At 39.0% G+C, this 71073-nt stretch overlaps 5 protein-coding genes across 6 annotated transcripts; 4 read left to right on the top strand and 1 right to left on the bottom strand.

Annotated features, from left to right (window-relative positions):
* Positions 1–16609: 16609 nt before the first annotated feature.
* LOC104220071 (SH2 domain-containing protein A-like) lies at positions 16610–26032 on the top strand. The gene is made up of 12 exons (XM_009770878.2): positions 16610–16907; positions 17580–17735; positions 18616–18822; positions 19093–19182; positions 20541–20618; positions 20710–20874; positions 21415–21777; positions 22612–22895; positions 23842–24004; positions 24599–24936; positions 25525–25602; positions 25691–26032. The coding sequence occupies exons 1-12, from the start codon at positions 16770–16772 to the stop codon at positions 25707–25709; spliced, it is 2079 nt and encodes a 692-aa protein (XP_009769180.1). The 5' UTR covers positions 16610–16769; the 3' UTR covers positions 25710–26032.
* Positions 26033–27756: 1724 nt separating this feature from the next.
* LOC104220073 (receptor-like serine/threonine-protein kinase At1g78530) lies at positions 27757–30682 on the top strand. Its single transcript, XM_009770881.2, has 8 exons — positions 27757–27880; positions 27985–28053; positions 28661–28708; positions 28795–28933; positions 29011–29349; positions 29445–29699; positions 29776–29909; positions 30366–30682. Exons 4-8 carry the CDS (start codon positions 28801–28803, stop codon positions 30555–30557), a joined length of 1053 nt encoding a protein of 350 aa, XP_009769183.1. The 5' UTR covers positions 27757–27880; positions 27985–28053; positions 28661–28708; positions 28795–28800; the 3' UTR covers positions 30558–30682.
* Positions 27943–33002, bottom strand: LOC104220072 (fatty-acid-binding protein 3, chloroplastic). Its single transcript, XM_009770879.2, has 6 exons — positions 32713–33002; positions 31628–31720; positions 31329–31484; positions 31033–31247; positions 30748–30918; positions 27943–28134 (listed from the first exon to the last, which is right to left on the bottom strand). The coding sequence occupies exons 1-5, from the start codon at positions 32936–32938 to the stop codon at positions 30760–30762; spliced, it is 849 nt and encodes a 282-aa protein (XP_009769181.1). The 5' UTR covers positions 32939–33002; the 3' UTR covers positions 27943–28134; positions 30748–30759.
* A 4149-nt stretch (positions 33003–37151) lies between these two features.
* On the top strand, positions 37152–38976 carry LOC104220074 (major pollen allergen Ole e 10-like). 2 transcript variants are annotated; one of them, XM_009770883.2, is made up of 4 exons: positions 37152–37386; positions 37523–37551; positions 37897–38131; positions 38759–38976. In XM_009770883.2, the coding sequence occupies exons 1-4, from the start codon at positions 37335–37337 to the stop codon at positions 38782–38784; spliced, it is 342 nt and encodes a 113-aa protein (XP_009769185.1). In that variant the 5' UTR covers positions 37152–37334; the 3' UTR covers positions 38785–38976. The 2 variants fall into 2 exon arrangements, with proteins under 2 accessions (XP_009769185.1, XP_009769184.1); XM_009770882.2 differs by having other exon boundaries at positions 37894–38131.
* Positions 38977–52997: 14021 nt separating this feature from the next.
* On the top strand, positions 52998–54964 carry LOC138873167 (uncharacterized). The gene is made up of 3 exons (XM_070151608.1): positions 52998–53182; positions 53269–54083; positions 54696–54964. Exons 1-3 carry the CDS (start codon positions 52998–53000, stop codon positions 54962–54964), a joined length of 1269 nt encoding a protein of 422 aa, XP_070007709.1.
* The last annotated feature ends 16109 nt before the right edge of the window (positions 54965–71073 follow it).

Raw genomic sequence — 71073 nt, 5'->3', positions numbered from 1 at the left:
ACAAAGCAACTATCCATGCCTTAAAGGAAAATCTGAGGAACCTCAATTTGGAGAAAGACTTACAAGCACAAGAAGCAGAAGGCGAGAAGAAGAGTCTGGCTTGTGAGAATAAAAATCTTCACGCTCAATTTCAAAAAATGAAGAAAGCTTTTGAAACACCAATGAGGAGTTGGAAGGATCAAAAAATCATCACCAATCTTTTGGAAAAAATGCAAGATTGTGATTCCATTTTGGCAAAACCCGAAAGGGCGTTGAGCAAAGCTAAAGAAAGAATCCAACAATTAAACGAAGAGGCCAGATCTAATAAGGAACGCCAAGTAAGGCAATCCGAAGAAGACAGGGCACAATTCAAGAAGGAGAAAGATCGTTGGATACATTCAGAAGCCCAACTTCATGCACAACTGGAAGAAGCGAGAAGATACAACAGAGAACATCAGCACGCAGACATTGATAGAGAAAGAGCACAGGCAAGACTCGATCAGGCCAGACTCCAAGCTCAATTAGAGTCAGCTTTAGATCGTGAAGACCGTATCAAAGATATATCCACCACTCGCCAACAACAACTGCAAAACCAAGACCAACGTCTCCAAGATTTCAGGGCACAAATCCATGATTTAGCGGTTTACACCTCTCAAAGTTATGTGAACTGCCAAGGGATGGATTATGAAAGGTTTATAGAGCATGCACCTATTTTTGCCCGTCATCTGGCAATGGAGTTAGAAATAATGTATCGTACGCTGGGAGGTCATCCAGGTCAAGCCCCACATTGAGCAGATGATCCAATGATTGGCGACAAAAGTGGGAAGAGGAACATGTTCAGAGATGTTAAGAGTTGTGTCTTTTATTTGATTTGGGTTTGTGTCGAGTTTTAAACCATTTTCTTATAATGTTTTCCAAGTGTAATGTCTGTTCCATCTTTGTATTATTTCAAGAATAAATAAAAGTGTTGACAATTGCCTTACGTCTGAACTACGCAAGGTCTGATTCATGCGGGGGCATGATACATAGGCAATCTCTATAAGATTCGACCACAATCATAAAAGAATAAAATAAGAGTAAGTAACAATAAAAAGGTCAAGAAAGCTGGGATGACACAAGCAACCGAGCAAATGCATAATAGAAAAGGGTTATTTGTCTAGGAGCATTGCATCTCAACGTGTAATTATATATGTGTTAAACTCTCAAAACTAACAAGTTTTCTCATTTTCAGAATTCAAGCAGTTAGTTTCTCTAAGAGTATACTGGCATATTATCATTATCACACCAGATCAAAAGGACCGATACCCGAAAGTATGTCTATCCCGGATGTCGACACAGGTATTGAGATGGAGGAAATGGACGTCGGTAAAATGAAAGAAGAGATGATTAAACTTAAGCAGCAAATGGCCAAGATGTATCGGGCCTGGTCTATAGGGCAATCACCCCCATCTTACCCAGCTAACCCTGCCTCCACCCTATCACTAGCCCAAACTCAGGATAGTCCTACCACTGAACTATCCCCGAGTTTCCCCATCTACCAGCACTACCGAGGCACCACCTCTCATACGCCGCAGTCTCCACCTCCTAAACCTGTTCCATACCCTCCTCCACCAGCAACTCCTGTCTTCGTGGCACCTCCCACAGCTATATTCCACAAATCTCTTAGTGAGCCTACATTCCAGGCCCAGGACAACCAATACTACCCCCCGGAGCCCACTTTCAAAGCCTCCGAAATCCATTCATTTACTCCCCGTATTGACCTCCCAACTGAAATTGACAAGCCAGTCAAAAATGCTGAACAAGAAGAGATGTTCAGGAAGGTCAAAAGCTTAGAACAATCGTTCCGAGACAGGCGAGAGTTGGGAGGACAGGTCAGTGTGGCTTACAAGGACTTATGCTTGTTCCCAAATGTGCAATTACCAATTGGTTTTAAGATGCCCAAATTTGACCTATACAACGGGCATGGCGATCCAGTAGCCTACTTAAGGGGTTTCTACAGCAAGATGCGAGGAGCTGGGGGAAAAGACGAATTACTAATGGCTTATTTCAGTCAAAGCTTGAGCGGATCAGCTCTAGAGTGGAATACTCGCCAGGACCATGGGAGATGGTACACCTGGGATGACCTGGCACAGGCATTTGCGTATCACTTCCAATACAATCTAGAAATTATCCCAGATCGACTATCCCTGACAAAATTTGAGAAAAAGCACAATGAGAGCTTTAGAGAGTATGGTTTCCAGTAGAGGGAACAGGCAGCAAGGGTGGATCCTCCTATGAAGGAGAGTGAAATGGTAGACTACTTCCTACAAGCCTTGGAACCAACTTACTATGCCCATTTGGTTTCGGCGATAGGAAAATCATTCAATGAAGTAGTGAAAATGGGAGGTATGGTGGAAGAAGGCCTCAAGACGAATAAAATCATGAGTTATTCGGCTATTAAGGAAACTACTCAAGCTATTCAAGGCGGAGTAGGAGGGATTGGAAAAAAGAAAAGAGAGGAAGCAGCGATGGTTGATTCAGGAACTTGGTCGGGCTCCAGAGGTTCACCTCCTTACTACAATCAACATCGACCCCAACAATCAACTTACCACCACAATTCACCCCAACACTACTATCACCCGTCAGAACCTCATTTTTCCATTAACCATGCACAAGCATACAATCAGCCACCTGCCCACGCCAATTGGCGTGCTCCTGTCATACCAAGTACCTACCCTTAACCACGAGCCTACTCCGGACCAGGTTTCAGGCCTAGTCAAGTATTCAGGGGTGAAAGGGGACAGAAAAGGAAAATCTTCACTCCATTGGGAGAGTCCTACACTAGTTTGTTCCACAGGTTGAGACAGCTAGATATGCTAAGGCCAATACAATCCAAGCTGCCCAATCCTCCTCCAAAGAATCTGGACTACACCATTAGCTGTGAGTATTGTTCTGGTACACCAGGCCATGATACAGAAAAATGCTGGCATTTAAAGAATGCAATACAAGAGCTGATTGATACTAATAAAATTGAAGTTCAAACCCCCGAAGCTCCCAACATCAACAGAAATCCAATGCCAGCTCATCAGGAGGCCAATATGATAGAAATAGTACAGGCTGATGGAGAAACAAAGAAGCCATCACAAACCATCATGATGATTCGGTCTCATGAAGCCAAGCCAGATGAACAGTTAAACGAGGAGAAGTCGGTACCTAAGCAGAACAAAAATGGTGATGAGCCATCAGTGGTAGTTGAGAAGGGATCTTCGAGCAAAATTGCTACCAAGCAGGAAAGATCAAAAGTGATTGTACCAGGGGTCGCCAGCAAACCCATCGTAGTCGTGGAAGGAGCCCATGTAGATCGGGTTATTATCAAGCCAGTAACTCAGTTACCAGTGAACAACAATAAGGCCATTCCATGGAACTATGAACGGGTGACGGTAATGTACAAAGGAAAAGAAGTCAAGGAAGAAGTCTGTGAGGTGCAAGGCTTGACTCGTTCGGGAAGATGTTTTACTCCCGAAGAATTAAGAAAAACTAAAAATAATCCAACACCAATGAAGAAAGCTGTGACGGAAGACGAAGCGGAAGAATTCTTGAGAAAGATGAAGCTCCACGACTATTCTATCGTGGAATAATTGAAAAAGACACCCGCTCAAATTTCATTATTGTCACTGCTGATCCATTCAGACGAGCACCGTCAAGCTTTAATGAAGATTTTGAATGAGGCACACGTTCCTGATAAAATCTCCGTGAATCACTTGGAGAAGATAGCCAACAAAATCTTTGAGGCAAACAAAATCACATTTTCTGATGACGAATTGCCTGTGGAAGGTACTGAGCACAACAGAGCTCTTTACCTCGCCTTAAAATGTGAAAACTCCGTAGTGACCCGGGTGTTGGTTGACAACGGGTCAAGCGCAAATATCTGCCCTCTCTCCACTCTTAGTAAATTGAAAATAAAAGAGGAGAGGATCCAGAAAAATAGTATTTGCGTACGGGGGTTTGACGGTGGAAGCAGAGATTCATTTGGCGACATAGTGCTGGAACTAACAATAGGGCCAGTTGAATTCACAATGGAGTTTCAGGTGTTGGATATAGTTGTTTCTTATAATTTACTGTTGGATCGACCATGGATACATGCGGCTAAAGCAGTCCCATCAACACTACACCAAATGGTCAAGTTTGAATGGGATAAGCAAGAAATAGTTGTGCATGGGGAAGACAGTTTAAATGCTCACAGCAGTGCCATTGTACCGGTCGAAGGAATAGAAAATGACCAAGGACCATGGGTTTACCAGGTTTCCGACACAATGTTGGTAGAGAAAATTCCAGAGGGGAAATACATTCCGAATCCAAAGATAACCTCTGCATCAGTCATGGTAGCCTATGAAATGTTAAAGAATGGTTTTGTACCTGGCAAAGGTTTGGGCTCGTCTTTACAAGGCATTATACAACCAGTATCTCTTCCTGAGAACTGGGGAACATTTGGGTTGGGATTCATACCCACTGTCTCAAACGCGAGAAAGGCCAGAAAGCCAAAACAGAAGGTATGGGTCCTTCCAAATCCAGTTCCACATCTATCAAAGTCTTTTGTCAAGACCGGTATCAGAAATCACCCGATAACAACAATTCCTAAATCCAGGATTAATCCTGAGGAGGAATTAATTGAAAGATTTGAAAAGTTGTTTGACGATGTGAACATGGTGGAAAGTGGTGAAGGTTCTAGCAACGCGAAAATTCAATTCGTTGGGCCAGAGACAAAGCTTAATAATTGGAAAGCCACTCCTCTCCCCATTCGAAAGGAGTCTGGGTAGTTTATTTTGATTTTCGTTCAGTTTGTTTGGGTTACTTCAGGGTTGTAATCCCAATGTTTATCTTACAGTTTGTTTGAAGTGTGCAAACCTTGTTGCCTTTTATCATCCAATGAAATACAGTTTCCTTTTCATTATCATTCCTAATAGTTTTTCTTTTCTTTTTCTTCTTTTTCTGTACAGTCCTTTTTATGCTGGCTCTAGTGATATTGCATGCATAAGGAATCCTCAACCCAGTCTTAAAAATCAATCTGGTTCCGAAATAATAATTCAAGAAGTATATTGTGATTATGAATCAGAATATGATGAGGATGAGTCTTTCGAAGAGATTAGTAAAGAGTTAATTCATTTTGAAGAAAAAACCAAACCTAATCTTAGTGATACCGAAGACATCAATATAGGGGACACGAATAATATCCGAGAAACTAAAATAAGTGTACACCTTGAACCAAAGATCCAAGAAGAGTTAATTAAAACGCTCATCGAATTCAAAGATGTTTTTGCATGGTCATATGACAACATGCCGGGCTTGAACACTGATTTAGTGGTTCACAAATTGCCCACTGATCCAATGCTGCCTCCTGTCAAGCAAAAGTTGAGAAAGTTCAAGCCTGATATGAGTGTGAGAATTAAAGAAGAAATCACCAAACAATTGGAGGCAAAGGTCATTCGAGTCACTCGATATCCTGTTTGGTTGGCTAATGTCGTTCCTGTGCCAAAGAAAGACGGCAAGATTAGAGTATGCGTCGATTACCGCAATCTCAACAAAGCAAGTCCGAAGGATAATTTCCCATTACCCAATATCCATATTTTGATCGATAATTGTGCTAAACATAAGATATGATCTTTTGTGGATTGTTATGCCGGGTATCATCAAATTCTAATGGAAGAAGAAGATGCGGAAAAGACGGCATTCATCACCCCATGGGGAACGTATTGCTACCGGGTAATGCCATTTGGTTTAAAGAATGCCGGGGCAACTTATATGAGAGCAATGACCACGGTGTTTCATGATATGATACATAAAGAGATTGAGGTATACGTGGACGATGTGATCATAAAATCAAAGCATCAGGCCGACCACGTTGGGGACTTGAGGAAATTCTTCTTAAGACTTCGCAGGTACAACCTCAAGCTTAACCCTGCCAAATGCGCATTTGGTGTTCCATCTGGAAAGTTGTTGGGATTCATAGTCAGTCGGCGAGGCATCGAGCTAGACCCATCAAAGATCAAAGCCATCCAAGAATTGCCACCTCCAAGGAACAAAACTGAAGTAATGAGTTTGTTGGGGAGGTTGAATTACATCAGCAGGTTTATTGCTCAGCTCACGACAACTTGTGAGCCTATTTTCAAATTGTTGAAAAAGGATGCTGCGGTCAAATGGACTGATGAGTGTCAAGAAGCATTTGATAAGATAAAAGGATATTTGTCAAACCCACCCGTGCTGGTCCCGCCAGAGCCAGGAAGACCTCTGATTCTTTACTTGACGGTCTTGGAAAATTCATTTGGTTGTGTATTGGGGCAACATGACCCCACCGGCAGAAAAGAACAGGACATCTACTACCGTAGCAAGAAATTCACAGCTTATGAGGTTAAGTATACTCATCTGGAAAAGACATGTTGCGCCCTAACTTGGGTAGCTTAGAAATTGAAACACTATTTGTCATCCTACACTACTTACCTCATTTCACGTCTGGATCCGTTGAAATATATTTTTCAAAAGCCTATGCCAACAAGGAGACTTGCAAAGTGACAGATATTGCTCACAGAATTTGACATCGTCTATGTGACTCGGACTGCGATGAAAGCCCAAGCATTGGCCGATCATTTGGCCGAAAACCCAGTCGACGAAGAGTACGAGCCCTTGAAGACTTATTTTCCAGATGAAGAAATAATGCATATCGATGAGATGGAGCAAATTGAGAAACCCGACTGGAAACTTTTCTTTGATGGGGCTTCTAACATGAAAGGAGTCGGGATAGGAGCTGTAATTATTTCTGAAACCGGACATCACTATCCTGTTACGGCTCAACTTCGATTTTATTGCACCAATAATGTGGCTGAGTATGAAGCTTGTATTTTGGGGTTAAGGCTAGCTGCAGACATGGGTATCCAGGAAATCTTGGTCTTGGGAGATTCGGATCTTCTGGTACATCAAATTCAAGGAGAATGGGAAACACGAGACCTGAAGCTCTTACCATACCGGCAATGTTTACATGATCTTTGTCAGCATTTTCGATCAGTGGAGTTCAAGCACGTTCCAAGGGTCCATAATGAGGTTGCCGATGCATTGGCTACCCTAGCATCAATGTTGCACCATCCGGACAAAGCTTATGTGGATCCACTGCATAATCAAGTCCACGATCAACACGCTTACTGCAACATGGTTGAGGAGGAATTTGATGGTGAACCATGGTTCCACGACATCACGGAGTATATTAGAATGAGGATATATCCAGTACAAGCCACAGGGGATCAAAAGAGAACCATTAGGCGATTGGCAAATGGATTCTTCTTAAGTGGAGGAATTTTGTATAAAAGATCACCAGATCTTGGATTATTAAGATGCATAGATGCTAAACAAGCCACGACTGTCATGTCTGAAGTACATTCGGGAGTTTGCGGACCCCACATGAGCGGATATGTGTTGGCAAAGAAAATTCTCCGAGCTGGTTACTATTGGCTTACCATGGAGCGAGATTGTATCAATTTTGTGCGCAAGTGTCATCAATGCCAGATACACGGGGATTTGATTCATTCTCCACCATCCGAGTTGTACACAATGTCGGCACCATGGCCCTTCGTCGCTTGGGGCATGGATATTATTGGACCAATTGAGCCGACAGCATCCAATGGGCACAGATTCATTCTGGTAGCCATTGATTATTTCACCAAATGGGTTGAGGCCAAAACATTCAAATCAGTGACCAAGAAAGTTGTGGTCGACTTTGTTCACTCAAATATCATATGTCGATTTGTAATCCCAAAGGTGATCATCACAGATAACGGTGCTAATCTTAATAGTAACTTAATGAGAGAAGTATGTCAACAGTTTAAGATTATACATCACAACTCCACCCCATATCGGCCCAAGGCGAATGGAGCAGTCGAGGCAGCAAACAAAAACATAAAGAAGATACTTCGGAAAATGGTAGAAGGTTCAAGACAATGGCATGAAAAATTACCATTTGCGTTGTTGGGATATCGCACTACTGTGCGCACCTCAGTAGGAGCAACTCCTTATTTGTTGGTATATGGCACTGAGGCGGTAATTCCTGCTGAAATTGAAATTCCCTCCCTTTGGATCATCGCCGAAGCTAAGATTGATGATGATGAATGGGTCAAACCCCGTTTGGAACAGTTAAACTTGATTGATGAAAAACGATTGGCAGCAGTATGTCATGGCCAATTGTACCAAAGAAGAATAGCAAGAGCATACAACAAAAAGGTGCGTCCCCGGAAGTTTGAAGTGGGTCAGCATGTGCTGAAACGTATTCTTCCACATCAGGTTGAAGCAAAGGGCAAATTTTCCCCAAATTGGCAAGGACCGTTCATTGTGACCAGAGTATTGTCCAATGATGCATTATGTTTAACAGATGTTGAAGGAAAATGCATAGACATGGCTATCAATTCTGATGCGGTAAAGAGATATTATGCATGATTTTTCTTTGGTATAATTATTGAATGTTTGTATTTGGCATTATTTCGAAGATTGGAATGACAAAGGCAATTTATTCTGCTATCCAAACACTGTATCCTTTGTTCCCCCTTTTGAGCCATATTTTGTTTCTTTCCTACCCTCTTTTGGAATCAATTAAAAAAATGTATTATTTTAGGAATGAACTACGTTTGACCTGATTCCTCAAAGAGGATACGTAGGCGCCTCACGGCTCGGTCATAGGGTGCATAATATGCATAATGTGCATAAAATGAAACATCAAGAGACCCCAATCAAGAAGCTGGGGCAGGAATTGTATTGGCAATAAGAAAATGATTCCAAAAGTTGTAATTTTAACCCATATCAAAATTATTTAACTTTTGATACCCTTTCATTCCAAACACATACCAAAAAACCTTTCGACCAATCTTAGAAAAATGTTGAGTCAAGCAAATGAAGATGGTTCGTAACACTCTGGTCCAAACAAGAAAAAGCGATGAAAATGAGAGAGTCTTATAGGTGAAAACCCGCACGGGCACCATGAGACGACGGAAGCTGAGAGAAAGTAAAAAGAGAGAGTCTTATTGGTGAAAACCTTCACAGGCACCATAAGGCGAAAAGGAATTAAGAAGTAAATAAATGAGGAAGGTTTGGCGGTGAAAACTCTTTAAGATACTGCAAGTCAAACAAGGTCTGTAAGTTGGCAAAAGTAAAATTGGGTTATGGGAATTTTAGAAAGATTGAAAAGGAGATTGGTTAAATAGACTGGGCTGATTAATCCAAAATGCATACCCTGATCATTGGTGCCAGTAACTCCAATCAGATAAGTTCCTTATTTCTTCTCCAACAGTCATCCAAATTTGAATTTTTCTTTTCATTCTTAATTGTCAAAATCGTCATGTTTCGTCACTAATAATCTTACTCTTCTAGAGCTTTTGAGGTAAGTTTTGTTCCAAACAAATAAAAAGGAATGTCAAGGTATACTACCAAGATTCAAGATTGCATAATGCAAAATACGGCCATGATAAGCAGGAAGTAATAGGATGAAAATAAGATATGGGTGTGAGAAAAGTTGAAACAGAAAAGTGGTTCAGTAATGTCAGGAGAGACATATGATTACAATTGAAAGGGTTTGAAGTGAAAACAACAGTTGGGGATCCTACGGTTAAGGATCAATTACAAGGACAAAACAGTCTTTTCAACCACTCCAAGGCAGTAAAACAGGACAAAGAGAAACCCCACCCTCAGCAAGAATGCCGCAACTAACCACAATGCCTTAAACTAATTTAAAACAGGGGCAAAAAAAATATTTGTTTCAGGAAGAGCAAAGGAAATAGCAATCAGGCGTCCACCTGGAGAACAAGGAAGAGCAAAAGAAGTATTAGCAATCAGGCGTCCACCTGGAGAACAAGGAAGAGCAAAGGAAATAGCAATCAGGCATCCACCTGGAGAACAAGGAAGAGCAAAAGAAGCATTAGCAATCAGGCGTCCACCTGGAGAACAAGGAAGAATAATGGAAGTATTAGCAATCAGGCGTCCACCTGGAGAACAAGGAAGAGCAAAGGAATTATCAGCAATCAGGCGTCCACCTGGAGAACAAGGAAGAGCAAAAGAAGTATTAGCAGTCAGGCGCCCACCTGGAGAATAAGGGAATACAATTGAGGTATCAGCAATCAGGAGCCCACCTGGAGAATAAGGGAATACAGTTGAGGTATCAGCAGTCAGGAGCCCACCTGGAGAATAAGGGAATACAATTGAAGTATCAGCAATCAGGAGCCCACCTGGAGAATAAGGGAATACAATTGAGGTATCAGCAGTCAGGAGCCCACCTGGAGAATAAGGGAAGACAATTGAAGTATCAGCAATCAGGAGCCCACCTGGAGAATAAGGGAATACAGTTGAAGTATCAGCCATCAGGAGCCCACCTGGAGAATAAGGGAATACAATTGAAGTATCAGCAATCAGGAGCCCACCTGGAGAATAAGGGAATACAATTAATGTGTCAGCAATCAGGAGTCCACCTGGAGAATAAGGGAATACAGTTGAAGTATCAGCAATCAGGAGCCCACCTGGAGAATAAGGGAATACAGTTGAAGTATCAGCAATCAGGAGCCCACCTGGAGAATGAGGGAATACAGATTTTAAGTGATCAGGAGCCCCTCTGAAAAAAACAGAATGGCAATTTGTTTTTGACATTGTTGGTTGAAGTCAAGAGCCCGCCCATATAATAGAGGAGTACACTTAGAGTCAATAAAGCAGAGGAATCCAACCAAATCCCCAGAGGGAAACAACAAGAGTCCCAAACAGAGGAAGGAAGTACAAGACACAATGAAAAACAAGGCGAAAAGAAATAAACAATTCGAGATCGGCGGTCAAAGGAGAATACAAGACAAATTGGAAGCAAAAAGATATCAAATGAGTCACCAAGACATCAAAGCAACAAGAAACACAAGGGCATGATCTAGATAAGATTTTGTAATTCATATACCATGGTCTAGTTTAGCTTTTCGTTTCCTTTAGGCAGGGTGTAATAAGGAGGTCAGCAGGTAGTAGCAACAACAAGCAACAGCAGTAACAGCAAAAAAGCAATCTCATGGTATTCCCAGATACCAAAACTTCCCGAACTACATTGACCTGATTCCTTTATAGCCAAGGATATGTAGGAAACCTTTGAAGCAAAGGTTCGGCCAAATCTTTCAAAAAATGCTTCCCACGGAGTATTCGAACAGGCAAAAATCGCTCGTATCCGCTCACTTTATCTTTGCACGAAAACTCTTCGAGTTTTCGCACAAAGAGGGGCAGCTGTGAACACGTGATTTTTGCCTCACGAAAACTACTCAAAAAAAAAAATCAAAAAAAAAAACAAAATTCTCTTAGTGTGCAATTTTTAGTATTTATGTGGCATTTATTGGATAATTATTTGTGTTTCGTCCGTAAATGTTTACTTTGTTATAGTTAAATGAAAAATAAAATAAAAATACATGTTGCATGCATATCTAGGATTTAATTACGCATTTAAGAATTAATTAAACTATTATTTAGCTCTAAAAGAAAAAGAAAATCACAAAAAATATGCATTTATCCTATTTTTGTCATTTTAATGTGTCATTGTGTGTTTAATGTTTTGTCTTGTGTGTTAATGGTTGTTAAAAGGTGATTAATATTTTGTAAGGTTAATTTTGATTTTTATAATTAGAATTAGGAATCTAATAATTAGGAATTAAAAGAAAAATAGGAAATAAGTCATAAATCAGACTTGGACCGAAATCCAGGCCCAAACCAAATTAACCCCCTCACAGCCCAATCCAAACAACCCTAGGTCCGGTCCGTCTCAAATATACCCCAAACGATGTCGTTTTGGGAAACTTTGATAAGGGCCGTTGATTTTGAATTGATCAACGGTCCAAAGGCATTACCTTTTACCCGACCCGTTCCCGTCAGAGACCGATCCGATCTTAAAGGAAATGATACGATGTCGTTTCACTTAAGTAAGCAATCCCAGTCGTAAATCTCATTTGATCTAACGGCCAAGATCCATTGATTACCCTAGTATATAAGCCAAAAGTTTCACCCCACACCCCAGGCAAGACCCCCCTCTCCTCTCTTCTTCCCTGAGTCTTCAAAGACCGGACCTCAAGCCACCGCCCTCACGGCGGCGAACGGTGGCCATACCTCTCCATTTTCACACCTTGAACTCACTTCAACTTCCCGATCCTAAATCCCTGAACCTTATCCTCCAAATATCAGCCAACGTCTTCGAATCTTCGATCGAAGATGCAGTCCGAAACCCTAGTTCATCTGACAACCACCAAACTCACACCTTTTAACCTATGGACCTCTCTCACCACTAGAGCCTCATGGGTTTCCTTCGAATCAGCCTGGAACCCCTCGAATATCGAATCAAAGCCAAGAACCCTAGCGCCGCCATGAGATTCCCTGGTGGCGGCGCCATTCCAATCAGTTCCAAACTAACACCATTTGACCACCCGAGCCATCCCATTCCCATTATCCTAACAGTTTGCCTCGAATCAGTACCAAAGGGGTTGGACTTTCGATCAAAAAAATCGACTAAGAAACCCTAATTCGGGGGGTTAAGGAAAAATTAGAAGAAATTAAGGTCGTAATCAACCTTAGTCGAAAGTTCTCAGCCGAGAACATTCGATTAAGGTTCATTTCGATCTTAAAAGCAAAAATGGGAGTTTGAATACAAGTTAAGGACACCAGGTTTTGAGTTTCCGTTCATCCGATGAGTTTTGTTTTAATATTTTTGTCTATTTAAGTTTACGTATTCAATGTTGTTTCGATTATTGCTTTCCTTTGTTATTGTCTTTTATTTGGTTCAAAATGATCATTTTTTTATATATCAAGGTTGCTCTACATTATGTGTTAGTTTTACATCTGCAAATTCAATGCCACACCTCTTTCATTTTGAATTTATTGAAGTTTAAGGCGTTCCCTGTGTAGTTGGCTTTTCATTTCAAGCTAGTTCCCTGTATACTATCTCACTGCAGCCATCTATCTTAGTTTCAATGACTGTTCGATTTGGTTTAGGATGTGAGTACACACTATCATTGAAGTTTGATGTGCAGTATTAATGTGATTGTTGGTTCAACTTTAGTTTCACTATTTTGTCAAGTTCTGTGTGGTGTTAATGTGATGTTTTGGTTTAAATTCAGTTTAGTTTCATTCAGTGTATTGAAATTGTTCCTTTATTCTTGCTTTAGTCAGTCTAATCCCTGAATCCTTCATCTAGATTGTAATGCTGTTTGATCCAATGTAAGGTCAGAATTATCTGATAGGATTAATGGTTTGAATCATAGTGTTTCTTGTTGAAAACTAGGGCCTGATGTGGATATGACATTGGATTAAATTCAGTTTTACAAGTGTTAATTGATATTATTGGATTAGAAGGTTGCATTTTAGTTAAAATTCAGTCCAGAACTTAAGAGAATTGGTTATAGCTGCAGTTTAAGGGTTTTTTCAGGGGCAATTTGGGAATGAAACAGTTGGGATAATACTTTAGTGTTAGTGCTTTGTTAAATAGGGTATTAATTAATGTAATAATGGGAAACCAAAGGAAGTGGAGGGGTTGAAATTAAGGGAAAATGCTGATTAACTAAGAAAAAGCAGTTTAGTGGCAGATTTTAAGAGAAAAATCTGCCTTAGATAATAAAGGGGGGTCCGGGCAGCATTAGAAGAGGAAAACTTGTATAAAGAGGGGGAGTTGGGACTGATTTGAGGGGACAGAACGAATCTGAAAAAAAAAGATAGATAGAACAAGAGGAAGAACTGGACAGAAAAAAAAAGTAGAAGAAAGAAAAGATGAATCAGAAAGAGAGAATATACATAGAAAAATCAGAACAAAAAATCTTAAAAGGAGGAAGAGAACAGAAAAAAAACAGAATAGAAAAAAAAAAGCGCACACACACACACACACAGAGAATCTGAAACAAATAGAGAAGAAAGAAAGAAAATCAGAAACATTGTTTCCTTGAGTCTGTTCGGGTTTGTTTGTTGATATTGTTTGTTTTAAATCTGAAATTTTCCTAAAATTCCTGCCACTGTGCGTCTGGGTCTCACAGGTCTTGCTGTTTGTTGCAAATATGTTGAAACATTGGTATATTCTGCTGTTTTGTTGCTGCTGCTACTGCTGAACTTTACCTCTTCTACCCTCATTTCCAGGTACATATCTGTAAACTCATGTCATGAAAAGCTTCAACATTGCAAGAAAAATGAAGTTCGGAATTACAATTATGTCTTCTACTCATTAAATTTATTAGTTTAAGTTTCAGTTTTGTTTTAGTTGGTTAATATAGTATTATACTTGATATGATAAACTATTAGCCAATTGACCTTGTGAAGTAGTAATTTCTACGATAATCTTATTTACTTTGAAGTTTAGTGATGACATTTATTGTTTGAATTATCGAGATAGGGAACATGGCAAAAAGTTGGCCATTAATTAAATCTTGTAATATTGTTAGCTAAGTATAGAATAGTATGGAAATATCAAGAAACTACATTACTAGCCTATTTTGTCAAATATCCGATTTTGTTTAAGGCTGAACGATGTTATTTGTACTTTGTTCGTATATGGCGTAATAACAGTTATGTGTATAACCATAGTGGAAAGGTGAATTGATATAATCCGTTACGTTTACTATGTTGGAATATTATGAATGGTTCAGATATACAACTACGTTACATGTAATGTCATCTTATTAAATCGATTTGTAGATTAGTTTTTTTTATAACAAATAGCCCAATTACTTTAAGAATGCGATCAATTCATTTCTTTAAAAATAGTATAAAAAATAATGTCAATAATTTTTACAAAGTGTAGAGTTAGTGTTTGCAAATAGTTCACATAGGCTGAGAATAAGAATCGGTTTGATTATATCTATCCCAAACTCAATCATCGTAAGCATAATTAACCAAATAATTATAACTTTGGACTAAAACAAGTAGGTGAGAAGGAGGGGGGTTTATAAATACGAATTGCCACATTTATGTCAAAGATATATAAAAATAGAGTTCGCTCAAAATATAACAATAAAAATTCTTCGAAAACCATTAGTTTGTTTATCAAATTAATTCTTTTCCTAGACTTGCATGCAATTCGTTTTTTTTTGGGTATACAAATATTGTATTCACGATGAAAATGGTAGTTTTAGTTACACGTTGTTTGTTTTTCATATCATTAATTCTTAAAAATTTGAATAGTTTTGAGGTATATAATTCATACGCATAAAATAAAACTTGCGGTCAACACATAATAAATTTTGAATTCTTTTCAAGAAATTTGAAGACGTCCAAATCAGCGATTTCCCACGACTTTCATATTTAAAAATAGATGGATGTAATAAACAATTTGTAGAGAATTTTATGTTACCATCAAGAAATATTCTGTGAAATTAGGGATACGTTCGCGTGGCCTAATTACATTTTTAAGGCAGTTCGGATTATGCGTTCGCGCAACTTTGAGCCAAAATTTTAATAAAAGGAGATTCGTCGGAGGATATTAAATTAATTTCGTATAACCCGAGATGTGCAGTTCACTATCCAATCATATAAGAGTGATGAATGTTCTTAATTTTATTTTAAGCACAATTTCGAACATCAAATTTTTTTTATAATAAAAATATAAAAATATTATCAATTTTTTTGTGTACACGTATGCGTGACACGATTCTCTACATTTATAAAAGGTATATAATACGAATATACGTACGCGTGATTCGTTTATATAATTATAAACCATCTAAACAAAAACGGTAATAAAATCGGGCAACAAGAAAAAAAATGTATTTAGTAAATCAAGATAATTAAGCCAAATATAAAAATGGTTAAGCGACCGTGCTAGAACCACGTAATTCGGGAATGCCTAACACCTTCTCCCGGATTAACAGAATTCCTTACTCGGATTTCTGGTTCGCAGAATGACAAACAGAGTCATGTTCTCCTCGATTCGGGATTAAAACCGGTGATTTGGGACGCCTTAAAATTCTCAGGTGGCGACTCTGAAATAAATAAACAAATCCCGTTTCGACTGTCCTTTAATTTGAGAAAACTCCTTCGCATCCTCGCGGGGGGCGGAAGAAGGAGGTGTGACAGCGCCGTGATCTTCACCCGATTGCGGATATTTCGATTTTCCGTTATTTGACTCGATAAACTTCCCTCAATCATTATCTTGTTCGATCTCGATTTTGATCGGTCTCAGGGCCACGAGCTCGGCAACCTAACTTTGCATTATGATTTGATATGACTCAAGGTTGAACCTTGATACATCATATTCTAATCTCGATTAGTCATACAAAGGGCAAACCCAATTATAACCGTACGTAGACTTTAAGCTCTAATTTCCTTATTAGGCAAAGGCCTACAACATTTCAAAATGTGAATAGTAGAATATTATAATTTCGTAAGCGAAAAAGCAAATTATAAATAGGCGGAAATCGTGCTGAAAAAAGGAAGACTTTCGCGTTGAAAGCGCCGATTTAAAAATGACAATTCTTACCGCACTTTTCCACTTAATACACCCATTAAATCCTACGTGTCGCTCGTCTATTTGTTTAACTGTTTAAATGTACCGCTAGTCCGCGATACATACGATTCTGCCCAAATACTTCTTTGGTTTGGGGGGAAGTGTGAAAGACTAGAACCTGAACTGCCGATTGACACTACCAACCGTTATTTAACAGCCGTCAAGAAAACACCATTGCCCCTAGAACTGCTTCAACAGAGAGTGACGAATACAACAACTGCTTCGTTGGGATTTTGGACTTGTTGGTATTCTTTTCATTATTTTTTGTTTTTTCAAGAAAGCTGAAAAGGGAATTATGGGTATTCAAGATTACGGCTTTTTGGAAGATCTTCAAGTGGAATTCAAAGATTATGATGCCACAAATGGGGTCTTTCTCTGCTTCTGGTTTTACTTGAATAAGGCATCAACTTTACCCTCCACAATTCTTCTGCAGGTAAAGCTCTTTTATAGCTATTCTTTTCATTTGTTTTTGGTTTATTTGCAGCTTTATTTTCTCTTGATTACCTCATTACTATTTGGGACGTATTCATTTGCCTTTTCCCCTTCTATTCAATTTGATCTGATGAAATCTTGATAATGTCATATAATTATTTGTAGAGGTTACTTTAAAGTTTCCGATTTAGGTTTCATTCTTGTTGGAAAGATTCTTACTTTATAGCTTGTACATGGTTTAGATAATTGCAAGTTGCAAACTTTGTCTTCTGGCTAATGTGAATTGTTCATATTTTCTGGTCATTTGCCTTTAGGATATGTTTGCCACCTTAGCAAAAGTCTCATTTATATCGTGTTCAGGATTACCCGAGTACTGTCTTTGTCTTTAAGTCATATAGTATTTCATCATTACTTCGTGTTGCCTATTAGCTTTTGATTTTTGGTAATTGAATTTGTGACCAAGTGTAGCTATCTGCAAATCATGCCTTCCTACTAACAGATAGAATTTTTTTCAGAGTTGCAAGTACTTTTCGACGAAGTCATAAACCTAGCCATGTCCCTCCATTTGTTTCCAGTAAAATTAAAGGAAGAGGCTTTCTATTGACTATGTTCTGCAAGATAACTTTTCCTTTGCACCATTTTTCCTTTCATATGGTTTTTGATGATTATGCAGAATCATTCAGATGTCACATCCCATGCTCCTTTCCTGTTACTTGATGAGAAGAAGAGACTTTTGCTTTATCCTTTACTAACTTCGTGGAGGGAAGATGTGTATGCAACTTCAGAAAGTGAATTTTCTACGAAGAAATGGGTTCATGTTGGATGTGAGGTAAATAACTTTTACTTTATTCTTAGCAGTTGATGCGATGTTTTCCCATTTATCTACTTTAACATGGTCGTGTTGCTAATTTCTTACTCCACAATGGGCATTGTTACCTTCTATAGTTAATTTTTTTTGTTGCACATTCTCACTATATTAGGCATATTGATATTGACAATAAGTTTGCTCTGGACAAGGGAGCTTTAACACAAAAAAGGGGCAGCTCGGTGCACAAAGCATTCCCGCATTAACACAGGGTCCGAGAAAGGGCCGCACCTCTAGGGGTGTGATGTAGACAACCTACCCTAATGCAAGCATTAGTGGCTACTTCCACGGCCCGAGCCTGTGACCGGTCAAATGGAGACAACTTTGCTGTTACTCTAAGGCTCCCCTTCAAGAGCTTTAGCACAAGAATAGGGAAATCAAAAAACTGGTTTAGGCCTAGTGGCTTTCCACTTCTTTATAACGAAATGAAAATAATTACAAATGAATGTTTTTCTGCCCCAAAATTTTGGCAAAGCTAGATTGATTACAGAACTCATTGTCCAATAGCTCTATGAGTCATCTGCTTCAACTGGTTTTGTTCCAACAAACTAAACTAGTGATATCAGCCATGTATGTTCTGACAGCACAAAGAAGAGTAGATTAGTAGGATTGTTGGTATGACATGATGTGTTACACAAATTGAATTTGTATGCACAAACGAGATCTTTGATAAAATGTGCCCTGAGATGGAACAAAGGTAATACACTAATGGGATCATCCTAAAGCTACCATCAGTCCAAGATCTCATCAGGTTGTCATCTGCTCTTCTCTGACTACCAGAATTTTGGTGACTTTGTCTTGTTTTATGGGTGTTTAAGCAACCCTTATCCTTGGAGCATTTCAGGTCACAGAAAATCTTTTGCGCCTCTACCTTGATGGGGAGATTGTAGGCGAGAAGTCTTTGACGTCCTCACTCAACAATGATTCAGTATCAGACAGTTCTGAAATATCGTTTCCTTGCATTAGTGGAAAGGGTTCTCAGCTGGATGGTTATGTGTACAGTGCAGAGCTCTTGCCAGTAGTATCATCTATCAAAAATCACTATGTTAAGGTAAACAACATTGTCATTAATTTTACGAAGATTGTGTCTACTCATGTGCCGAGGGTCTATCAAAAACAACCTCTCTACCTTCCCAAGGTAGGCGTGAGGTTTGTGTACACACTACCCTCCCCAGACCCCACTTGTGGGATTCCACTAGGTTTGTTGTTTTTGTTGTTGTTGTTGTTGTTGTTGTTGTTGTTATTGTTGTTGTTATTGTTGTTGTTGTTGTGTCTACTCATGTATTTACTAGTTTCTGCTACCGCTTTGTGCACCTATCAGGACCCTCCAGTACAACTATCTATCGATAGTTCAAGCGCGCATGAAATTGAAGAAGACACTGATGGTGTTTGGAGTATTGTTGGTGGAAAGGTAATAAAGATACACTACTTTGAAATTCTTTGGAAAAGATATCCTGGGGGAATGGAAATCTTGATAAAATTATTTGCATGCAAATCATTGAGGAACATTATAAAAAGTTGATCCCGCTTCCCATTTCAGACTTCTAGTTCTGTTTTGAATAGTCTTCCAGGATTGAGTATTGTAACTTTAGAGTGTCTCAAACATATGCCATAACTACACAACTTTGTCGTATATCTTCTATTTTAAGTTGATATTTAATATTGGAAACAAAGCTAGGTGGTGAAAGATTGCTATGTTACATGAAATCCACACTCCTCCAAGTCCTTCAGTGATGCCAGAATGTCATTGACAACCGTCAAAGATTTAAGATCAGAAACGGTTAACTTTGATATCTTTATCGATGATAAAGGCATACTGTAGACTTTTTTTGTAACGCTGGTTCTTCAAAAAAATTCTAAAGTATGCCTCTTTTGGTGATAAGATGTTGAATTTTACCATTGCTGATCTTAAATCTTCAACTGTTGTCAATTGACACTCTAACATCTCTCAAGGGCTTGAAGGAGTGTGGCTGCATTAACCATGCAATATGTTATATAACTTTGCATATATTGGAATATTGAGACCTACTTTTGTCATTCAAGAGCTGTTGCATAGTGACATGTTCAATTGTTGGTAAAGCTCATTATCTGATCATCCATCTCAAAATAGATAGGAATTAGGCGTATCTTCTTATTGGGGATAATAATGTGTAATTTATTAAAGTGAGACTACTTGCCTATTCGGCCAAGCTGCAAAAATCGGATTATTTTGAGAAGTGCTTTTCTCAAAAGTACTTTTGGCGAGAAACAGTTTGTGTTTGGCTAATTAATTTAAAAAGCACTTCTGAGCAACAATTAGTGTTTGACCAAGCTTTTAAAAACCGCTTCAAAGTGTATTTTTCTCAAAAGTGCTTTTGGAGAGAAGCTACTTTTTCTGCTTCTCCAAAACTGCTTCTGCTGCTCCTCAAAATCACTTTTTTCCTTCCAAAAGCTTGGCGAAACACTTCAACTATGAAAAATAGCACTTTTTTTTTTTTTTTTGAAAAAAAGTGCTTCTTGGATTGGAGAAGCTTGGCCAAACAGGCTATAATCCAGCACACTACTGTTTAAAGGTAATTAGTGTGCTGGTTGAGGTAGTGGTAAGAAAGCAACCGAGTTAGAGAGAGAGAGAGAACTACAGTATTCTGAGATGAACATGGTGAAAAGCTGTAGGTGATACATTTGGTGCTCTCATGAAATTAAATTAGCAAGAGGGAGTTTGCTCCTTTACGTAATTATGTTATTGGTTACAAGTTTCTTTTTACTCCTTTACCTGTATGTTTAATGCAGGCCTCCTGCCGGAGAAACTTTTCTTTAGATGTAACACTGATGGATAACTTTAGTCGCCCCATAACCGAAGAAGTGGAGGTTTGTTGTTTATTTGTCCATACAAAAAAGTTTAATGAAGTCCTTAAGTTAGCTGCAAGTGTTCTTATGGATATATGCTATGCTTTTAAAGGTTGTTGCTTCGCTTGTGTATGCCGATGACGAAGCACCAGTTGAGAAGCCAGTTGATGATGAGGCACCTCTTCTTACAAATTATGATGGAATTGAATATGCTTCTTCTGATAGACCAAGCAAAGTAATTAGTGGACGTGCTTCCTTTAAGCTCAAGATATCTCAGGTACCATACTGGATAGTTGTATTTCTTCTTTTAACACATGCAATACAAAGTGGCCAGAAGCTGTCTGTTGATTGCAATCTTGAATAAGAAAATACTTGCTTTGGAAGAAGGTTTATTAATTCAGGAAACAAATAATCTCCACTTGCAACGAAGATCTGTGATTAATGAGGCAAATATAATATTGGTTAGTAGGTGTTAGTGTTTGTTCCTCTTCCCGTTGAGTTATTTTAACGTGATCATAGCTGTTGCAGATTTAGGCACAGTTAAAATGATAATTATTCTATGGGATGAGCACATCAATGTGGATATACTTTGTCTCACAAAACTCTTCCTAGTTTATAATCTGTGAACTTGAGCACCCTTTTCTGTAGCTGCTCACGTGTAAGGTTTATTACAACATTATGTAGTGTATTGTTGTAGTTCACTTCTACATGGAAATTGATGACAGGTTATGCTTGGAGATGAATTAAAATACTAATGCTATGATCACTTCTTTCTATTAAAACCATTTAGAAAATTGACCTTTTGTCCCAATTGCAGCTTTCATCCAAGTGCGATAACAGGCTCTTCTGCATTAGGTTTGAGATTCCAAAAATGGGTAATTATCCTTTCCTTGAGGTATTCTCCAGACCAATCCGGTGTATTTCTCGGAATCGTAACACTAGGGCGGCCTCTCTAATGTTGAGGAAATCATCTTTGGGAATCCATTTACTAAATGGATCTCAATCTCCTATATTGGAGGATGGCTCTTCTGATCTGCCCTGTATTGTACGTGAAGCAAAACAAAGTCCTTCATCAAAGCGGGTCAAATTAGGACAAGAGAAACTATGTGCAAATTTTAAGGATGATTTTGTGCTGCAGCAAGCTAATGGTGAATCAAAATCTCATTCCTGGATCTCTGAGGTATTTTAAACATCTGCTTCATCCTATTATTTTTAGCATGTTCTGACACTATTTCTTGGATGACATAACTAATATATGCTTATGGATGCTGCTCCTTGTAAACTAGCTTACTTGCTTAAGTGGTGAATAAGGTTGAAAGTACAAACTATTGCTGGTTTTTGAAAATTAAGCTTCTTTTTGTCATCATGCTGTTAAAAACATCATTTGTCACTTAAAGCAGTGCAAAGTGAGGGTTTGTCGCTTCACGGGTGAAGTCATGCACTTTAGAGAAGTGTGCACTTAAAAGAATATCGCACAAGGTGATACAAATAGTAAGCGGTCATTTTTTTGAATCTTAATTTTAAGAAATTGGATTAACATTGGCATTATTGTTTACTGTATGTTGAACTTAGTTATTCTTATTGCTTTGGTAATTACAGTTTTATATTCATATATATGCACTTCTCTTCAAAGGAGTGTGTCCTTCAATATTCAATTTTCACTTCCTCATGTACCTTACTGCTTTTTTTACGCTTTTCACTTTTAAAAATGCTGGTCCTTCTATTTTTCCTTCAATGCCACTCCGTTTCCTCAGTAATGCCTTCTAAAACTTCTCATTTTGGCAACACGTGCTTCCTATTAGGGTCACCAATTGCACGGGACTGTGATCTAGAATAATTTTATTACTACCTGATTTTCTCATCAATATTTATTGCTGGTCCAATCATCATCATCATAATTATTCTCCTTGTCATTGCTTCCCTGTACCAATTTTTTCCTGTAATCTTGTCTTGTTTACAACTTCTTAATTATTGTCATTATTATGATCTCTCCCTAAACATGCATTGGAAATAGGATAACTATGCATATCTGAATTCTTTGGTGGCAAGACCAGTCAGCCATGGTGGGGCACAAAATTTCTCCTCTGATTCAGAGAACAGTGAAACCACAAACTCTGGTATTGATGACTTTCCAAGTAACAGAGATCCAATCTCAGATGTGGATGTTTTTAAATACTGCCTCGGTGACCTGAATGAGAGGCGTCTTCTTCTCAAGGAAATGGCAATGAGTGCTAAAGAAGAAGAACTTGCAACCTTTGCGGAGAGAATTTCTTTATTCTCTGGATGTTCACACCACAGGTATATTTTCATTTTATTGTTGCATGTCGAAGTGACGATTACTAACACCATCTAGTTTGTAGTGCTACTTTTGGCATTTATTCCTTTCTTTAGGAGTTATAGCTGTTATTTCCTCATCTTGACGATTACTATTCTCCGTGCTACTTTTGACAATTACCAACACCATGGATGTATTAAAAATTTTGAAAGAACCAAATCACTATATAGAGCATAAATACCAGTTCCATTTATAAGGGGTGGCAATAAGCAAAAAAGCATTTTCTATTTATCTCATAGCGCAGAAAATCAGAAGGTTTTTGTGCCTTATGTTTTATGATCCCCCCCCCCCCTTGTTTCCTTTATCTTTGTTTGCATTTGAAATTGCTAACTTGTTGGAATAACACTAGTAAAATAGAGAAACAAGAAAGGAGATCTGGAAGGGTAATTCCTAAGTGCTATTGGCCTCCAAAAGTAAAAGAAATCCTCATAAATGATCTGAAAATGACTCTGCTCCTGAGAAATGACTAGCTCAGACGCATAGCTGTTTTGCCAATTTTTTTACTCATTAATTCATGAGGTTTAGAATAAATTATTTTAAACAATTAGAAATAAAGAAAAAGTTCTTTCTGAAAAGCAACAGATTCTCTGTGACATCACTAATAGGATCAAATATAAATTTAAGATGGAAGGATTGCTTGTTTCCTGATTGCGGTAAAAGGTGTGCACTTGCAATATGCATCTAGGGCAAATTTTAACTATGAAATTAGTATATTGATTTTGAATTTATGGATCAGGATTAGATTGGCATGTAGTTCATAGGATATAAACAAAATATACATGTCGGGTTTCCATTTCCATATTCATTTCATTGTTGTCATCACTATTTAGTTACCTTGTATACTGTTGTCTCTACCAGTTTGTGCAGAATTTTGCTGTTCAATTTGTATGAATAACATTACTTTTTTAGACATCAAATATCAATTTCAAAGAGGCTGATAGAAGTGGGAATCAAATGTTGGAATTTAATATCCGATGACAACCACCATGTCCTTTGGGAGAATTTGGTGTCTGGGCTTCAAGAGCATTTCCTGAAGATGACATTTGGCCATACCAGATCTCTAACTTATCAGGTTCTCTTTTTTCTCTGTAAACTTGTACATAGTCTGAAAAACTACTTCAAAGAGGGCGTAACTTTGCTGTTATTCCCTCGGTTTTTTGGAAAATACCCACATATTCTCCGAGGTTCCAAATCCACGTACACACCTATTTGGGAAGGCCATTTTACACTTCCAGAGACAGGTTTTGCTACCCATTGGAAGGGTTGACACTGTAGCAAGAAATGTTTTCTTTTATCAACTATATTCCGTTTCTTGACTTGCAATGTCAATTGGGTGTGTGGGAAGATATTATAACTAGATGTGATCATGGGATAAAGTGTAGATAGCATACTTGGGAAGTCGGTAAGAGTGTATCTCAGTTTTTTCCGACCATACCGAAATTCCACCAGCTTTTAACAGTTTCATCATTCTTGAGTTAAACACAAACTTTCAAAATAGTTTTTGCGTGAAGCTACACCACACATAATAATTCTTCACCTTTTTGTCAGGTTTTTCTGACTTCACTTTATATTAAGATCTCATAGATATCTCCTTAAATTGCTTTACCTAAATTATCTTGCAAAAATGGCCTGCTAGAATATGCTGATGAATTTGTCTAACTTGCAGGATTTTGACCTCCTGAGGAGAGTCTCTGGTTGTCAAGATCTAGTTTCTCAAGACAATTTTGAAAAGGTGTGGTGTTGGCTGTATCCAATAGCTTTTACGTTGTCACAGCAGTGTATTACTTCATTGTGGGGTTCTGCACCACCCGTGTGGATTGAAGGGTTCATTACCAAGGAAGAAGCAGAATCTTCACTTAGAGGTCAAGACCCAGGTACTTTTATACTGCGGTTTCCCACATCAAGGAGCTGGCCCCACCCTGACTCTGGTAATCTGGTCGCCACGTATGTCGGAAGTGATTATACCATTCACCACAGACTTGTGTCCCTCGACTTCATTTACAGGTATTTAATTTACCATTTATGTTCTTGATGTTTCCTTTCTTACTTTTTACCTAATTCCATTGCATTGTAAAAGAAAGCTTGGGAGAGGAGTGGGAAAATAGAGAATGTATTTCCTTTCCTTTTTTGTAAATTTCTATTCCAATCACATAACAGGGGAAACTTTAGGCCAAGAATAGGGTAAGAGATACTTCCTTTGTCCCTCCATTTTACCGTCTTAGTTTGTACCAGAATATCATCCACCTTCTCAGATAGAAAATTCCTTTCAGAATTATGCTTTTAGCTGGATGATACATCAGTGTCAAATACTGGTCGAATAATCGAATTCTTCTGCATGTGGCATGAGATGTTATGCTTGTAAATCTCTGTTGAACCAATTAATCTAGGAGAAGACAGTCTCCCCTAGCCTTGCATATAGATGCCAGCGAATATTTGAAGTTTAACAGCATGTATATAGGCAAACTATGTACCAGTCAATGGGAAGAGAACTACTACGAGTCTTGAATTGCTTTTGTATTTCTTGCATACATGTGAGGCATAAGATTTGATCTCAGCATCACTAAGAGGGTCCTTTTCTATTGTCCATTGTAGTTCTGGCGCCAAGGGAATGACGATAAAGCCAATTCAAGATATGCTGCTCGAACAGCCTGAGCTCAGGCGACTTGGGAGGCAAGACTTCTTACTCTTTTGATTATCACTTATCCAGTCAACTCTTTTATTCTTCTTTAAGTGATTGTTAAAAGTCTTAAAATTGCAGGATTGTGAGAAGCCAGTAGGTTACTCAAAGGTTTGCACTTTTATAGCCATGTCAGAGATATGAATGGACCTGTTACTAACAAGCAAGGGAGAATGGAAAGGGATTTCAAAGAAGAAGAAAAAAGAAGATAAACTAAGAGGGGAAACAATGGGGTCTATCCTTTGTATATATGAATGTCTGAGCAATTTGTTGATGTATATCCTGTGGATTTCTGATGATATTAATACCCGATTGCATATAGATAGTATTGATTTTAGGCTTGTAACAATATGGGGTTAATCTTTATAATCAGAATTTTTGGAGCCAGAATGAGTGCAGTAGAGAAGGAACTCTTTATGTTGAGAGTTCAGTATGACTCCATCCTCGTTGCATTGAAAGCAAAGATGTACAGATTGATCTGCGAATGGAAAACCTCTTGGTACGGAACGCATTATTCCTCCTTAGTGAGTCTATATGGTGCAAATTCTTATTAGTCGGGTCAGTGAAATTCAGATACCGAATGAAGAGTGGCCATCTATTTTTCTCCTAACGTAAAGTTGACAGGTAAGAAGTAATGCAAAATTATAAGCGAGTTGCAAGTAACAACATTATGCATTTTTTTGGATTACAAGTTTTGCCAAACCTTGGCATTCTCACTTGAATTGAGCATAATTTCCGTCGTAAGAATGAGTAGGGATGTCAATGGATTTTTAAAAATCGACTAAACTGGCCGAACCGTAGTGCACCGAATTGATTTTTAAGTTTCTTTTAATAAAGCCATAAGTTTTTATATAAATCTACAACCGTACCAACAATTAGGGTAAGTCTTTTATTTTATGAAAATAAACCAAAAAAAATACCGAACCGTATCGAATAAATTTACATATGGAAAACATATTTATATATTAAGTTTAAAAATAATAATGTATTAAATCTTTCCTTGGGTCTTGGAATTATGAAAATGGTTACAAGCCAACAAGTAATTAAGATCAAAATTCTAATTCCCAAACCTATTATGCTACTCCTATTGAAACTAAATTATTTCCAGCATATTCACTAGCAAGAAACAAAGTATTCTAACGATTATGAAATATCAAACTATATAATTTATTGAATATGATTTCTTTCGTATTTATCTTTTTGAATATTTTAATCTTTTGTAGACTTTATTTTTGAGTCCCAATTTGGTTAATATCTTTCTACTTGTGTGATTTATCTTTTCTTTGTCTTTGCATAGTTTCTTTTATGCAGTGGTAGAGTAATTGATAGATCTATATTATGGCAATCTTTCATGTTTTCATAATTCATCATCATTTAAAACAGTAAAAATTTCTAGAAAGTTTTGCTAAGTTCCATTAAAGTATGTACGTATTTGCATTCTATTTTTACTAGTGACTTTTACATGACATTTAAAAAAATACCGAAAATTAACCGAACCGTATCGATACCGAAGAAGAACCGCCATGATTGGGATGGTTTCAAAAAGTCTAATTTTGATTTACATAACAGAATAACCGAAAAATTGATATGACACAAATTTTATAAAATAACCGGCCAAACCGAACTATTAACTCCCCTGAGAATGAGACGTGCTCAAAGCTGAAACTAAAAAAGTAGCAGATCAAGGCGTGAATAAATCTGTTATTTGCTCGTGTGAACAATCCTTACTGCAAGAAATTCAAAGCGTACCTAATTAAACAGTTAAACGCTATAAAAAGTCAAATAGATAGGCTTTTTCTAATGTTTCTTGCTTTTCACAAGATTCATGTGCAGCTATGTGGATAAAAACTGAATAGCGTGTTTGACAGCTCAGTCTTTTTCCAAGAAAAGCAATCCTAGTAGATTGATAATATTCCCAACCTCCACATAAATGGCAAAAAGGACAACTGTTGCCATATCTATGGAAACACATCGAACTTCATGTGTTTTTAATGTTACTGTCCATAAATCAATTCATATTATCGACAATGTTGGGTATGTATAAGTTTCAAGATTACGTTTACGTATATGTTTTGAGTGTGCTGGCAATAAAGCAATAATGTCACCAACAAAAAGTACATACATGCAAAGGCTGGTAGGTCTTTCCATGAATAGTAAACTAATATTTTTGTCAACATATCAATGATTCAAAACACCATTATCAGTTAGGAAAAGAGCAAAATCATATTCACATGAGACTTGTTCATACTGAAGAGTTTTTCTTCTTGACAGGTGAGCTATGACCCCACTATTAGATGCTCTTATAATAAAATTGACGGCAATTCTTTAAATGATTTTGGTTTGAGAGCTCTGCTTGATTTTTCTTTGGTTAAAAGAGCATTTTCTGGCGGACCTTCCTGCTGTTTGCTTCAAGAAATGACCCCTTCCTGCAATATGGTATCAAGGTGAAGTCCTCAAGTTCTTAAAGTTGTGTAATTGATTGATTCTTCTTCATTCTATACTCATACTGAGAGCTGTAATTGTATCTGCTGATAAGTGTCGGATTAATAACTTAAGACGTTGTGATTCTGGGTACAAAAAGTGGATTCTGAAACGTACATTTAACTCTATTCGACCACGAAGCACTACATTCTCAACCCGCGAATCCATTATTGGATCCGCCACTGCTGCTAAGTAGACGCAGAATGAGGAGTATGTTCTCTATGTAGCAACAGGCAAACAACTCTAATACAGGGGCAGATGCAGCTTTGTAATACTGGGCAGTACTTGACTCGAAATATACATTTACGTGTAAAAATCCACAAAAAATGCAATAGATATTATAGTTTATATGAACCCGTAACTTTAAAAATATAATGGATTCAATGAATAACTTTAAAGATTGAAGCTATAGAGTTTGAATCCTGCATCCGCCTCTGCTCCTATAGTGTCTATATGCAATGAAAAACGTGGAGGGAGTTTAAGTTGTTCCCTCCACTAATAATCTGTTCTTCCTTTGTTTTTCTTTCTTCTGGTACACTCCTTATTAACAATGTTTATTTAATTCCACAGTTAAAGCTGGGAAGCTGAAAGTCAAGTTAAGAGTTTTCATTAATTCAGGTACCTGTTTTTTTAAACCCCTACATCTTTTCTCAATAGAGCAGAATGATATGATTTCGTTTCTAACTTGGCCTAACTACTTGCAGCACTAAATGGGAAATTCTAAAGTTGCACTCTATATCACAATATGTGTGGTTTCTTTTGTTGTCTCGAAGATTGTTATGACAATCCTCTGTTACCGTAGATGGAAGAGAAAGCAAATGGTTGTTCAAGACAGTTTATCTGGTATGATGTGAATATTCAGTTAAGATACCATATGGTTGATGAAAATTATTTTACGTTTTCTTCATGTTCATATTCAGGTGGAAAGCTAGTGATGTTTAAATCATCAAAAATGGACACATTGAAATCCAACATGTTGTTGAAGAAAACCATGAAGCTGACCAACAAAGATATTATAGGATCAGGAGGCTATGGAACAGTCTATAAACTGACAATTGATGAATCAACTTCTTTTGCGGTAAAGAGGTTAAACAGAATAAGTGCAGAACAAGACAGAGGTTTTGAAAGAGAGTTGGTGTCAATGGGCGACATAAAGCATCGAAATATAGTGACACTTCATGGATACTATAGTGCAAATCAGTATAACCTTCTCATCTATGAGCTTATGCCTAATGGTAGTTTAGATCAAGTACTTCATGGTATATATCATACATTTTAACTTATTTCAGCTTCTGTAGACGCTTCGAGTTTTTGATATTGTGATAAATTTTAAGATGAACAACATCAAATGCAGGAAAATCTGCTCCTAGGAAGATTTTGGATTGGCCTTCAAGATACAAAATAGCGGTAGGAGCTGCAAGAGGATTATCATATCTGCATCATGATTGCATTCCTCACATTATCCACAGAGATATCAAGTCTAGCAATATCTTGCTGGATTATAGCATGGAGGCTCGAGTATCTGATTTTGGACTAGCCACTTTGATGGAACCAGATAAGACCCATGTTTCAACTTTGGTAGCTGGAACTTTTGGATATTTGGCTCCTGGTATGTTTCTGATTAGGCCATTAGAAGTTTAATCTTGGTTCTTGAAAAACTATGAATTATATTACGTCTGCTGCAGAATATTTTGACACTGGAAAGGCAACAGCAAAAGGAGATGTTTACAGCTTTGGAGTTGTTTTACTGGAGCTTCTAACTGGGAAAAAGCCAACAGACGAATCATTTTTAGAGGAAGGAACCAAGCTTGTAACCTGGGTAAACATTTTGTTCAGTTTTTTCTTTTTCATGCTATCTGGTTTAACTTAAACAGGAATGTTTCAAGCTTTAAACTCTCAGAATTGTAATGCACAATGTGCTTAGCAGTGAGATGCAAATGGCTAATATTATAAAGTGGCATGAGCCTCTGAACTTAATAGGGAAACCAGAATTCCCAACCGAAATTTCAATCTTTCTCAAACAATATTATGTCACTTGACAAGGCACCAGTTATACAAAACATAGGCAGATTAAATTTTTTAACTTTTTATTCTTATGATAGGAGACAGATTAACTTTCAACCCCATTTGGTCAATGAAGTATAGTTTTACGTCATATATTAAGTATCAGTCTTCTGTTTCTTATCAGGCTGATATGATGAATTCTGTCATTAATCTCTTTCTAATTCACAAGATGCCATATATTTGGTCACTTAATCTCATTCTACTTTTACAGGTGAAGGCAATTGTTCAAGAGAAAAGGGAAGAGTATGTACTTGACAGAAACTTAGAGGAGTTTCCCATAGAAGAAATTAACCATGTCTTTACCATTGCATGGATGTGCCTTGAGGCAGAGCCATGCATAAGGCCCACCATGGCTGAAGTTGTTAAAATGCTTGAGCAAATAAAAGTAAATGCTTTAGCATGAGATTCTTGGTGTTTCCCTTTAATGTGAATTTCTCTCAAATAATTCATTGTACTTTTAATGCTTGGCTTGCATAATGCTTGTTACCGGTACCAATACATGGAAACTAAAAAAACAATTTTTTCCAATGGAGCTGCGCTACTGAATCATTGATTAACAAATCAGGGAATTAAAAGCCAACGGGAAAACTAACTCGTTATGGCCTTCACTTGAGCGCAGCTTCCAGTCCATTAGCAACTGATGCTTTGAGTGAAGGAGAAACTGGATAACCACCAAGAAATACATCGAAGAGAGCAGACGCAACATTTGTAGACTCAATTATCGCATCTACTGAGGAAGGCGTCCCATCAAAAGAGAGTGAAACCTTCAAAATTTCCATAAAATAGAGCATCAATTTAGAATTAAAAAAGCCAAGAATAAACAAAGTCCACATATATGGGCCTAATAGAATCTTAATGTAAATAAGCTGCACACTCACAAGCATTTTGGTTGGGTCAATCCAAGTCAAGAATATGGAAGTTTCTTTCTTAAGAGGTTTCCCTTGAAAGACACCACGGAACGTGGAAAGAGCAGATTTATCTTCGGCAGTGGGTGACTTGATTCTTGGAGAAATGGCTTCATCTAAGGCATCCCAGAAAGTTTTACCATCAATGTCTCTGACCAGCACAATGCGTAGTGATTTCTCCAGATTGGCTGCACTTCATTAAATCAACTTTAATTGATATGGTCTCCTCCCATCCCAATAGTCCAAGCAATTAAACATCACCCGCTTACCTTCAAATATCATGTTGAACAAGGAAGTATCCTGCTGAATTGCTGCAGCGGAATGTCCTCGCCAAGCATCTAACCTACTAAAGACAGAGTCATTGACATAGAGTCCTGCAGCATAGACCTTGACACCAATAATTGCAAAAACCTTTTCCCTGTATCCTAAATTTGCAGGAAGAGCAGCAAAATATGAGCATAGAACACAACCATTATCATGATCTAGAAGAACTTGGTGCAGATAAATCAAAAATTAAAATTGATTCTCGAATTATTTGGAAAAGATTATTGATTGTGTTGCAGCTGACCAGTTCCAAGCAATGACAATGAAGTAGAGCAACCAGGTAGGCTCAGTGATCTTTGAAACTTCACCTTAGTTGCTGGTTCCTCTGCACTTCCAACTGAATCCACAAAAAATTGCCAAGTCATAAATAAACACAGGATATGATTAGGTTTCCTCTTTATTCATAAACGCGTTAAAGGGAAACATTGGTCCACTTGATCTGTCTCAAAAAAAAACTAAGGGTTAAAAAGAGCAAGTGCAAGTTAAAGAGTATTTTACAGGTCGACTCCTCTCTTTGCAAGCTGCAACATCGAAAAATATGATGGTGCTGTATTTATGTTTTAGCTGTGGATGAAAAATGTGTCTACCATCAGATTAAATAGATTCTTGAGGCTACATTTTGATTGGTCATTGCCACTCCAGCATTGCAGCTTTGTCTAATTCTGCTCTCATAGCTTGAGGGTCCTTCCTAAACTGAAATCAAAACTAATCTACTCATTATCCAAATAGTTCAGCTAGGCGTTAACTCTCAACAAACCAGTAATTCAACTACATTTTGTGCCAAGTCAAATCTTCTCTTCCACACTATCTCCTAGTTCAGTGAACATTTAGACTTGAATGTAATAACTGAAAATTATTTCTCACGGATACCTTTACAAAGCTACAACCTTTACTGATAGTCAATACAGTAAATCCTGTTTATCACTACCATAGAGAACATAATTGAGTTTAGATACATAATGTTAGCTTAAATGCAGTGATTGAACAGAGTATTCTCTCCACCAGCTTCAGGAATCATGTATTTTCTTTTTGTTTCATTCTTATTAATTTTAAAGGGTATTCAGAAGTAAATTTGGCAATGATCAGGAAATTTGCATTTATACCATTTAGGGTTTTCTCACTCAATTGTGACAAATGTGGGACTTGTATGAATATTTAGTAAAAAATAACATAACCTGCTGGGAAATCAAGATTACCCATAATCTGAAAATCAGGAAGAATTCAGTTTTGAGGGGACTTTTCCTCTTTAGCTCAAAAGGTGTGAATTCAGCTTAACATCTAATAGTAGTAACTAAAGACAATAACTTCTGCAAGAATTAGTTGTATTACCCGAAGAGGAAGAAGCAGCTTTAGGTGTGAAATGGTGTTCATGTCGGCCACTTCTCTCAAATATGGATAAGGGATAGAGACTGTGGCTTTTGTTGAATAATATTGGCCCTACTGCATTTCTTGGAGTTTTTAAAGGATAAGAAATTCTGGGTTTGGCATTGTAAGCATTGATCTTTGTGGATGTTGATTTTGAAATCCAAATTGGCAGTGAAATGGCTGCAGCCATCTTCTGAAAATGTTACCTAGTATAATTTGTTTATTTTAAAAAGTATATTCCTGTAATTATGCAGAACATGTCATAGATATTGCATTGGATAAAAATGATGGCCCACGGACAACAACTTCTGTTGGCATATTTATGTACCCCGATTGAATTATTGTCATCTGAAGTTCAATCTAAGCTATCCTCGCTGTAGCGATAGAAGATTTCCGTACAATGACACAGTTCTAATCTCATTTGAGTTTTCTCTAATTCCCCAATTAGGCAACTACGTCTGGGAGAAAATTTCAATGGAGTTACAGGTCAATATCTCATAGAACCAACTGCTTTGAACTTCGTCCTTTTTCTAAAAAAGAAAGTATCGCCGACAACGTATTATTTTTTATTTTTTCTTTCAATTTCATCTTACAACTCCAAGAGGGTTTATAGTAAAAAATTATTCATTTAAAGAATATATAAGGATATTTTAGTCAAATATCCCTTGTTATTATTGTTACGACCTGTTAGAGATAATTTTGTTAACGGGTGTGCCAGAATATTAAACAATCGTTAATAAAAAGTAAAAATAGCACGGTATAACCAGTTTTCCAAACTCCAGTATATTATACTTATATATACTGGAGCACCAGTGCTCCAAACTCCAGTATATTATACTGGACAATTATACTTGCTGGAACTCCAGTATATTAGCTGGAGTTCTAGTGTACTTATGCTGGAGTTCCAGCATACTTATCCTGGAACTCCAGTATAATATGCTGGAGTTTAAGCATACTTATGCTGGAATTCCAGTATAATATACTGGCGTATTTTCCGGGTTTTGAACAGTATTTTCGCTCAGATTTATCTTTACATGAAATGTGGCTAAATTTCGATTACTATTGAAACTGAGCTATTTTTGAACGACCAGTTGCAAATCTGGCTATTTTTTGAATTTCACCCTAATAAAAATGGAGGGGGTGTACATCGTAATCAATTGGAATTAATCAAAATTATTCAGTTCTTTCTAAAAATCCAGCCAAGCTAATACTTCCTCTCTCTCTCAAAATTATTTATCGTGTTTCTCTTTTACACATCCCTTAAAAAAACCTTAATTAGGAGGGATTTTTGATTATTTTACTCTTATTTATATCTTAAGATATAATCTCTCTTCATTGAATATTTACTCTATTTAATTATGTGCTATTTCCATCTTCAAGAACAATTATTATTAAGGGTAAAAATGAAAAAAAAATTTAATTATATCTTGAACTTCTAAAATGATAAATAATTTGAAATATCTATTATTAAAAATTACGATGAATAATTGAAGACGGAGGGTGTACATTCTAACTTTTACGGATGTTTCTTTAGATTATTTGATGATAATAAATTTATACTAGGCATGTTATTGGGAGTATAAAGTTACATTTTTCTAGCACTGGATGACTAGAAAGGCTAAAAGAAGGGAAAATGGTAACTTTATTGAGATTTGCTGGTTGAGAATTTCAAACCTTTGTAGCCTAGATTGTGTCTTTTAAACTTGCTTCGTTTTCCTTAAATCAACTTTTAAGCTGTAGACAACTTCCTTGATACTTACTCACATGGTGCATATGCCCATCCACCATTACTACTTTTAAAAGATCTTAAGAAAATGATCCAATCTGATCAACCCCTTTTTCACTTTGAAAATTAAAACAATTAATAAGCGATGAATTAAAGGAGTTGGCATGTGTTTGTTAGGAACCATTATATTTAACTAAGGGTGTACATGGACCGGATTGGTTCGGTTTTTATTAAAACCAAACTAAACCAACTACATCGGATTGGATTGGTTCGGTTTTGTCGGATTTTTGGATTTTTTTTGCTACTTAAATATTATTTCAATCTTACTTTGTTAAATTTATGATAAGAAATGTATGTTTAGTAAAAATATAAAAAAATTGACAAACATATTATCTATTAAAACATTCTTATGAGAGAATTTTCTTAGCAATACATACGTAATAGTTATTTTTTTTTGGTCGTCTAACAATAATTTTTCGTTGATGTACACTTTCAAGGTTAATCAAATTTAGTAATTAAACATAAAAATCAATATAATACATAAATAATAATAATAATCACTTCACATTCGAAAAAGATATAAGAATTTAATAGATATTAACATATGATATGAAAGAACAAAGAGATTGACGCATTTCGGTAACACTTGATGAGAAATTGATCATACAACCCATTATTTAAGGTTAATAAATATGGAGCACTTCATATAATATTAAATATTATATCCCGCAAGAGAATGGGACCGAGTGTTGGCCGGTGAAGATCTCACACATCCAGAGGATGAAAGTTGTAGAGATGAGGATGTTGAGGTGGATGTGCGGGCATACAAGGAAGGATAAGATTAGAAATGAAGATATTCGAGAGAAGGTAGGTGTGGCCCCCATGGAGGACAAGATGCAGGAAGCAAGACTCAGATGGTTCGGGCACATTCAGAGGAGGAACACTGATGCACTGGTGAGAAGGTGTGAACGACTGGCGGTGGTGGGTACGAGGAGAGGTAGAGGGAGACTTAAGAAGTATTGGGGAGAGGTGATCAGGCAAGATATGGCGCGACTTAGGGTTACTGAGGACATGACCCTAAACAGGGAATTGTGGAGATCGAGCATTAAGGTTGTAGGTTAGGGGAAATTGTGATGTCTTTTCTACAGCGCACTAGAGTGAGACTAGCCAGTTAGGAATTAGTCTTAGGATGTTATTGATCAACTACTGATGATGGGCTTTATCTGTTGTGTATTAATACCTTACATCTTTCTCGTATTTCCTATATCTCTTATATTGCTGTTACTTTGTTATTTTATGGTATTTATGTTATGTTATGGATTTTATGGTATTTTATGTTGTTTTATTATGAGTTTATTGATAGTACTAATATAGTGTCTCTTGTTGCCTCTTTGAGCCGAGGGTCTCCTGGAAACAACTTCTCTGCCCCTCGGGGTAGAGGTAAGGTCTGCGTACATATTACCCTCCCCAGACCCCACTTGTGGGATTACACTGGGTTGTTGTTGTTGTTGTTGTTGTATATCCCGCAAGAGAATCCCAAATATTTCTAGACATTTTTAAAGAAAATTCTATATAAAATCTTAAAAGTATATATAAAATTGTATATTTATATGTCGGTTTGATTCGAATTTTTTTACTCAATACCAAACCAAATCAAACCAAACCTAGTTGGGTTTTTTAATCGGTTTAGTTTGACTTTTTGATTTGGTGCGATTTTTCGGTTCGGTTTGTACACCCCTATATTTAACGTTAATTATATTAAAGAGATTGAGTAGAGGAAAAATTTATTAACAAAAAAAGTGAAAGTAGATCCCTTAACTTTTCCATGTGATGTTACAAAATGCATTAGAAGTACTTTTCATTTAACATAGTGCATGTACATTTAAAAAATTTGGGAAAATGATATTGTATAGTCACTCTCAAAATAATATCTTAAAAAATGTATCTTTTTTAATATATTTTTGGTATATATATACATTCTCTATATTATATACCAAAATTATATAAATTTTATACACTTTTTCGGCTACCGAAAAATGTAAATAGTTTCTGACGCGAGCTAAAAGTGAAAAAAACCCAATATTTTTTCCAGAGAAATTTAATACGATGAACTTAATTCTTCAGACCATAAAGCTCCGTCCCTGACTGTCCCATATGCTCCAAAAAAACGTTTCCTTTTCTTGTGAAAGCAAAATTTTACCGAAGCAGTTGAAGTGCATATATAGGAAATCTTGTTAAAGTTGTTCTTTTCTTTTGTTTCCTCTCTTTGCTTGTCGACACGGCTCAGTTAGTTTCAGTTACGCATGAGTCAAGACCACGCAAGCAATGATAAGAACATAACGCGGTTACTGTTAAATATAATTAACTAAATCGAGATGTGCGCAAGCTGGTTTGAACACCACAGTTATATATATAGCAATTTGTCTGATCCTTCTCTTTAATTAGTACCAATTTTTATCTTTCACCAAGCTCAATATGACTTACTCGATAAAAGTTATCGGTGTCATTCCCTTATCATTTGGATTAATCGGAGCTCACCATTGGTTACAAGACATGAAAAGGCAAGAATCAGTGTGCGTGTGAGGGACTTTTGTGTGTCCTTTTCACCCAGATTCAACGTAAGTTGTAACGGCTCACCATCTTGTAGTGATTAATTCTAATATGTAACCATTAAGCTTCCACTTTTACCTCCTTTTTCTCTCCTTAAATTCTCCAACTACGTTCTCTCACTGAAACCATCAACAATATTCTCTTTAATTCTCTGCTCTCTCTTTAGCATCTGAACTTAGCCAGACAGTTCTGTTTTCCTCTCCATTAAATAAAATATACTGTTACAATAATACTCTTCATTTAGTCACCTATGGCTAAAGCAATTCTCACCCTTTTCTTCCTGCTCTTGTCCTACTCTTCAGGTTTGCAAGACCATTATTCTACCTAGTGACCGTTTTTCCTGCCGCTAATAGTCATTTTTCCTGTTAAATGTGTAGTATCCTCTACTCTTAGTTCAAATGATAGTACTAATTAACTGTTTAAATCTTTTCGTTTCAGCGCCGATACTAACAATAGCGGATGGGCAGGTAATTAAGTTATAAAATGTTGAATTAGTTAATGTAGATTATGCTTCCTCCTTTCACTTTTACTTGGCATGTATACTAAAAATAAATTTTCATTTTTACTTGTCACTTTACTTTATGCGTATGAAGAAAAGATAAACTTTTTTTTCCTGTTATACCCACAGTATTTATTACTCATTTCAAATCATTTTCTCAAATCTAATAAAATATGCATCAGTTAATATGGATATCATTATAAATTATACACTTCATTTATTATTTTTTAAGGGGAGTGAAGTAAGAGCGAACGGAGGGAGTAAGTGAATAGACCGGTAAATAATGTGTTTGTACTTTTTGGTTTTGTAGAAGACTTGGTGTGTGGCTAAACCTTCGTCAGAAAATGCAATTCTTCAACAAAATATAAATTTTGCTTGTTCTAATGTGGACTGCCGCAGTATATTCCAGGAGGGTTGCCCTTGCTTTTCCCCAAACAATTTGATGAACCATGCTTCTATTGCCATGAACCTCTACTACCAAACTAAAGGAAGGAACCCTTGGAATTGCCACTTCGGTAATTCTGCCCTCCTTGTCATGACCGATCCAAGTAAGTACTTATTCTGCTCAGTGGCTGATTTAATTAAGACGCGTTTGGTGAATTCAACTCTCTCTCTATATATAATACATATGACAAATATTTACATGTATACATATAATAATGTAAAGATAGCGCCCGTTTTAATCGAAAAATAACAAAGTGTTTGTAAAGTTATTGAAAAAAGAGACACTATTTTATGCGGAGATAAAATCTACCCTACCTGAAACACGAAAAGTTCCAGCATAATATGCTGCATTATGGAGCTCCTACATATAAACTTCAAACATATATAATTATATATTATGTTGAAACTTTAACACATTATGCAATTTCAGCATATTATGCTGGAATCTCATGTGTAAAAAGTTCGAACTCCAACATGTTGGAATTTTTTCGGGTTTTTAAGGGTGTTTTTGTTCAAATTTATCTTAACGTGGAAAAATGGCTAAATTTCGATTACTTTTGAAACTGTGACTATTTTCCAATTACCAGTCGTAAATCAGGCTATTTCTGATTTTTGTACTATAATATTGTCACTCATGGATTCGCCTCTGGTTCTGTTTCTCACTTACTTAATTGGGCTTGCATTGCAACCTTATTGTAAATCTATCAATAATTCAATTTTGACTGTGGCAGGTTATGGCAGCTGCACCTATGAGTGAAGTCATGGTTAGGCGGAGCAAGACTATCCTAATTTTCTTTAAATTTCTTGTTTACCTTTTTTTGTTTTAAAGGAGGGGGTGATCGTGTTAAGTTAGCATATTAACATGCACTATGTAGTCATTTAATTTTTAGCTGTCTATTTTTTCATATTATGATTACCATTTTGTTCTAGTTTTATCTCCTTTCCGTCATGTTTGGCATCTTTCCTTCTTCTTTGGGCCCTTAATATTGAAAGTGAAATAGGCCATCTGTTCAGGCTGGTCCAATTGGTTAAGCAGAGGTAGAGCCACATTGGCCTAAGGATAGTAAGATGAATCCCTTTTGTTAGAAATTGTGCATATGTGGTTTATGTACAAATATATATTGATTGTTGAGTCTTTTTAACACAAGAGAACCTTCTTTTGTAGTGATAAAGGGAATTCATGAAGTATTTTAGGCCATGGATTTGTCTCCAGCACATAAGATACCATTCGCATCTAATTAAACAAATATAGACTATTCACATTCACAAAAAATAATATATTCAAGCTTAAATATAATTAAAAAACGGAAGTTTCCTTCCTAACTAGTGTCCAAGTTGTTAATCAGTTTTAATTTAAGGAGAATGAAAACGACCAAGGAAAAAAGAACAAGGAAGTTGGTTGCTTCTCCCATCCATGGACTATGCTAGATTCGTAATTTGAAAATATTTCTTAGTATTTTAATCAAAGGGAATAAAATATTGCAAATGTCAGCAGAAAGAAGATCTCGAGATCTCAAATATCGTAACTCCAATGGAAAAAAGTTTCTTTTTTCTCCAAAAAATTAAGTGGGCGTTTGGACATAAATCCTGTGAAATTTCGGGAGAAAATAAATTATTATTTTCATGTTGAAAATGGTATTGAAAAATGAGAGTTGTGTTTGGACATGAATAAAGTTTAGAGTTATTTTTGAATTTTTGTGAGTGTTTTGAAGTGAAAATTTTGAAAAACAACTTTTTAAAGTTTTTCAAATTTCAAAAAAAATTAAAATTTAAAATTTAAAATTTAAAACACTGATTTCAAAATAAAATAAAATAAAAATCGATTTTTCATTTATGGTCAAACGGGCTCTAACTACCAAACGTATGAAGACCCCATGACTCTAACTAAAATATGTAGTATAGCATTTTAAAGATTGAATGAGAGAACATATTGAATGAGAGAACATAGAGATGTCCCCTCCAATAATCAATAGGCCAATTATTAAGATTAATTAAAGATCTAGTAACCTAAAAGGGATAGAGACACGTGAAGGAACAGTTGAATGCTAGTGAATGCAAAAAGGCAAAAAGAGGAAAGTATTGACTAGTTGAGTACTCTGTTTTAAAAAGTAGAATTGGGACTCGCCCGGAGCTCGTCCTGAGCGGAGCACTCGTAAAACGCCCCTGGGCTTATGTATGGGGTTTAATCGTGAGACTTACGCCTCGGTCATCAGAGTTTACGCTCCGGACACGCCCAACACCCAGCGTACTGGGCTCGCCTTATAGAACTTTATACAATTGTATGTAACTAACCTTGTAAATCCTCAATACTTTTTAATAAATTGTTGACTACTCAAAATTACTTTTTTCCTAATTATAAATCATTAAGTTGAGCGTATTTTATGTCATAATTAAAAAAAATTATTGCACGTTATCCACTAAGACTGTTATGATAGTTAATTTTAAATAAATCTTTTATTTAAAATGTATTTATTTATTAACTTTTGTTATGTCTTTACTATATAATAGTCCATAATTTTTTTTATAATTATTTTCTAAATATTATTTTTTTCACATTTACGAGATATAATACTTATTAATTTAATAGCTCAGTATTAGCTAGTAACTATCTATAAATAATTAGTTATCATGGTATTGTAAGGTGAATTATATGTCACTTTATTAACTTGTTGAAACTTAAAAATGAATGATTCTTGAGAATCATATTTAAATTGTGAATTATGTTTTATATAAATTCTCTTTCAAATAGAAAGCATATTAAATAAAAGGAGTATTTTAAGAAAAATATCGAATTATAATATCGAAATTCTTTCAAGATTCATTACTCCTTAAGAGATAAATATAAAATTTCGTATCGAATACATTATTTTTGATGTTTGAGTTGTAACGATGTTGCAATTAATTTGCATATTATGATATGTCATACTTTTCGTATTATTTATAGTTGAATTATAATTTACAAATATTTTAAATAGATTATTTGTTATAAATTTGTGATTTTAATGTAATTTTTATAATAATTTTTTATTTGTATACTATTTATACAAATTCTTGAAATTTGTGTCTCAAGGCTTAAGCCTCGCCTCATTAGAGGTAAAACGCCTCGCCTCATCCCTCCGTCTTTTGAAACATTGGTTGAGTAATAAAAATGAGAGTTCATAAGCTTGTTTTATCATCATCTGATGTGTCGAGTTATTTCTCCACAGGATATTTCCTATAGTATATTTGGGGGGAAAAAAAGCAGCATATTGGGCTATTGGCTCCAGACTACGAAGTCCCAGCCATATACCTAATAGTAGTAGTTATTCTTTATCCCTTCTCCTTCTCGAACAAGTAGATTTGAGTCAGCGTGCTCGTGTAAAAATCTACTTACACTTGATATTTATAGCAAATTAATGTACTTTACTACGAGTAATTGATACATGTAAACTTTTATCTTCAACTCATAGTTCCTAGTTTGTTTCGGTCAACGTGTTTAAGAAATAACTTCCTTTTTCTTTTAAAGAATATAATGCCGGGTTGTAGTACGTACTAGTAGGGCTGTTCATTCGGATCGGATATCCGAAATCCGAACCGATCCATTCAATTTTGAATTTCGGATTTCGGATTGGATCGAATTTCGGATTATGTTTATTAAAATTTCGGATTTCGGATCGGATTTCGGATTGGTATATTTTAATCCAATCCAATCCGAAATCCAAAATTATTAGGACATGTATAAATACTACACTTTAATTTACATCAACCTCCAAGTTATTACCTTTACAATTGCTAGATTTAGCTATATTGGCACCATAATACTCTCATAATTGCATAAACATGAATTTTTCTTAATATATTGCCTCTTTTACAAAGAAAATATACATATTAGTTTAACTTTGAGGCGTAATAATATGATCCGATATCCGATCCGATCCAAACTTTAAAATCCGATCCGATTCGATATAATTCGGATCGGATTCGGATTGCATTTTCTAGAATCCGAAATCCGAAATCCGAATCCAAAATATGCTAAATCCGATCCGATCCGATCCGTGCACAGCCCTACGTACTAGTGTTAAATTATTTTACTTATTTTTAATTATCTTAATTTGAGTATTGATTATTAAATTTTTAGTACATACTTAGAAGCTATATAAGAAGAATTATATATAAGATGCAATTCTTTAAAAAAAAATCAGAATATGCATGAAAAATCAATCATAATCAAAGAAAAAGTTGATTGGTGTATTGGTCGAAATTTGGACGACCACGACTGAAACCAAGTGTAGCAGAGAGCGAGGACAGTGGCTAGCGAACGCACGATGTTTGTAGTCGTGTTAGCATGATAGGAAATAATGGGAATATGCTTTTGGAATATTCTTTAAGTTGTACTTTTTTCTTTTAAGATTAAGAAGGGAGATTGTCCCCTATAAGAGGGGATCGAATATTCTGTAAAGGGGGACGATTCTAAGATCGATATACGACTTTTACTTGAAGTTGAATATCTATTGCAAAGTCTCTCTACATTCAAAGCAATCATATTTATAATTGGTTGTTCTTCTCTGAGATATAGATAAATATTGTTCATCTTGCTCATCTTTAGCACCCTTCAAGCTAGATCTTATTATATTTGGATGAGATTTACCCAATCAACTTTCTTAATTGATTTAATCAAAAAAGTTTCAATATCTTTTGGTCAAACAAATTGGCGTTGTCTGTGGGGATTTCTTTAGCTAAGATCTTAGTCTCATCTAGATTCTTGAAAGGGATAACCACCTCTTCCTAGCTTTATGTAAACTAACAATGGCAGGGAAAGGAGATGCAAGACTGAAAGCTATAGCAGGCGTCATAACCAACCTTCTGAACACCATCAACGAAGATAGCAGGGAGGATAACGAAAATGAAACGTCGGGCATCACACCCAGGGGAGACGATTCACCTCCCCCGCACGAAAGTGTAACTGCTTCATGAGAGAATAAAGCCTCCACATCTGCAACCGGAGAGGCACCACCAGTAGTGCGAAGATTGCTGGAAGAATGGCTAACGAGTACTCTGAACACCATACTTGACAAACCCGCTCAAAGGGATAACAGGAATGCTGCACATGCAGATGTCACGATAAATGCTTATGAGCAGGATGCCCCCATACAAGTAACATTTATGTCACTAATGACGTAGGTAATGACACGCTTGCAACTGTTTTAAAGAAAATGGAGGAGATGGAAAATGAGAATAAAGCACTCCGCGGCCAAATGAAGGAACACCAAGAGAGGGTGGACAAAATACCAAGCGCTCCAAAGTTGTTGCCAAAATGCGATGTTGGTCGATTCATCGAGCAACCATACATTGAAGAAGTGGTCATCTACGCCATCCCAAAGACCTTCAAAATGCCTCCCTACCTAAAGATATATGACGGTACTACCGATCCATAAGATCATATCATCCATTACGTTATAGCAGTGAGAGGTAACGATCTTTCAAAAGAGCAGGTACCATTGGTACTATTGAAAAAGTTCGGCCAAACCCTAACAGGAGGAGCATTGACATGGTACTCTCAACTACCGACACGCTCGATAACAACGTTCGAGGAAATGGCAGATAAATTTGTTACCACCCATGCAGGAGCCAAAAATCCAGAAGCTAGGGTAAATGATATATTTGCCGTAAGGCAAATGCACAGCGAGGGACTCAGAGACTTATTAGCTCGGTTCAACAGGGTAAGAATGAACCTGCCGAATATGTCAGAAGGAATAGCAGTAGCAGCCTTCCAGAATGGGCTGGGCTAAACAGGAACGAGTCGAGAGTGACCAGAAAATTGCTAAGCAGGCTCATGAAATAGCCTCTAATTACTTGGGAAGAAATCTATAATGCTTACTGCGCCGAGGTACGAGCCGACGAGGATGACCTCAACGGTCCGAACCAACAGTTGACGTCACTTCAAGCTAAAACACGGAAAGATCATCGCAATGACGGTCGAAGAGATCAGTTAGGGCCCCGCCTCGGCCGAGAAAGGCATCAGCCTTACACCAGGACATTTGCCCTGCCTCCACCATGACACACAGATGCTCCCCCTCGACACACAACACCATATCGACACGAGAAAGGTACGCCTCCACTCCTATCTGCTCACAATTTTTGTGTTTCTCCTTCAGAAATACTGTACGCACTGGAGAAACTCGGTTCAAAGGTGCAATGGCCGCAAAAAATGAGGTCAGACCCCAGTACCTGGAAGTCAAGCACTTTCTGCGAATTCCACCAAGAAAGGGGTCACAAAACCAAAGATTGCATAGGACTGCGACATGAGGTAGTGCAAATGCTGGGCCTGGGACACCTGAAAGAGTTACTAAGCGATCAAGGACGAGCTAACTTTGCCTGCGGACGCGAACAACCCCAAGGACCTCCAAAGTTGCCTTCTCCCGCTCGCACTATACAGATGATCATCGGAGGAGGCGATGATGCAGCAATCAATCATGTCAAATTCACCACCACAAATAAACTCAAATGATCAATCACTCACGAACGGTGTGATGACCTCGAAGACAGTATCATCTTCGATAAGTCAGATGCCGACGATTTGTCCTTCCCTCACTATGATGCTCTTGTTTGTAGATACTGATGTAAAAAGAATAATGGTAGATGACGTGAGCGGCGTTTGTACTATCCATCCTTGAGTCCTCGTGCAGATGAGACTCGAAGATAAAATAATACCACGCTGTATAACGCTAACAAGTTTTAATAATGCAGTTGAACGAACTTGTGGAGAAATAGTGCTACCCGTCCTAGCTGGAAGAGTCACTCTGGAAATGACATTTCACGTCATGAACCAGGAAACAACTAACAACGCCATCATAGGACGCCTATAGATACACGCCATGCGAGCGATCCCTTCCGGTCTCTATCAAGTGATCAAGTTTCCAACCCCATGGGGAATATTCAGCATTTGAAGGGAGCAGCGCACCGCACAAGAATGCTATCGTATCGCCCAAGATTGCGCACACACCAAACAACTCAAAGGAGCGAGTGCGGAAGCATAGCAATCAGCAATGTCGAGGGTCAAACTTGACGTGCGGGCAAACGCTATCAAGGAACCCAACATCGTGGAAGCATCTGAATCAATGATAGAAAATCTTAATCCCGTCCTGTTAGATGGCAACGACAGCATAAAAAAGGCTTATATCGGGCACAACCTCTCGGAACCAGGTAAGTTCCATAAGTTCTTGACTAACCATGCCGATTTGTTTGCCTTTTCCCACGCAGATATGCCAGACATCCCAAAAGATATCGCCACCCACAAGCTAAATGTTGATCCCCTCTATCCGCCGGTGCAGCAAATGAGAAGGAAGTTCAACGCCGCTATCAACGCAGCCATTAGCAAATAGGTCGATAAGCTGCTCACGAATGGTTCGGTCTGGGAATCAAAATATTCTCAATGGGTCGCCAATATGGTCATGGTGAAAAAGAAGAACGGAAAGTGGTAGATATGTGTAGATTTCACGGATCTAAACAAGGCACGCCCGAAAGATTCTTTTCCATTACCACACATCGACCAGCTCATCGATGCAACAACAAGGCATGAGTTACTAAGCTTCTTAGATGCCTATTCGGGTTACAATCAGATCCTCATGGAAGAAGAAGACTAGGAGAAAACCACTTTCATCACTCACCAGGGAACATACTGCTATAAAGTGATGTCATTCGAGCTAAAGAATGCGGGGGCGACATATCAGAGATTGGTCACCAAAATGTTCAAAAACCAACTCGGTAGAACAATGGAAGTATACATCGATGATATGCTAGTTAAGTCAAAAAGGAAAGAAGATCATATCGATCATCTAAAGGAAGCCTTCAATATACTAAGACGGTACGACATGAAGTTGAACCCCAAAAAATGCGCCTTCGGTGTAAGTTCGGGTAAGTTCCTCGGTTTCCTGGTATCCCAAAGAGGCATCGAGGTCAACCTAGAACAGATTAAAGCAATCGAAGGAATACCCGAAGTGCTGACCAGCAAAAGACAGATGCAGAAGCTGACAGGACAGATAACCGCCTTGTCAAGGTTCATCTCACGGTCATCAGATAGATGCCACAAATTCTTTAATGTATTAAGGAAAGACAATGGACTTCAATGGAATTCGGAATGTGTCGGCGCCCTAAGGAAACTAAAGACATACTTGTCTTCGCCACCCTTACTCGCCAAGGCAGATCCAGGAGAGTGCCTCCTAGTCTACCTGGTTGTGTTTGAAGTCGCGGTAAGTGCAGTCCTAGTCCGAGAAGACAAAGGTACGCAATATCCAATTTACTATATAAGCAAAACCTTAATTGATGCCGAAACGAGGTACCCTTACCTTGAGAAACTGGCCCTAGCATTAGTCATAGCTTCACGAAAGCTTAGACCGTATTTCCAATACCACCCCATAAAGGTAGTAACAACATTTCCCCTTAGGAGTATCCTACACAAACCCGAGCTATCGGGAAGGTTAGCCAAGTGGGCCATAGAATTAAGCGAGCATGATATAACATATCAACCGTGAATCGCGATAAAGTCGCAAGTACTTGCTAACTTTAGTGCGGAAATATTGCCCGAAGTCGAACAAGAAGCACTCCGCACTTCAATTGATCGATCTGACATTTGGGTCCTCTACACCGACGGTGCATCCAACACCTCGGGATCGGGACTGGGACTCGTACTCGAAGTCCCGACGGGCGAAGTGATTCGCCAATCTGTACGATGCCCCGAAATGACTAACAATAAAGCCGAGTATGAGGCCGTAATTGTAAGATTAAAGTTGGCTATCAAGTATGGTGCTCGACGGATCATCCTCCGTTGTGACTTGCAGCTCGTTGTAAATCAAGTCACTGGGACTTTCCAAAATAAGGAACAAAGGTTGCAGTAATACCAGACCGAAATCCACAAACTGCTGTCAAAATTCAACGTATGCCGATTTGACCAAATTCCCTGAGCGCAAAACATCGAAGCGGATGGTCTTTCCAAATTGACGGCAGCAACTAAAAACATCACCAAGGAGAACGTGGTCATCCTCCTCCACTGATCAATAGACCAAGTTGAGGTACATTCTATAATTTAACTTGGGACTGGCATAATCGCATTGTATCATATCTACAAGAAGGAACACTCCCGCAAGATAAAAAAGAAGCCAAAAAGCTCCGAATACAAGCGACCAAGTACAACCTTATTAACCACGATCTGTACAAAAGGACATTTGGTGGCCCCTTAGCCAAATGCCTTGGACCAAATCAGACAAGGCATGTGCTCGAAGAGGTACACGAAGGCCATTGTGGCGCCCATAGGGGTAACCGGGCCCTCGTCAGGTGTCTTATTCGTGCAAGATACTACTGGCCCACTATGAAGAAAGTGGCCGCAAAGTACGTCAAGAAATATGAGCAATGCCAGAAATATGCCCATATGATACACCAAGTGGGAGAACTCCTATGTTCCGTCACCTCTCCATGGCCGTTTATAAAATGGGGGATGGACATCGTTGGGCCCCTCTTAGTAGGGCGAGGTAAGACACGTTTCCTTTTGGTTTTAACTAACTATTTTTCCAAAATGGTGGAGGCAGGTGCATTTGCTCAAATATGCAAACAAGAAGTCATCACGTTCATCTGGAAAAACATCATATGCTGCTTCGGCATTCCCAAAGAAATCAGTTGCGACATGGACCCCAGTTCATCGTGAAGAAGACAATTGAATTCTTCAAGAAATGGCACATCAAGCGGATACTCTCCATGCCATATCATACTGCCGGTAATAACCAAGTGGAATCCTCCAATAAAACAATATTAAACATACTAAAAAAAATCTTGAAGATGCCAAAGGGCTATGGCAGGAACTGCTACCGGAGGTGCTATGGGACTACCGCACAACGCCGAAGACCAGCACAGACGAGACACCATATTCACTAGTCTACGGCACTGATGTAGTCATACTTGTTGAGGTCGGGGAACCCAGCATGAGATACTCAAATGAGAGTGGATCAAGCAATCACGAGAGCAGGTTACAAGACCTAGATGAGGTCGAAGAACGAAAGGATATGGCACACGTAATAATGGTAGCCCAAAAACAACAAGCAGAAATATATTATAACAAGAAGGCCAAAATACGACCACTCAAAGTCGGGGACTACGTACTAAAAGGAAAAACACAAGCAGTGAAAGACCCGAATGAAGGGAAATTAGGAACAAACTGGGACGGGCCATATAAAATCACAGCAACAGCAAGCAAAGGAGCATTTCAACTAGAAACAATGGAAAGAAAACTACTACAAAATAACTGGAACGTCGCCCACCTGAAATACTTTCACTTCTGAAAAGAGACGCCGCCCAAGTCGTACTCTTTTTCCCTCACCCGGGTTTTGTCCCAATCGGGTTTTCTCGGGAAGGTTTTTAATGAGGCGACGAGGAGGGCGCCTCAATGTGTGAGGTATTGTTCATTGCCCCGCCTGCTGACTATATCTCCAGGAGAACAATGAAGGGACTAGATATAAGAATTTCCATTATATATATACAAAATCGACATGTATCCCCAACATATGAATAATATCACTCCATTATGTACACAAAATCAACATGCGTCTCCAATGCATGAATAAAATCGACACCTGCAACATCCTAATGGCTAAGGCCATCGACAAAAGAATGGGTTCAATATCATTCGAACCACGACGGGATATTACTTCGGCGCCAGCTCAAAAGTAACATCCCAATGGCTAAGGCCATCGACAAAAGAATGGGTTCGACATCATTCGAACCACTACGGATATTACTTCGGCGCCACAAAAGAAACATCCCAATGGCTAAGGCCATCGACAAAAGAATGGGTTCGACATCATTCGAACCACGACGGGATATTACTTCGGTGCCAGCTCGAAAGTAACATCCCAATGGTTAAAGCCATCGACAAAAGAATGGGTTCGACATCATTCGAACCACGACAGGATATTACTTCGGTGCCAACTCGAAAGTAACATCCCAATGGCTAAGGCCATCGACAAAAAGTGGGTTCGACATAATTCGAACCATGACGGGATACTACTTTGGCGCCAGCTCAAAAGCAATATCCCTATGGCCAAGGCAGTTGCTAACAAACATAGTTCAACTAAATGCAATAAGTTTAGCATTTCAACAAAGCTCCAAAGCGATGTGATTGCGGCAGAAACCGTCATCAAACAAACCAAAGAAAGAAAACAACTCAAAGGAGAATGCCCAAAACGGCCTTCATTTATAGCAAATATATTACAAATATTGATCCTTACAAAGGGTTCAAAAACACCCTTACAAAAATCACGAAGCAAAAAGCACAAAACAAATACTACACATCATTTACGATAGATACGCGTCTTCGTACCGAGAGTCAGAGGCAAATCTGTTTGCATCATCAGAATTAATATCATCTCCATCAGGCGAGAAAGGATCGTACCTGCATGCCTTATGAGCCGCACGAGCCATAGCACGTACATGCCGAAGTTCCTCTTCAGACGCCCTCCCATCAACGTGAAGGGCTTTGTACACATCGAGCTGGGCCTCGGCATGAACCCACAACTCACACAAATGTCGAGGCATGACAGGATCAGCTGAGGCATAAGATGTAGAAGGCTGCGACTGTCGTCGTACGTCCTTCGCTTTCAAAGAATCCACTTACTTGTTCAGTGCGGACAGTTCCGCCTCCAACTCTTGAATGTGCCCCTTAAGTTCCGTCGTCCTAAGCGCAGACGCCTCCATCTCCTTAGTCTGCTCTAACCTGCAAACACGGAGAGCGTCCTCTAAAACCTCCACCTCAGAAACGGTCGTCGCCCTCCCCCTCTCAGCATGGGCCAATTTATCAGCATTCACACTCAATTCTCCCTTAAGCTCGTCGACCTCAGTCGTCTTCATGTCCAGTTCGGCAGCCAAACTGGCTACTTCGCTTGAATATCAGCATTTTCAGACACTACTCCCCTGCTTAGCTCAAGCTCATCTTCCTTAGCTCTAAGGGTTGCCTCAAGCTCACTGCTACGGGCAACGGCCCTCATAAGGTCCTCATCTCGTTCCTTCAACTCCTCGACCTTACGCGCTAGTTGATCCTCCCTCTGCTTGAGCCCTTCACAGAGCAGTTGGAAATCACGATCTTGATTGTAGATGTCAACCATCATATGATGCTTGGTATGATATTTTTGGTACTTGGAAAACATCTTTCCATAGAGGGTCGTCCTCCTCATTTCCCAACACTCACGCTCGATCTCCATGATGAGGGTCTAGCACAAGAAGTAAAAGTTAGAACAAATGGGCCAAAATTAGTAATATGGATCCAACGACGAAATAAAAAGAAAGATATTTACCCGTAGAGCCATGCCAAAAACGCTCTGAGACAACTCCGCATCACTCATCACTTTAAGTGACTCACTCTCAAGGGCAGCACATAAAAGGGTAAAAACAGATGCCACCTGATCACAGTCCGATAATAAGTCATAATTTGCAGGAACGACTATGTGTCGATTAGAACCCTCCATTCTGACCTCCACGTGAGTATGACGCTCCGCAAACTCGTGAACATCCTCTGGGTCGATGTTTGAACCCGAACCGTCGCTCTCGACGCGCAAACCCCCACCAACAGTAGATGATGTGCCGCCCTCGGTAGAACTCACAGACCCCCCTCCTTGATAAACCCCTTCTGTTTGGGGAGATCTCCCTGCCAAGATGGCGTCGGCCATAAACGTGGGTACCAGTGCCTTATCTAATGTACCCATCTTTCTCTTGCCGATCTCAACGACCATGCTCTTCCCAAGCTCCGTCCTCCTCTTCTTCCTCAAGGAAGACTCGTCCCCATTAGAGGACTCATCCATGGGATGTTGAACTGGTAAAGAAGGGATGTCCTCCCTCACAACCATGTCTTGAGAGGAGTCCCTCGCCTGTAATGACTGGGCATGACCATCTCGGGAAGACTCGCCCAAAGAGAATTGCATCCCTGCGGAGGTGACGACCTTACGAAATATAGGTACTGGGGTCCCCCGCCTAGAAGCTCCACGACCTATCGTCATAATGATTCGTATCAATAGAAAATGATATATGGAAGAAGAATGATACAGAGGAAGACGCTCACCAGATGAAACTTTCGGCCCATAGCGTTTCACGAAAGTGGGCCGGTCTCGAGTCTCTACTACATGGGGAAGCAGACGGGCTACCCAATCCCTTATGGCTGCAATAGGATGGGGTGGATGCTGATAAGTAGGATTTTAACATGTTTTATACCCATACTTGCTTGCTCTTTGAGTGTAATTTGCTACAAAATAGTCCCAAAATGCTTACAGATTTCGCTTGATTGCAAGTTTGAGCTATAAAGTGACAAATCGTCAAAGATCGGCTCAAATTGGAGTAAAACCTGCTCAAGTGCCAAAGATCATTAAAGTAAGGACATTCAGAACGTGGTGCGGACCACACCATCATGTCATGCGGCCGCACCATAGGAGTTCAGAGACTGAAACTACAAGTCAAACATCATGCAGCCGCATCCCACTTCATGCGGCCCGCGGCCCTCTCCATGCGGCCCGCGTCTCACTCATGCGGCCGCACAATCTTGCTATGCGGTCACGTCCAAGAAGTTCAGAGAGTGTCATATTCCAGAAGCAAACCACGCGGCCGCGTCCCACTTCATGCGGCCTGCGTCCCTCTCCATGCGGCCGCACTCTATGGTCACGCAGTCCGCATCCAAGAAGTTCAGAGAAGCTGCCAAAACTATTCATGCGGCCGCACAACAACTTTGTGCGGTCCGCGCCAGTCTTCATGCGGCTGCATTCCAACTTTGTGCGGTCTGCATCACCATCTTCAGAGAGCAAGATTCAGAGGTCAAGCAACCCAGTGCGGCCGCGTGCCAACTTTGTGCGGTCCGCACTAACCCCGCAGGGGCATTTTTGTCCAGTTTTTCCAGCCCACTATAAATAGAACATTTTACCATTTTTAGGAAGAGTTTGGTACATCTGATAACTGCTGCACTCGCGAGACTTATGTTTTGGCCTATTTTGGGAATTTATAGCTTGGTTTCATCATAGATTATTGTAGTTTGACATTAGTAATTAATTAATATGGTTGTTTCATCTTCTATTTCTTCAGTTTCTTCTTTAATTATGTCTAGCTAAACCCATTAGCTAGGGTTGTGGCTCAACCCTAGTATGGGTAATTAATGGGTGTTGCTTCTTAATGATAGATTGATATTGGGTGTTTGTTATTTAGGTTAATTTTATGGTTTAATTAAGGATTGATGGTTGCAAACATTGATTCTAGCTTAGTGGGTCTTGACTCTTCTTGAGAAAGAGAGTCTACGACCCCAAAATTGACCCAACAAGGAATTGGGGTGGACCCATGAGAAATGGTAGTCCCAATTAATGGGTTAAACCTCGAGAGAGTAATCACCCTACTTGAACCCAAGTTGTTTGGTCTAATTGGCCTACCCAATTGGTCTCGAGAGAGTCAATTGGGCAAATTCCCTCTCCCTGCCGAGAGGTGTAAGAGTGGGTACAATTGTGCAATGGTTATAACATTGATCCCAAATATGTCAATCTATTAGTAGTAGTTTCTACCCGTTAGTTAACCACCTAGGTGATGCCACGACCCTAGTGTCTTTCTTTATATTAATCACAACTTAGAACATATCCCTTCATAATAAATTAGCTTAAATTTGTAGTTGATAATAGTAGTTATTAAACAAAAACCCCAAAAAATTTTAGAAGTACAATTAGGAGAAAGCACGCATTCCTAGTTTGAACAAATATGCAACTCCATTCCAAGCTCCTTGTGGAAGTTGACCCCGATACCACTATTCGGGTAAAAGTCTTAGCGCCCACTCTTCCTACCGTTGTGTGAGGTTGAGTTTGCTGCGATCACTTTTTGGCGCCGTTGCCGGGGAACTTACGGTGTTGACTATTTGTGTAGCTAGTTTTGTGTTTTGCTTCTCTTTCCTTCTTTTTACTAATTTTTTTGTGTCAATTCACTTAGGTACACATGGCTTTAAACGCAAATGACCCTCTTGGCAACGTGGTCGTGGGGGAGGAGGTTGAGGATCTAGAACAAGAAGACGTATTACCTCAAGCTCCTAGGAGAGGTCGACATGCCAATTCAAATGAGAATATACCAGACCCTCCTCCACCTCCACCAAGAGTGGCACCAAGAGTTCTACCCAATCAAGGGTACGCAAGTGCAATAGTTCCTCCCCGAATCCGGGCGGGGAACTTCCAGATTATAAATATGATGCTCACCTTGCTCGAACAACGAGGTTATTTCACGGGGCCGCTGATCAGAATGCTTATAAACACTTGAAGGGCTTCGTGGATACTTGTTGGGGTAGCAAGCAGACAAATGTTTCGGAGGATGAATTGAGACTTCGACTTTTCCCGTTCTCACTTCGGGGGAAGGCGTTAGATTGGTTGGAGAGGCTCCCCAATAATTCCATCACTACATGGGATGAGTTGGCGGACAAGTTCATCGCTAAGTTTTTCTCTCCAGGTCACATGGCGGCTCTACGGGACGAGATTCTAGCCTTCAAGCAAGAGCCGACTGAACCATTACACGAGGTATGGGAGAGGTTTAGAACAATGGTGAATGAATGCCCTAAAAATGATATGACTAATGTAATGATCCAACAAACATTCTATAGGGTCATCAACACAACCAACCAATGTATTGTGAACCAACTGGAGGGAGGAAATTTTATGAAGTTTCCTTACAATGAAGATTGTGATGTGTTAGATGAGATGATCAACACATCGTCGACATGGCAAAGCCGGGCTAATGTGCCTCAAGGTGATCCTAACGTCATACATTTGCATAAGGAGTTACATGATCACGGCCAAACCATTTCCGAACGTACAACAATAATGAATCAGTTGGCTAAAGCGCAGTTACAACAAGTTCAAAACCCATGCCAAGTCAACGCCATTGAAGGAGTGAATATGATGAAAAGGAGGCAAAGAGGGCAACAACCTCAAGGAAATTTTGATAACTATGATAATGGTGGTGGCTATTCGAATGAATGCTATGATGATCAAAGTGAGGAAGTCCAATACGTCAACAACTATCAAGGGAATAGAGGTAATCAAGGGAACCAACAATGGAGACCCCAAGGAAATTGGGGCAATCAACAAGGTGGTAATTGGAACAATAACAACAACCAAGGAGGAAATTGGGGGAACAACAATTCGGGTAATCAAGGGAATTGGAGCGAAAACAACAACAACAATTGGAAAAACAACAATGGTCAAGGTGGGTGGAATAACAATGGTGACCAAGGAAATCGGGGGCAAGGCTTTCAAAGGCCTCCGATGTTTCAACAACCGAACAACCCGCCGCCGTTTCAATCTCAAGGGTCTAGTTCTTTGGGAAATGAATTTGGTAGAATTGAAGTTATGTTTGAGCAAATGATGAAGAAGAACCAAGACTCCGAAGCTCAAATGGCCTCCCACAACACTTCTATCCATAAATTGGAAGTACAACTTGGCCAAATTTCTCAGTCTTTAAATGCTCGCCAAAAGGGTGCTCTCCCAAGTGATACAATAGTAAACCCCAAAGGTGGTCACAATAATCATATGATGAAGGTGACAACGCGAAGTGGAAGAGGCGGTGATGTGCATGCCTCAAGAGGAAACCAAGTTATAGTGGATGAAGATGAGTTACGAGATAATGAAATGCCTTCGGTGGTTGAAGATGTAGTTGAACCAAGTGTGAGAGATGATGTGCGGATTGATATTCATGAGGTTGAAGAGGAGACACAAGAGGTCGTGAAACCATCTAGGGAACACGTGATTGATATGCCCGAGCTGGTGGTGCCCAAAGCCAAAGCACCCTTACCTCGGCCTCCTCCGCCCTATCCTCAACGGCTGGCCAAGCAAAAAGGTGACAACCAATTTAAGAAATTCATTGAGATGATGAAGAGTTTGACTATCAACGTGCCTTTGGTGGAGGCACTCAAATAAATGCCGGGGTACGCAAAGTTCATGAAAGAGTTGGTTACAAAAAAGAGATCAATGGAGTGTGAGACAATCAAGATGACCCATCAAGTGAGCGCAATTATGCATTCTATGGCTCCGAAACTTGAGGACCCCGGTGCATTCACTATCCCATGTACAATTGGAAGTGCCGACTTTTCAAAAGCCCATTGTGACTTGGGGGCAAGTATCAATTTAATGCCATATTCGGTCTTCAAGACCTTGGGAATCGGACAACCTCGTCCAACTTCTATGAGGCTTCAAATGGAGGACCGGTCAATGAAGCGGCCTTTGGGGATTATTGATGATGTCCTTGTTCGTGTTGATAAGTTCATATTGCCGGCCAATTTCGTTATCTTGGATTGTGAGGTGGATTTTGAGGTGCCAATTATCCTTGGAAGACCTTTCCTAGCTACTGGAAAGGCTTTGGTAGATGTCGAAGCGGGAGAGTTGACCTTCCGTGTTGGTGATGAAAAGGTGGTGTTCCATGTGTGCAAATCTATGAGGCAACCGAATAGCACCGAGGTGTGCTCGTTTGTTGACATTGTCACGACGGTGATAGTGGATGACACAAGAGCAATGGTGAATGTTGAGGACCCATTTGAGACCGTGCTCTTAAACATGGATGTTAATGATGATGCCGGGAGAGTTGAATGTGTAAACTCTTTGCATGGTATGGGCTTGTATTCTTATGAGCCTAGGAAGTTATCCTTGGATATGGAGAATCGCAAAACTCCCCCAACCAAGACATCTATTGAGGAGCCGCCGGTGTTGGAGTTGAAACCACTTCCTCCTCACCTCAGGTATGAATACTTGGGCCCTAATTTCACTTTGCCTGTTATTCTTTCATCTTGCTTGACTAACGTGCAGGTTGACGCCACTTTGGCGGTTCTACAAAAGCGCAAGAGGGCGATCGGATGGACATTGGCGGATATTCGGGGTATAAGCCCCGCCTTTTGCATGCATAAGATCATATTGGAGGAGGATGCGAGACCCTCACTTGAACACCAAAGGAGACTCAACGAAGCTATGCAAGAAGTGGTCAAGAAGGAAGTTATCAAGTGGCTTGACACCGGTGTGGTGTATCCTATTTCTGATAGCTCATGGACTTCTCCGGTGCAATGCATACCGAAGAAGGGCGGGATGACTGTGGTAACCAATGCTAACAATGAGTTGATTCCTACTCGGACAGTGACGGGATGTAGAGTTTGTATGGACTATAGAAAGCTTAACAAGGTGACTCGAAAGGATCATTTCTCGTTGTCGTTCCTCGACCAAATGCTTGATCGTCTTACGGTTCGGTCATTCTATTGCTTTTTAGATGGGTATTCGGGGTACAATCAGATTCTCATCGCCCCGGAAGATCAGGAAAAGATGACCTTTACTTGTCCCTACGGCACATTCGCATTTTCGAGGATGCCGTTTGGATTGTGTAATGCCCCAGCGACCTTTCAACGATGTATAATGGCAATTTTCACCGACATGGTGGAAGATATATTGGAGGTATTTATGGATGATTTTAGCATGGTGGGGGACTCCTTTGAAGAATGCTTGACAAATTTGGATCGTGTGTTGGCCCGATGTGAAGATACAAACCTAGTTCTCAATTGGGAAAAATGCCATTTTATGGTAGAAGAGGGTATTGTATTGGGTCATAAGATTTCGAAGAGAGGTATTGAAGTTGACAAAGTCAAGATTGAAGTCATTTCAAGGTTACCTCCCCTACTTCTGTCAAAGGGGTGAGGAGCTTTTTGGGGCACGCGGGTTTCTACCGAAGGTTCATCAAAGATTTCTCTAAGGTAGTTAACCCGTTATGCAAGTTGTTAGAGAAAGAGGCCAAGTTTGTCTTTGATGAGAAATGCATGGAGGCGTTCGAGCTTCTAAAACACAAGTTTACAACTACCCCTATCATTACCGCACCCAATTGGAGCTTGCCATTTGAGCTCATGTGCGACGCTAGTGATGTTGCGGTAGGGGCGGTCTTGGGCCAAAGGATCAACAAGATGTTCCATCCGGTGTACTACTCAAGCAAGACGGTGAATGAAGCTCAAAGAAACTATACAGTCACTGAGAAGGAGTTGCTAGCTATTGTGTTTGCCATGGAAAAGTTCCGACCATACCTTATGGGGGCCAAAGTGATTATCCATACTGATCATGTCGCCCTTAGGTATTTGATGACCAAGAAAGATTCAAAAGCAAGGTTGATGAGATGGGTGCTACTTCTTCAAGAGTTTGATCTAGAAATTGTGGACCGGAAAGGAAGTGAAAATTAAGTGGCGGACCACTTGTCCCGCTTGGAGGAAGAGGGGAGGCCTTCTGACGGCCTTGAGATCAATGATGCGTTCCCGGATGAACAACTCCTTGCGGTATCTATGCATGATATGCCGTGGTTTACCGATGTGGCAAATTATCTCGTGACCAGTATAATCCCGTATGAGCTCCCTTCTAACCAAAGGAAGAAGCTCAAGTGGGATAGTTTGGATTATTATTGGGATGAGCCATATTTGTTCAAGATTTGCATCGATGGTGTGATTCGCCGATGTGTCCCGGAAGAAGAACAATTGAGTATTTTGGAGGCTTGTCATTCCTCTCCCTATGGTGGCCATCATGGCGGGGTGATGACGGCTTCTAAGGTGCTTAGTTGCGGTTTCTATTGGCCCTCATTGTTTAAAGATGCCAGTGATTTTGTCAAGAGATGTGATGAATGCCAACGAGCCGGTAGGATTTCAAAAAAGGATGAGATGCCTCTCAACACAATTCTAGAGGTGGACATTTTTGATGTGTGGGGTATCGACTTTATGGGGCCGTTCGTGAGTTCTTGTGGGAACACCTATATCTTGGTAGCGGTTGATTATGTGTCGAAATGGGTCGAAGTCGTCGCTTTGCCCAACAACGAAGCTCGAAGTGTGGTGGCATTCTTGAAAAAGAGTATCTTCACAAGGTTTGGCACTCCACGTGCTATCATTAGTGATGGTGGTTCTCATTTTTGCAACCGGGCTTTTGATTCATTGCTTGCCAAATATGGTGTAAATCACAAGGTGACCACTCCTTATCATCCTCAAGCGAGTGGCCAAGTTGAGGTTTCCAACTGAGAGATCAAGAGTATTTTGTCCAAAACTATCAATGCCAATAGGACCGATTGGTCGAAGAAATTAGATGATGCTCTTTGGGCCTATCGGACAGCTTACAAGACCCCGATTGGTATGTCTCCGTACCGGTTGGTGTTTGGGAAAGCTTGTCATCTTCGGTGGAATTGGAGCATAAGGCTATGTGGGCCTTGAGAAAATTGAACTTAGAATGGGATGTCGCTGCGAATCTCCGGGTTGAGCAACTCAATGAGCTAGACGAGTTTAGATTTCATGCCTACTCCAGCTCGTCCTTGTACAAGGACTGTCACACCTCCTTTTTCCGCCCCCGCGAGGGTACAAGGAGTTTTTTCCAATTAAAGGACAGTCGAAACAGGATTTGTTTATTTATTTCAGAGTCGCCACTTGGGAGATTTAGGGTGTCCCAAGTCACCAGTTTAATCCCGAATCGAGGAAAAGAATGACTCCATATTACAGTCCGCGAACCAGAAATCCGGATAAGGAATTCTGTTAACCCGGGAGAAGGTGTTAGGCATTCCCGAGTTCCGTGGTTCTAGCACGGTCGCTCAATTGTCATATTTGGCTTATTTATCTGATTTTAATACAATTATGAACCGATGTGCCAATTTTAACTCTTTACCACTTTATTATTATTATTATTATTATTTTTTAAAAAAATTGTGAACATCGTTTAAAACATGTCTTTGGATTACGTCACATGAAATGCACCCGCAATCCGGAACACATTTTTATTCAATGTTTTAGGATTTAGATTTGGGTCGCATGAAATGCGCATCCGAGTTTAAGAAGGTAAAATTAATTAAATCGCGCCTAAAGAGTCTAGCGTATCATTATTTTGGGTAGGGCCGTGAAATTTGCTAAAACGGCTCCTCCCTAATTCTAAGCGATTAAATGTACATTTATTGAGGGCCCCGCAATCTATACATTTCATTAAGCGAGGCTCATCTCATTTATTTGGACAAATCTTAAAACGACTACATTTTTCTATAAAAATGAGTCTCTAAAATAAAGAAAGAAAATCCTAATTTATTACTAGCTTTTATTATTTTAAGAAGACATGACATGCTAATTGCTTAATTAATACAAATATTGATGAAAAAGGAATTTCACTCTTAATTTCGAAATTATAAATAAAATAAAAATTCAACAACTAATATTCAAAATAAACAAATATAGCTAGATTAAAACTCAGCATTGTTATTTTTTTTAAAAAAAATTATTGAGATTAATTATTCACAATCATTTGAAACTAGATTTAACCATAATTACTAAAGCTTATTAGAAAGTTTATTAGACTTAAACGTTCTCTTAATCTTGCTTAAGCTCAAGTCATGCCTTAATGCCTAATTTACGATGTTTAATTTAAATTCGTGTCTTAGCTAAATTTAGCTACTTGTTCATGATCAACCTATAATCTTGAAGCCTTCATAACTAGTGAATTAACCTATTTTGCCGAACTGATTTATTACAGACTAACTTATGATATTATTTTCTTATTCCAGTTATTATTTAGTAATTCATGAAATAGCTTAAATACAATCAACAAAAGGAACAAAGAAATAAAAACGAAATTAAAACTTCAAATTTTCATTCTTCATATGTATTCACGCTTCATATTTCGGATTACAATAAACAGCTTTTCAGTTGTGTACCTGATATTGGAAGCAAAGAAAATGAATATGAGAATCAGCAACAGCAGTAAAATCAGTACAACACAGCAACAATAGCCCAGCAACAGTAACAACCCAGTAACAGACCGGTGGAGTAGTAATCCAAAAAAAAAAACAAAAGCTTCCAGCTTTTATGAAACAACAATTAATTCTGATTTCAAACAACAAAAGAAAACATAATATTTTTTTTAGTTTTTTTTTATATTTGAAAGCTTAAATATTTTTCGGAATTTTCTATCTCTTAAATGTTCAGCCCTTTTCTCTCTCTTATTTTCAGATTTGTTTCTCTCTCCCGTTTTTTTCCTGTCTGTGTATTTCTCTTGTCCTCCCTTTTTATTCTGATTTCAAGACTTCTTATAACCCCTCTCATAAAATCTTTCCATTAATTAAAATCAACCCATTTTCTCTACCAAACCCATTATCTTCCCACTCATTCCCACATTAAATAAATATATCACACCACCCCATTTTATTTTGTCCCCCATGCTTCATTTAAAATAATGCAAGATTCCCCTTTAATTTAAATCTTGTCCCCCCTTTATATTAAATAATCATATCACAACCCACCCCATTTCATTTTGTCCCCCATGCTTCAAATAAACAATTTCAAAATGTACAATTCCTAAACTACCCCTTCCGACCTTACTGAAATTACCAAACTACCCCTGAACGTATTACAAATTTACCAAACTACCCATCAGCTATAACACATCAATTAATCAAACTTAACCAAAATATAGACAATATGATCAATTTCTAACAATGTTCAAACAACAATATGAACATGGATGAACATCATAACAACAATATCACATGAACATGATTTTAACAACATTTCAACAACAAATCACATGAACACAAATTGAACAACCAAGAACAACTAAAATTTGATTGAACAATATTTTAGCAACAAACAATCCTATTTTCGGATTCAACACCAACAACAAACAAAGTATGAAGATTTCTAAATTCAATCATATTGAACTTAAAATCAACTCTAACAACATTACAACAAACAATTCTTATATTAAACTTTAAACAAGATTATGAGAACAATTCAAGAAATAATCATAAATGGTAAACAAGAAATCACACTATACAAAATTCGGATTCAAGATCATCCAAACAAAGTATGAACATGAATGAAAATATTCAATAACCATAACAAACAAACTTTGTTCAAACTTCGAATTAAACTTAAACAGAACAAATAAACACATTCAAATTACTAATCTTCAACTAATCAATTAAATCCAACAAAAATTATAACAAAGATATATGATCCAAAATTAAGAAGCAAAACATAACTTCACATTAAATTACTAAATAAAAAAACGAAACTTCAAACAAAGATGAACATGAATTAAACAATGTTAACAATTTCTGAAAATACGTTTAACACATGAAACAAATTGAAGAAACAATTAATTTAAAACTTCAATTTGAATAACAAACATTAAACTAACAATTCTTTTTTTTTTTTACAAAAAATGAATAAACTTAGAATGAAATAAACATGAAAAACAACTAATTAATTTCCCATTTAAATCTGAAAATTAAATTATCAAGACACATGAAGTAAACTAAAAATTAATTCAAACGATAAACATGAACAAAACAAAGATCGAACATTTATCGATTTTTATTTCGAGAAATATAAAACGAAATATGGACAAAATAAAACTCAAAACCAACTAACCGGAGATGAATCAACGATAAACTCCCCTTCCTCTTGAACCCGAAACAAACACCACGGACTCAAACGAAAAACCAAACGAATCCTTGATGAAAGGAAGGAGATGATGCACCATTAGAAGCAGAAATGAAGCCGCAACAGCTGGTCGATGCAGCTGGAAGGAGGAAGAGAAACAGCGGTGATATGGCTGAAGAAAAAACAACGTGAAGCAGCAGCATCGGCAGCAGCACGATGGAGGAAGTAGCTGCGACAACCGGCGACGAAGAGAAGACGCAGTCGCGACAGCAGCCATGGCAACGAGCGGAGCTGTAGCGGCGACACGGCATCGACTGCGTAGTTGTCCAGGAACTGAAGCACGGCCATGGCAATCACTGAAGCAGCAGATGTGTCGAGAAAAGGGTGCAGCAACAGTAAAGAAAACGACGCGACACGGCGAGAAGGATGAAGTCGCGTTGGTGGTTTTTGAGGTCGTTCATGGTTTCTGAGGTTGTTCATGGGAGGGCAGCTTGGAGACGACATGTGTGTGTGTGTGCAGTGAGGAGGATGGAAGGGAAGCCATTGATGCTAGGGAGAAACTTGGAGAAGAAGAAGCAAAGGTGGGGGGGCGGATGACTTAGGTCTTTTAGGGTTTTTTCTTTTTTTTTTTGTTTTGTTTTTGTTTTGTAAAAATGAAAGACAAATGGGGTTTGAGTCTTTTGGGTTATGGACTGGGTCGACCCAGTTCGAAATGGACTGGGTCGTAGGGAAGATTGGGCCAATTTTTGGGCCTGTGGCTTGAAATTGAAGAAGAGGCCTAATTCCGACTTTCTTTATATTTTTGCTTTCTTTTCTTCTTTTATTTCTCTAAAACTAAATTATAAAAATACTTAAACTATTATTAAGAATTAAATTAAGTTATAAAAGCGCAAATTAACTCCCAATAACAATTAACGCACAATTAAGTATTAATTAAGCATAAAATTGTATATTTGGACATTAAATGCTAAAAATGCAAACGATGCTTATTTTTGTAATTTTTTAATTTTTGTAAAACAAATTTAATTACTAACAACTATAGAATTAAATCCTACATGCAAAATGCGACATATTTTTGTATTTTTTATTAATTTATCAAATAAACATGCACAGACAAATACAAATAATTATTCAAAATATCACAAAATATCACAAAATTGCACACCAAAGAAAAATCATTTTATTTTTGGATTTTTTGGGCGTAATTCTCATATAGGGCAAAAATCACGTGCTTACAAGGACAAGATGAAGTACCTTCACAATAAGTATGCCCGAGGGAAGGAATTCAAAGTTGGTGACATGGTTCTTCTGTTCAACTCCCGGTTGAGGTTATTCCCGGGAAAGCTTAAGTCTAAATGGAGTGGTCCATTTGAAGTTATTGGTGTAACCCCACTTGGTGCTATTGATCTCAAGAACAAAAATGGTGAAGTTTTTCGGGTCAATGGGCATCGTGTCAAGCATTACTTGGGAAAGTTTGATGACAGCCACGTGGTGGCACTCATTCATTTGAAGTGACTTTAATCGTAACATGCGTCGTGCCGCGACGTTAAATCAGGCGCTTCTTGGGAGGAAACCCATGTCTTTTTCTTTCTTTTTGATTTCTGTTGTAGATTAGGATTTTTTTTAGCTAATGGTTTGTGAGATGTTGCAGGAATTGTGATTGAACCAGTGCAAAACAATTGTGCAAAAAGTGCACAGTCTCTAAACAGTGACCGTGCGGCCGCAATCCCACTTTGTGCGGTCCGCACCGGCCAAAGAAAATATTGCCATGTTTTTTAAGATGGCTAGTGCGGCCTCACCCTTGCTTGTGCGGTCCGCACCGGTGAAGGCCAAGAATGATCAGTCTCTGAACTGCGTTCACGCAGCCGCGTCCCACTTTAAGCGGCCCGCGTGGTTCTCATGCGGTCCAGGTGCTTTCGTTTCAACACCAGGTAAATGGTAAAGTCCCAGCGCGTTCTGCGGTCGTATTCACACGGCCGCACTGGACAGTAAGTGCTGGGCCCCGCGGTGTTTCCTATAAATAGGCCATTAGGGTCTTCATTAGAACTTTTCGCAAAAATTGACCCCTGAGCTCTAAAAGTTACTGTTGACATCAGAGACCCTTCTTAGTGTTAATATCAAGAGCATTTCTTCACTTTCCTGGTAACATATCTCTCACGTTAGTCTTTACTTAGTATTAATTTAAACTTTATACATGTTTCCCTAGTCATAACTTCTTCGTTTTTCTTTTTTGTTCTTCGTCGTTTCATGATTATGATAGTTTTATATTGTTCTTGTTGTTCTTTGAAATGATGGGCATGTTATAAATGAGTAGGGACAAAGTAGGATGCTAAAACGTGAAAGACTTGAGTTTTCTGTAAAACCCTAATTGCCCCTGTAATGAAAGCCCAGCGCGGCCGCACTCCCTGATTATGCGATCCACATGCCTTTTACGCGGCCGCATCATTCTGTTACGCGGTCCGCGTAAGCCTTGAGCCTAAAGGTTGATACTTCCCAGCGCGGCCGCACGACTGGTTTGTGCGGTCTGCTCCATGGCCCACGCTGCCACATCCTATGTTTGTGTGGTCCGCGTGGGTGAGGTTCAGAGGGCACCAGTTTTTAATAGTATGGCCAATGCGGCCGCATGACCAGTTTGTGCGGACCGCATTGGCCCCCACGCGGCCGCACCCCTTGTTCATGCGGTCCGCATGGTTCCTAATCAGAGAGGTGTTCATTTCCCAATTTGGTCAGTGCGGTCCTCATGCCTTGTTTGTGCGGTCCGCACTGCTATCACCTGTTCTCTGTCTGTGTTTCTGTTCTGTACTTAAACTCTGCAACTGCCTGAACTAACAATGTTAGAATTATTTGTGTGCATAAAATGGTTAAACAACGAGGGTGTGGAGCTAAACAACCCGGACGAGGAGGTGACCCCTCCCGGGGAGGTAAAGCAAAATTGAAGAAACTCACTGCCCAACCAAAGCTAAAAACAAGAAAGCAGGTGATGAGTGATGAAGAGCAGTCGGGGAGTGAGTACCTCCCCTTCTAGGATGTCTCAACTGATTCGAGGAAAGCCCCCGCAGGCCCAGCTAAAGCTCCAACTGTTATACAACCTGAGTCGTCTGAGGGATCAGAAACAGGCAGTGCCAAATACTCCACCTCCCCCACAACTTCAGAATCCGGGGAGGGTGCAGAAGATAAAAACAAGAGTGAGGAGAAGGTCTCGGACAGTGGGGTACTTAGAGTTGGGGGAATTGAAAGAACTAGAAACCCAGTTGTATGGCAGGACAAATTTGTCAGTGTGGTGACCTTTCATAAATTCCGGGAAGTGTGGCCCAAGAAGAAGGTGAGTCTAGAAAGAAGAGTAGTCACCCGGGATTTGTTACCCTACTGAGTCCATGAACAATTTATTACTAGAGTGGGGTGGGATTTCTTCAAAGATGAGCTGGTCGATGTAAATGAACATATGGTGAAGGAATTTTACAGCAATGTGGCCCACACCAAAGAAGGGTCAATTGCAACCAAAGTGCGGGATAAGAATATAGTGTTCTCGGGAGAGGCGTTGAACGAGTATTTGGGTTTCAATGACGAGGATGACTCTCAATACAGAGAGAAGTTAGAGTTGAAAGAGGAAACTCGTCCTTGAGTGGCACAGTTCTTAGCTCAGCCGGGTACTGTTCCGGAGTGAATTCAGGTGGGGAAGAAAATACTGCGAAATGACCTTAATTTTGAGGCGAGAGGATGGTTAACTTTTGTATGCAACAGGTTGCACCCTTCGTCCCATGACCAGACCATTCCAATCGCCCGAGCGGTTCTCATTGCGTCCATTATGGGAGGTTTCCCCATCAATGTGGGGAATTTTATGTACAGTGTGATCACATCCATTGGCATTGATACGGACAGAAACTACCCCAACCCGAACACCCTCACAATGTACTTTGAAGATGCAAAGGTGAAGAAATACCCCTTAGATGTTGGAGTCTGGCCAGTGTCCCCGTTTTCATGGTTTAGTATTCAGGGGCCAGACAACCTGAAGGGGGATAAGAAGGGAAAAGCATCCACCTCTGCCCCGACTGGCCAGTCTGAGGAGCCAGTTGCGGTAGAGTCTTCTGTTGAGCCACCTACTCTTGCTGCCACTACTGTTCTGGACATCCCATCCTCCTCTGCGGGTCCCAGTTCTTCAACTGGCCCAGTGGTTCCCACCTCCAAATCCAACCCCTTCACGACCCAGCAGTTAGCAAAGACATTAGCCAGTTTGAACAACTGGATGTCAGTCTCGACATCCAAGTTGTCCACTTTGGCTACCACAGTTGTGGCCCAGTCTGCTCCAGCCACCGTTGAGATTCCTCAGTCCATTGAGGAGACATTGAAGACACTCCTGGCCAACCAGGAGGATATTTTGGCTACTCAGGTTGCCTTGACAAAGGCAGTTGTTGCACAGGGCAAAGCTCTAAAGGAGCTTGCTAGAGAACACAAGAAGATGAGAAAATCCCGGGCATCTAAGGAAGAGGTGAAGGTGCTCCGAGCTGAGGTTGACAAGCTAACGGCAGACCAGCTGCCTTTAGACTTGTTCTTTGATGAGTCAGCACCACCACCAGCCGTAGTTGTACCAGATCCACAGCAGGAGGAGGAGCCTAGGCACCCAAGGAAGAAGAGGAAGAATCCTAGCACTGAGGGTGTTGTGATAGAGGTAGCACAGGTTCAGGAGGATACTTCCAGTGCTCCACCAGATATTCAGCCAGTCCATGACCCGGCCCCTGTCCCAGCAGCAGTAGACCGGGAACCAGTTTGAGGTTCCCGCCAGTACAAGGGATCAGGGGACCACTGATCAGCCCATGACGACGGATCAGGCTTGAGGAGCCACGCTATATCCTTTCTCTGTTTATATGCTTATTTTGGTAGTTGGCATTGGGGACAATGCCAGCTTTTATTCGTGGGGGTGCGCCCTACTATTTTGATGGTTGATACATTTGGGATGACTGTACATATTTATTAGACTCTTAGCTTATGTTGCTAGTTGATAGTTGCCTTGTATATAACTTTTCATTATAGTTACTTTTCTACTTTATGTACATATCCATTCCCCCCCCCGGCTGTATATTCTACTCCCCCATTGTACATATTCATTCGGTTTTTCTATTTTCGTTAAAACTTTTCGTTTTTAGCTTCATAGTAGGCTCGTAGCCTTTTTGTTTTGTTTTGGCGTTTGCAATAAGCCCTTGGTTTTCTTAATGCCACGGTTCTTTCCAAGCGTAGAGTGTTGTGCGAACCGAGTGGCTCTTCCCAATGATAGATGGCGTGACAACCTTCTTAAGGGTTTGAGTTCGTTTTTGATTTTTTTTTTTTGATTTTCAAGTTTTGCAGTCAAAGGTACCTCAGGCAAAGCTTCACTTGGGCCTAATACATTTGCCTTTGATCCCATGGTCAAAGACATAATATGGTGCTCAGGATGGTGAAAGTCGTGGCCTTGAGACTCTTGTGTTGACCAAACAGTCATCATGTGGTCGTATTGGACCATTGTGCGCTTGAATCGTAACTAAGGTCGTTATGGGCCCTCGACTCAATATCTTTAGCAATCCTTGAGTGTGTGTGGTGAGAAATCGATTTGCGAGTCCAAGTCCCAAGCCGATGGTCTAGAACTTGCCCCGAATGTTTGTTGAGGCGAAATCCTAGGTGAAATTTGGCTTGAGAAGTGATTGTAGGCTCTCCTTGATCCAAAATGCTAAGATTGAACAATTCCATGACCTACCAATGAAATGATCCCTAGTTAACCCTTTTGAGCCTTGAACCTTCTTCTTTCAAGAACCAAAGCTACAAGCCTATACCCATTCTTAATGATACCCTCTCTTGGCACCCAAATCTTTCCTTGAGTAGATGGCAAATGTTTAAGTTTTGGAGGGGAGACAAGAAAGGAAACAATGTGGTAAAAGGTATAAAAGCAAAAGAAGAGAAAGGTAATGAAAAAGAAAGAAAAGATAAGACAAAAAGAAAGGCCGAATTGAATAAGGTCAGAAAGGGGATTCAAAGAAAACAAAAGTAAAAAAAAAAAGTAGAAAAAGGAGAAATATGTTGAATGGCATAAGAAAGGGTGACAATGTGTCTCTCTAACCCCTTGAAAAAGAAGTGAATACTCAAATGAGTCAAGAAAGTGTGCCAAAATGAATCAAAAGAAGTGCTTAAGGGAAGATTGACCCACTTGAACAAAAATATGTCCTACCCTTACCCAAAAGCCTTCACAATGACTCCACAAAAGCCCTACATGATTTTGAGTTGAAGGGAACCTACATTAGTGGATAAGGGGCAAGCATATGGGCAAGCATATGGTACTTAGAGTCGGACTTGTGGCCTCTTCCTTGAGAGAGATGAGTAAAAATCCATCAACCTCGGTTTGTGTGTCAATACTTTAAAAGGTGAGGTTCACTTAGGGAGAGTTGAGGATGTGTGAATTTGGGTTCCACAATGACCAAAGTAATTGAGAAAAGTTCTTTGATGAAATGTGTCAACTCTTGATGCTCTTGTGTCACACTTGATCCACAAGTTTTCAAAGTTTAAATGTGTTAATGATGCATTCGCATTGAGGGCAATTGTTAGTCCCAATTGATGCTTGTTGAGGTTACATTAGGATAAGCTGAAATTACTTGGATGTTGCCTTTGAGGAGTGGGTCTTATTTTGTTTGCTTGAGGACAAGCAAAGATTTAAGTTTGGAGGAGTTGATAAGTAGGATTTTAACATGTTTTATACTCATACTTGCTTGCTCTTTGAGTGTAATTTGCTACAAAATAGTCCCAAAATGCTTACAGATTTTGCTTGATTGTAGGTTTGAGCTATAAAGTGACAAATCGTCAAAGATCGGCTCAAATCGGAGTGAAACCTGCTCAAGTGCCAAAGATCATTAAAGTAAGGACATTCAGAACTTGGTGCGGACCGAACCATCATGTCATGCGGTCGCACCATAGGAGTTCAGAGACTAAAACTACAAGTCAAACATCACGCGGCCGCGTCCCACTTCATGCAGCCCGCGACCCTCTCCATGCGGCCCGCGTCTCACTCATGCGGCCGCACAATCTTGCTATGCGGTCGCGTCCAAGAAGTTCAAAGAGTGTCATATTCCAGAAGCAAACCACGCGTCCGCGTCCCACTTCATGCGGCTGTAGACACGTGATTTTTGACCCTCCCCGGGAATTTTTACATTTTTAGCATAAATATGTAATTTAGGTCTAGTATACCTATTTTGACTATTTTTGCTTTATTTCGTTGCAAAAAGAAAAATTACAAAAATATATATATAAATTTTAGTTTATGTATTTCTCATAAACTTGAAAAATACAAAAAATAGTACCTTATTTTGTACTTTAAAAAAATATAGTTCTATTAATGTTTTGTAGTCATTTTAATTTTGAAAAAATAAAAAAAATATTACTTTATATTTTATATTTATATTAAAAAAACGAAAATTACAAAAATAGTTTTGTTAATGTTTTGTAGCTATTTTAATCTCGAAAAAATATTTAAAAAATAATAATAATAATATAGTTTTGTTTTAAATAATTAGCCTTATTTTAGTAGCTATTTTGCTTACATAATCAGTTGAGCAACGTCGTGTTTCTATTTCTCGGGTCCAGGCAAAAGAATAATATTCGGGTTCAAACTACCCGTTTTTAGGCCTAATTTTCGGACCTAGCCCATAATATTCCGAGTCCACCACACATGGGGGGACACGCGTGGGGAACACGGACGGAACACCGTACACGGGGAACCCCACCGCGCATGGGGGACATAAATCTTGGACCCCTACACACGTGGGGTCCATTTTTTGGGCAAAGGGCACAAATACACGGACAAGGCAAAGGAAAGGGGAGGGGAGATTTTTGAAAAAGGAAAAAACACTGTTCATGCTTCTTCTTCCTAAAGAAGAAGAAGGAAAAACCCTAGCAACCCTACCCCAAAACCACCACCCACAACGCCTGAACCACTGCCCAAACAGCCCCCTGCTATCTCGTCCAGCTTCCCCAGCTCCCTCTCCGTCTCACGACCACCATCAATAACCCACCATCCTCACGCCACCAGCTCCCTTCGTCGACCACTGTTCCGACGACCATTGCGGCCGCTACCGACTCCATCACGTCCAAACACCACCACCCAAACACCACCACCAAACAGACCCTTCCACCACCCGTCACTGCCCATAACCCTCGTCTGCCCCACCAGCAAAACCACCAGTTCCATCGTCCACCTCCATCCAGCCCCTCCGCACGGCCAAACGACCATTATCCGCGTCGCTTGAACCACCAGCTGCGTCGTCACTGACCATAACCCCGCTGCTCCCTCGTCGTCCAGTCCTGTCGATCAAACAGCCCCCCCTCGTCGTCGTTGCCCGTCGTCAACACCACCCCAGAAACGACCAACTAGGCAGCCATGAAACCACTCTTGAGGTTGCCGTTCATGTTATGAGTTCCGTCGAGGTTGTTGCTGTCCATTTTTTGCGAGTTCGAGATGTTGAAGCTCGACGTTGCTATTAAACGTGAGTATTCATGCTACTTTTTGTTGGCTCGGAGTGTTCTTTGCTTGCACGTTTTGTCTAGGTAAATCTGAGTAGTAGTAATATATTTGTCGTATCTTAAAATTTATATTGTCATGTTAGTTTATCACTGATTGTTAATGTTATGTTCTGTTGTTAATGTTTATATTTCTGTTTAGCACTGATTGTTAGTTGCTTTGCCATTTGTTGTTAGGTTGTGAGATTATTAGCTTGTGAGATTATTAGCTTGTACTTCATTAAATTAGATTAAGAAGAAAAAGAGTGATAGTTTATAAATAGCGTCAAATTAGTGATTTGTGGCAATATTGTTGTTTGTATGTAATTAGAATAAAGGAACCGGGGGTGCATCTCATGTGAACCGGCTCCAATTTGGAACAAAGTTAAATAGAACGTGTCGTAAACCACTAGTGCGTTACGTATAGCATGGCTTGCAATATATTTTAATAACCTTGAATTAACTCTTTAAATAGATAAAGTAAAAATGTAGTAACTTTAAGTTTACCCTTTAAAAATAATAATAATAAAAATGAGACGAGCCTCGCCAAATGAAAACGCACAGATTGCAGGGCCCTCACAAAATATATGTATTAAATACTTAGATTCCGGGATGGGCCGATTAGCAAATTTCACGGCCCTACCCAAAATAATAATGCGCTAGTTGCTTTAGGCGCGCCTTTAATAATTTATTCTCGCTAACTCGGGTGCACATTTATGTGACCCAAATCCAAATCTCAGCGGAGTTGAAATGTGTCTCTAAATCGCGGGTACATTGATTGTAACGTGGTTCGAGATGCATGTCCACGACGTTGCAAATTCCTTTAAAAAATAAGAATGAGATGAGCCTCGCCGAATAAAAATACAAATTGCGGGGCCCTCAGTAAATACTTGTTTTAAGTTACTTAGAATTCAGGAGGGCCGTTTAGCGAATTTCACGACCTCCCCAAAATAATAACACGATAGTCTCTTTAGGTGCGTGTTTAATAATCTACTTTCTTAAACTTGGGTGTGCATTTCATGCGACCCAAATCCAAATCCCAAAACGTTAAATAAAATATGTTCCGGATTGTGGGTGCATTTCATGTGACGCAGTCCA

Source organism: Nicotiana sylvestris, chromosome 7 (genome assembly GCF_000393655.2).
Source record: "Nicotiana sylvestris chromosome 7, ASM39365v2, whole genome shotgun sequence".
Classification (NCBI taxonomy): domain Eukaryota; kingdom Viridiplantae; phylum Streptophyta; class Magnoliopsida; order Solanales; family Solanaceae; genus Nicotiana; species Nicotiana sylvestris.
Note: the sequence above shows the minus strand (reverse complement) of the source record. Positions and strands in the feature narration are given on the sequence as shown.

What these genes read in the sequence shown, in the direction of transcription:
- LOC104220071 (XM_009770878.2), top strand. Translation starts at nt 16,770, where the DNA reads ATGGGTATTCAAGATTACGGCTTTTTGGAAGATCTTCAAGTGGAATTC. An exon ending in CCATAACCGAAGAAGTGGAG is followed by an intron (nt 20,619 to 20,709) that starts GTTTGTTGTTTA and finishes ATGCTTTTAAAG; the next exon opens with GTTGTTGCTTCGCTTGTGTA. An exon ending in TCTGGATGTTCACACCACAG is followed by an intron (nt 22,896 to 23,841) that starts GTATATTTTCAT and finishes TTACTTTTTTAG; the next exon opens with ACATCAAATATCAATTTCAA.
- LOC104220073 (XM_009770881.2), top strand. Translation starts at nt 28,801, where the DNA reads ATGGGAAATTCTAAAGTTGCACTCTATATCACAATATGTGTGGTTTCT. An exon ending in TGTTCAAGACAGTTTATCTG is followed by an intron (nt 28,934 to 29,010) that starts GTATGATGTGAA and finishes GTTCATATTCAG; the next exon opens with GTGGAAAGCTAGTGATGTTT. An exon ending in GAACCAAGCTTGTAACCTGG is followed by an intron (nt 29,910 to 30,365) that starts GTAAACATTTTG and finishes CTACTTTTACAG; the next exon opens with GTGAAGGCAATTGTTCAAGA.
- LOC104220072 (XM_009770879.2), bottom strand. Translation starts at nt 32,938, where the DNA reads ATGGCTGCAGCCATTTCACTGCCAATTTGGATTTCAAAATCAACATCC. An exon ending in ATTGTCATTGCTTGGAACTG is followed by an intron (nt 31,485 to 31,627) that starts GTCAGCTGCAAC and finishes CTGCAAATTTAG; the next exon opens with GATACAGGGAAAAGGTTTTT. An exon ending in GTTCAACATGATATTTGAAG is followed by an intron (nt 31,248 to 31,328) that starts GTAAGCGGGTGA and finishes AATGAAGTGCAG; the next exon opens with CCAATCTGGAGAAATCACTA.
- LOC104220074 (XM_009770882.2), top strand. Translation starts at nt 37,335, where the DNA reads ATGGCTAAAGCAATTCTCACCCTTTTCTTCCTGCTCTTGTCCTACTCT. An exon ending in GCTCTTGTCCTACTCTTCAG is followed by an intron (nt 37,387 to 37,522) that starts GTTTGCAAGACC and finishes TTTTCGTTTCAG; the next exon opens with CGCCGATACTAACAATAGCG. An exon ending in TAACAATAGCGGATGGGCAG is followed by an intron (nt 37,552 to 37,893) that starts GTAATTAAGTTA and finishes TTGGTTTTGTAG; the next exon opens with AAGACTTGGTGTGTGGCTAA.
- LOC138873167 (XM_070151608.1), top strand. Translation starts at nt 52,998, where the DNA reads ATGGCTTTAAACGCAAATGACCCTCTTGGCAACGTGGTCGTGGGGGAG. An exon ending in AGAGTTCTACCCAATCAAGG is followed by an intron (nt 53,183 to 53,268) that starts GTACGCAAGTGC and finishes TCGAACAACGAG; the next exon opens with GTTATTTCACGGGGCCGCTG. An exon ending in CAACTATCAAGGGAATAGAG is followed by an intron (nt 54,084 to 54,695) that starts GTAATCAAGGGA and finishes CGGTGGTTGAAG; the next exon opens with ATGTAGTTGAACCAAGTGTG.